Source organism: Morus notabilis, unplaced genomic scaffold, assembly GCF_000414095.1.
Source record: "Morus notabilis unplaced genomic scaffold, ASM41409v2 Scaffold20, whole genome shotgun sequence".
NCBI lineage: Eukaryota > Viridiplantae > Streptophyta > Magnoliopsida > Rosales > Moraceae > Morus > Morus notabilis.
The window spans coordinates 156,535-220,055 of record NW_010362037.1 but is presented as its reverse complement, the minus strand read 5'-3'; the positions used below and the strand labels follow the sequence as shown (position 1 = coordinate 220,055).

The 63,521-nt window shown below is 34.3% G+C and overlaps 5 protein-coding genes across 6 annotated transcripts; 3 read left to right on the top strand and 2 right to left on the bottom strand.

Moving 5' to 3' along the window:
- The first annotated feature begins 4,009 nt into the window (after nucleotides 1-4,009).
- On the top strand, nucleotides 4,010-5,422 carry LOC21398541 (zinc finger protein GIS3). 2 transcript variants are annotated; one of them, XR_002902443.1, is made up of 2 exons: nucleotides 4,010-5,154; nucleotides 5,371-5,422. XR_002902443.1 is itself a non-coding variant. In XM_010100954.2 (1 exon), the coding sequence occupies exon 1, from the start codon at nucleotides 4,131-4,133 to the stop codon at nucleotides 4,896-4,898; it is 768 nt and encodes a 255-aa protein (XP_010099256.1). In that variant the 5' UTR covers nucleotides 4,010-4,130; the 3' UTR covers nucleotides 4,899-5,295. The 2 variants fall into 2 exon arrangements, 1 of the variants encoding a protein (XP_010099256.1); XM_010100954.2 differs by lacking the exon at nucleotides 5,371-5,422 and having other exon boundaries at nucleotides 4,010-5,295.
- Nucleotides 5,423-29,729: 24,307 nt separating this feature from the next.
- On the top strand, nucleotides 29,730-30,976 carry LOC112092146. The gene is made up of 2 exons (XM_024167497.1): nucleotides 29,730-30,150; nucleotides 30,354-30,976. Exons 1-2 carry the CDS (start codon nucleotides 29,730-29,732, stop codon nucleotides 30,974-30,976), a joined length of 1,044 nt encoding a protein of 347 aa, XP_024023265.1.
- A 293-nt stretch (nucleotides 30,977-31,269) lies between these two features.
- On the top strand, nucleotides 31,270-33,776 carry LOC112092145 (uncharacterized protein K02A2.6-like). Its single transcript, XM_024167496.1, has 3 exons — nucleotides 31,270-31,941; nucleotides 32,739-33,302; nucleotides 33,417-33,776. Exons 1-3 carry the CDS (start codon nucleotides 31,270-31,272, stop codon nucleotides 33,774-33,776), a joined length of 1,596 nt encoding a protein of 531 aa, XP_024023264.1.
- Nucleotides 33,777-40,131: 6,355 nt separating this feature from the next.
- On the bottom strand, nucleotides 40,132-46,141 carry LOC21398540 (cysteine--tRNA ligase 2, cytoplasmic). Its single transcript, XM_024167474.1, has 9 exons — nucleotides 45,829-46,141; nucleotides 45,517-45,580; nucleotides 43,312-43,473; nucleotides 42,610-42,780; nucleotides 42,246-42,527; nucleotides 42,035-42,160; nucleotides 40,908-41,144; nucleotides 40,612-40,788; nucleotides 40,132-40,498 (listed from the first exon to the last, which is right to left on the bottom strand). The coding sequence occupies exons 1-9, from the start codon at nucleotides 45,993-45,995 to the stop codon at nucleotides 40,241-40,243; spliced, it is 1,644 nt and encodes a 547-aa protein (XP_024023242.1). The 5' UTR covers nucleotides 45,996-46,141; the 3' UTR covers nucleotides 40,132-40,240.
- A 7,941-nt stretch (nucleotides 46,142-54,082) lies between these two features.
- On the bottom strand, nucleotides 54,083-54,970 carry LOC21398539. Its single transcript, XM_010100952.2, has one exon. It carries the CDS (start codon nucleotides 54,757-54,759, stop codon nucleotides 54,244-54,246), a length of 516 nt encoding a protein of 171 aa, XP_010099254.1. The 5' UTR covers nucleotides 54,760-54,970; the 3' UTR covers nucleotides 54,083-54,243.
- Nucleotides 54,971-63,521: the final 8,551 nt, after the last annotated feature.

The following is a 63,521-nucleotide window of genomic DNA, read 5'->3' as shown; positions in this document are numbered from 1 at the left end:
ATATATATAGGACCCCCATTAGTATATACTATACTAGCAAGGATCATCATAGACGTTTATCTTCTACCTGCTTCTACACAATTGATATTAGTAGAATATTGATTACCCCTAAATAACAAAAAAAAAAATTAATAATAAAAAATAATCAAGTTATCAGCCTCTGGCCGCCATGATGAACAAAATTGACTTCTAAAATTGCCCAATATTTAAATGTTATCTAAGCTTAATAATCTGCAAAGGATAAAAGAAAGGCCACCTGTTTTTTTTTTGTTTTTGTTTTTTAATAATGCGGTAATATTCATGATAATGATTAATATGTAGAATCTAACGGTCGAAAAATAATATGAGCTTACAGGACCATAGTACACTACTCCAAAGGTGATAGATCCAGATAATGAGGGAAAAATCAAATGAGAATAGATTTCTTTACATGGGAAAATTTGACTTAAATGAGGGGCTTGAATAGAACACACATTAGAAAGAGGGGACAAGGTGGGTCAGTATTTGGAGTTGTGATGAAGACTTTGGTATGAGCTTTTGAAATTGTCTAACATAATATCATGCTCTTTTTAAGTGGGAGATTACGAAGCCAAAGCTCTCTTTTCTCTCTTGTAGTTAGTAAGATTCGGAGAGATCTCTCTCTCACCCAAAGTAAAAGAAAAATAAATAATATATTATATATATATATATATATATAATTAGATATTATAATATTACGTTTTGATTACATGTAGATTTCAACGTCAATCACGCAAACATCCTAACCAATTATTCATCATCAACACGTAATGGTAGGCCCCACACCCGAAACTGTTGTAAGTTGTAAACACACCTGAACATTCAAGTCATTGATTAATTCATAGAAGGGATGCCCTTTCGGACAAGCTAAGCCAACAAGATTGTGTTGTCCTATATTTAAAAAAGCTTATTGAACCCTCAACTTCTCATGTTGACTTTATTCACAATATTGCCATCATTGCTATTACTAATGGATTCTATGTCCTATATATATATATATATATATATATATATGTTATATGTGTGACTGAGAGGGAAAAAAGGGATCAAATTCAAGCTTGGATTGCGAAACATGCGTATCTACTAGCTAGATATGATTAATACGATGGCGACACGTGGGCCAAGGAGAAGTGATTAGTGGGACTGACGGTGTTAGATCTGATTTGTATGATCTCTTTGTTTAGGATCCAGGAATCTATCAAAGTGTTGCATTGCATGCATGAGAGTTTTGACTTTTTAGAGAGAGGAGAGAGATTGTGGAGTAGTAGACTAGTGGGTGGTGTCGGCTCCTCACATTAGGCCAAGACTACAGCGAACTGAAGAGAGAGAGAGAGAGACTACAGTGAACTGAAGAGAGAGAGAGAGAGACTACAGTGAACTGAAGAGAGAGAGAGAGAGAGAGAGGGTAGTAACGGAAACAATTATTTGGGATAGTACTGTTTTTTTTAGAAAAAAATTATTTCTATGTTCTTAGAAACTATAAAAATATCTTTTGAGTTTTAAAAATATGTTTCAGTTTCATATTTACTACTTATTGGATTATAAAAAAATTTAAAAAATAAAATACCCTTAAATAGTTTCTTAAATAAAATTCAGAAATTTTGTTTGTCTTCAAAAGTATTGTGGGTTGCAAATGTGCTTTTTTTAATAAAGAAAAAAAAAGAAACATGTTTTGGTTTTATGGTTTTAATGTTTTTTTTAAATGACTAAAATGTCTTTCAAATATTATTTAAGGGTAATTTTATCTTTTTGTTTTTCTTTTTCCCCTAAAAAAATTACTTGACGAATGAAATTAGAACACATTTCTCAAATCTAAAAGATATTTTTCTAGTTTTTAAGAATAGAGTGATAAATTGAGAAAAATTGAAAGAAAAGGTTGTGTTTATGTAATTATCACAACAAAATTAAGTTTTAGAGAGATAAAAAGGGATAAGTAATTTTTTTTTAATTAAACATATTTTTTTCGAGCTAGGAGGAGATTAAGTAGTAAAGTTGAGAAATAGCCAGACATGGGGATTTACCATTGGCTTCCTTGGGTTGCGTTCTATCACTGACTTTCATACTATTAAATTCCAGTACCAAGCTCTGAAAGGTCTATAATTTAATGGAATCTTTGTCGTATCCATGAAACCATGTCATAGTAGTGCACGTATAAAAATGTTAAACAATGTTACCATATTCATCATTATTGGTTTTTCAAATATTCTATCTTAAATAGTCACGTGATAACGCATATATGAGTCTCTAGTTTTATAATACCATGTAATATATTGAAAATAAGTAATAATATTTCCAGACTATCGCTTACATATATATATATATATATATGTATGTATGTATGTATGTATGTAATATTGTTGGCAGAATGGTACTTGTTTGCCATGCATGCAGTGGTTAGGATGTCTCTTCATCAAGTGAGTTTGGAAGTACTAGGGGCGCCATAAATAGCTGATTCTCTCGGACAAACAACTTTTTGGTTGATCAAATTTACAACTTTTTAATAGCTTATTCTTGTTGGTCTTGATCATGATCTCTCGCACTCAAAGTTTACAAACGAAGCAAGTTACAAGTGGCCCATTATATAGTCCCAGATTTTTTTCTAACCTAATTGTGTCCTCCATATATCTCCTACATGGGGTGCAATTCCATCTGGAAAGAAAAAGATCATATCTTCGTGACAAATAGGAAATAAGTTAAATCCACTAATTAAGCTAGCTACCAACTGTCAAATTCTTTAACTTTTTTTCTTTCCCCACTTTTATTTCTGGTCAACTTCCAAGAGATAAAGGATTGATTAACTACAATGCCACCATTGTACTTAGTCAATTCTTAAGGTAGGGTAAGGAAAAAAAAAAAAAAAACCCTATTACGGACAGTTAGATCACATCATAATCATATTATATTAAACAATATATAATAATTTATCAAAATTTGATTAAGATTTTACGGTTTATATAAGTGTTATCTTACAACGGATAAGGGATTTTTTTTTTCATGTCCTAGCACAGTTCTAAATTTAAATTAAGACCACAGTGCACTAGCTGTTGAGTTTTCTTCTTTCACTTTTACCTTATAAAGTACTGAAGTTTTGGTGATAAAAGTGACCGTGGGATTAGCTTGATGGGAGCCATACATTAGTCTTCAACATGGAGTTTTTCAAAATGAAATGAATCTTGTATGATAGTACATGACAATAATTTATTGATGGAACATGGATGAAGGAAATTACGACGAACTATAAAATGCCAAAGGAAGCTACTACTTTGTTAGACTTCACAATATGACTGGTCGGAGAACCATCCTGTTCATTGAACTTAAACTATATAAAAATCTAGCTCAACATGGCACTAAACTATATATATATATATATATGTATGTATATATAAGAACCATGCACACAAATTAATAAAAAGAGCACCGATTCGAACATTGGACGAACTCACTCAATCATGCAAATTTAATTATACTTGAAGGAACACCCGTACCATGCTCCCATCACATGCATCACATTCTCTCTTTCCCCACTTTCTTAATCTTAAACAACATTTGAGGCAAAAGGCATAAAAAAATTCCAATATATAATACCAAAAACCGTAATCATATGAACAAACACAATTTTCTTTCCTCATTATTTTTCTTCTTTAGAACGAAAAGGACACGTTCGTAATTTCACAACATGTGTTGAAGAAAGAAACTTGAATATCCTCAAAATCATATTATGTATGAATATTAGAGAGTGGGAATTAAGTCGCCGAGACAAGTGCAAAATCCCCTGGGCCCCACCGGAGTGTGTTCTCGGGTCTTGTTCCCATATTTTTACAACACTCACTTTCTTCCTCCTTGGGATGTCCGCAACCATCTCTCTTTCTCTCTCCTCTCTTTCTCTCTCTAACTATATATATTCATATTACATACCTATGCAAAGACAAAAGAGTAAAGAAAGACCTTTTATTAACTAAACCTGTATAAATACCCCCCAACACATGCAACAACTTCCTTGCATTAACAACACAACCCATACAAACAACACCCACTATTTATTTCTCTCTTCTCACTTTTCTCTCCAATTCTCTCTCTCTCTCTCTCTACCCTCTTCTCTCTCTTTCTCTAACATGGAAGAGCTAGATAATTACCAAACGACCAAAGCTTACAATAACAATAACACAAGCACAAATAATCCTAGTACCACACGCTTAAAACTCTTCGGCTTCAGCGTCCAAGAAGACGACGACCAGCCCACCGTCGTGGACTCCGCCAAAACGACGCCGTCTGGGTCGCCGGAATCCGGCGGCTTTGCCGGCGCCGGAGACCGGAAGTACGAGTGTCAATACTGCTGTCGAGAATTCGCCAACTCCCAAGCCCTAGGAGGCCACCAAAACGCCCACAAGAAGGAGAGACAGCAGCTGAAGCGGGCCCAGCTCCAGGCCAGCCGAAACGCCGCCGTTTCGTACGCGAGGAACCCTATAATCTCTGCTTTCGCGCCGCCGCCGCACCTCCTCGCTCCGGCCGGATCCGTGGTGGTTCCGGCGGCAGCTCCGGCGTCTCCCTCTTGGGTCTACGTCCCGAGGGCGGCGCCGCCTTTCCACGTTTCGCACGGCTGCGTGTTTCCGCCTGCGTCAGCGGGAGTAAGCGGCGGCGGAGGAGGGAGGTCCGGTGGTGCGGGTGCAGGGGGGTTTTCGTATAGTGGCAACGTAGGAGATTATAATCATAATCATCATTCGGCATTGACGATGGGCTCTCAGGTGCAACAAGGCCGGGCCCATTCTAGGGTGGTTGATGGACCGTCGTTGAGTAGGTTCTCGAAGGGGAACGGTGGGCCCAGTTTCGATGACTCATTGGGCTTGGACTTGCATCTTAGCCTCGCGCCTGCTGCACCTTGAAATTAGCTCGGCTCGGCTTGAGAAAATTTGGTTGTCCAAAATTGCATAGTTGCGAACATGGGTTGGCTTGGGCACAATTACAAACAATTGTAAGTTATAATATGTGGCTTATTTTGAGGTTTCCCACTTCCCAGCAAAAACAAAGAGGAAAACAGGAGAGAGTTGCACTTACATGTGGCTGACGTTCAGAACTCGATCGGCTCGATTATCGGCTGAGCTTCGCGGCTTGGCTTGGTTGGCTTGGCTTTCAGAAATGGTTAGTTTTAACACTGGTTTATTAGGCTGGCTGGTTGATGAACTTTGGCTCAGTTAAATTCGGCTGGGAATTGCTGATGTTTATTTTGCTAGTCGGATCGTTGTACATTTTCCAAATTAATTTATTAATTTTTTTAAGGAAGTAATTTCACTTGGCGCAAAATATTAATTGCACATCATATCAACATTGTTTTTCACTATTGTTTTCACTCTACAGGTTAAACTATAGTGGTGCAAATGTCCATAAATACAGCAGTAAAGATGCAGGAAAAGTTTGGCAAATTATTTAAGAATATAAATAAACTTTTGGTCGTGGAAATTTTTTATCCAATAACTTGAATGGAGTCATAAAAATGTATGCGCCTATACCAAATTTGAAACTTGACCCTAGAATTTTAGTGAGGGCCTCCTCTGTGTGTGTGTGTATATTTATATATATTATATAGTGCTACTCAATCTTTTAAATTTACTTTTCTCATGCTTCAAATTAACACAGTTCAAATCTTTTTACTACAGTGTTTTCTTTAAAATTTTGAATTTATATTCAAATTTTCAATTCAAATCTACGAATTAAACGGGTGAGAAAGTGAAGAATATTGGCATCAAAGTTTTACCTTCAGAAAATATTAGGTTAAAAATGTGAAAATGACGAAAAAAAAATATAAAAAAAAAAGAAGAAAATTTTGATAATAATTTTCATTGGTGTATTGTCGCTCTTCTTTTCACAAACCAAATGATGATTTGAGGATTCAGGATATTATATGTACATATCGAGCCCGACAAAACACTATCACCTAAGAATACATTAATACTTCCTCATTTTCTTTTGACGTTTTCTTTAAAATCAAAAGAATCTGCCAGCCATAGTGCTTAACCTTTCCATAGATAATTAAAGGACTTGAAAGAAAACAAAAGCTTAGGGTTTATATATATATATATATATGCAACATTCATTATATTTGTGCATTGTGTCTAGCTATATATGTTTAATTACGTAACATAATGTAGACATTAACCACTTATATGTGTCCTTGAAAAGGAAATAAACCTTTGCATTAAAATTGAATCATGTTTGATCTAAACAGGGTTACTTTACCTCAACTGATTGACATATTTTATGCACATATTTGGGATACAGTGGGGTTATGCAGATCCAAATTTATTAACTAATTAATGGCTTGGGAAGGGAGCTCTTGAAGGGTTGTAAAAGTACTACCATTACGTTTAATTAAAATAATAATTCGTAAATAAATATTAAATCTCATTTAATTGGTCAGCTAAAAGCGATCATGTTGTCTAATTACATATTGCAGTTGCAGGCATGGATTACACAAAGATTAATCTCAACACTTATGCAATTATCAAAAAACAAAAAAGGTTTTGTGTATAATATATGTACATATGCACGCGATATATATAGTGTATATATAATAGGGTTCATATGAGAATTATAAGTAAGATATAGCACTAAGTGAAGGCCGAGAGGAGATTTTGAAAGTAATTTCTTGATCTGTACGGACGTAAATTATTACTTTTTGCAGTTTCACCTGGTGCAAGACGCATAGTACTAGTACTAATTAATTAACTTGACTTGTTTTCAGCGGGAAAAAAAAAAAAAAAAAAAAAGACTTGAAACCAAATACGACAAATTCATACTTCTCAACGGAATATATTTTCTATGGATTTACTTGCAATATTTTTCAATTTAGTTGTATTTCTCCCCTTTTGTAATTTATTTCTTTGCACTCTTCTTTTTAGTCTCAAATACGAGAGCACAATGCGTTGTCAGTTGCAGTTGTTTGGGGCAACGTACGTAGATGTCGTTCAACCTTAGGAAAAGGACAATTTTGTATACGGTTCAAATTAACCGACACTTATAACTAGGGAATTAACATTAATGATCTAAGTCAACAATAATATTACATATATATATGTATTATACTTATGGCTATATTTCCAACATTGCATTTAGCCAAATTGATCAACATATATAGTAGGCACCCTTATGATAGTTATATAACATTTGGTTGATCAGCTAACTTTCACATAAAAATGGTTCATTCTTTCTTAAAGCATTCTTGAAAAAATTTCCATTGTTTTGCTTTAGAACGGCAAGAATTGTTATAGGGGGAATATTCTAGATTTATGTGTTGGAAGGTGAAATATCATCTAGAGAGAAGTATTCAAATCTTCAAGAATTATTCCAACTAACCCCTCATTTGATGTAGAATAAGTTTGTTGGTGGCTTCTTTTCACCTCACAAATCTTGACTAAGAGAGGTGATTGAATGTGGGACCAATCACATGCAGACCAATCTCCCCCACAAATTGAAACCCAAACAGTTTTTGATTGGAGGATCTGACAGAAAATCCCAGTGTTCAAGTCAAACACCATAGTCTTTCATTGTCTCCTATAATTAAGAGAGCAAATAACTCATCTAAGGTCTAATAGGTTGGTTGCCATCCAAAAAGAAGTAGCTGAGAGAGAGAGAGAGAGAGGAGAGAGAGAGTTTGCTTAGAAAATTGATAAACCAATAGCTTCAATTCAAACAAGATATGTGGGTTCTTTCAGTTGGGCAATTATGGAGAGTCTTGTGGGTTACACAGGGGCTTACGTGTAGGCACAAAAAGGAGAATATTAATGCATGCCAATTAAGCAAGAACCTAATGCATTAATTTTCTGGGGTTTCCCCACAATTATAGCTAGTACCACTCTCAAGAAATCGCCTTAAAATGGTCAAGTAGATGCAGATGGCAACTCCCAAAGGGTACCTTTTTTGGGGGCAAATTGTTGGGGCTAAATATATCTATATATATATAAAGTACTACTAAAACCACAAGGTCGGTGTTTTAGGCTTCCAATTATAAAACCCATGGCCATCCCAAAATGGAAGGTTCGGTTGTTAGAATTTCTAGTTAGTGGGTGTGCTCATATATCATTGACCCTATATGGTTCAGGCATGGGAAATGAAGATAGATCTTAATGGAAACATGAGAGAGGAATATAAGTATAGGGGATGTATACGATAGGGTGCTAATTTGATTGGATAGGGGATTATTAATTCTTTTATTGTTTTTGTTTTCTTCTGTGGCATGAATTCTTTGACGATTTGGGTTTGATTTGGGGGAGAAAGAAAAAAGAAGAGTGTGCAAGAATAATCAAATTTTTTTGAAAACTTGTGCACTTGAAAAAAGCTTCCTTCTTTAGAGTTTTTCATTGACATAAGAGTACAAACAAACACAAAACTCTTTAGTGGTTGGTGAGAAAAAACAATGAAAAATAAAAGTACTCATTCCCGCAACTTTGCCTCAAGCAACACTTAGAGAGGTGAATTGGGCCCCAGTCTTTAGCTTCATCCATGCCATCAAAATGATATAGATTTCCACATTTCCTCTCTCTCTCTCCCCCCCTTCTCTCTTTCTCTCTCTCTAGTCACACTCCACTCGAATTGGTTTAATATTCTTCGTACAAAATATACATATATATCATGAATTTAAACAGAAGAAATTGAGAGTAGTACTTTTCTTAGTCACCATTATCCAATTAAAATTTTGCTATAGTTATATAATGCACGCGTTCAAAACATGACAAATTAACCGATCTAATTTAGCACACACACACATATATATATATATATATATATATATATAGTTCCAAATTCTCTTCCAAATAAAGTTGAGACGGGACCATAATATGTATTTTCATGTCCTCAATGTGGAAGTCATTTTTTCCTGATCCTTAGATCCCCGCCAATTGGTCACAACTTAGAAGAATTAAAAGATAAACAACCACATTCGCATTCCTTTTATGTTACTTCTTTTCCAATTGTATATATTTCATAGTGAGAAGACTTCATTATACTATAAAATGTATGATCTGAAAATAGACTTGATTAAATTACACATTGTGTACTTTCACAATCACTAACTAATGGAAGTGTTGTCCATGCGTCCGCTTAATTTGCCCTAGCAATATATAATAAATCAACACGGCTTCAAAATGAAGAAGTCATGTTTTGATGTTTTAACAATTCAAACCAACGCACCTTGCATTATAATTAATGATCTTCTATTCTTTCTCCACACGTATTAGATTTTATTGGTGGGAGGTAGTTGCCCCCACAGCAAAAGCTGTCTACTTGTCTCGCTATCCTTGTTACTTAAAAATAGTACTTAGCATTAATGTTGTAATTAAGGTAAATTATTGGTTTGAACTTGAAACCAACATGGAATATTAAATTTAAGTATATTTTCACCGGTTGGAGTTTAAAATATTTAGCTGAAAGTGCTTAAGGTCAGTGAATCCTAAAACTTTATTGAGCTAGAGAGCTTTCTATACTTTTTTAAAAAATTTATTTATTACGTTTATGTGCTTAAATGTGACATGTGTGCTACTTTCCTTATTTCTTTGTGTTGAGAAAAGTACGTGTGTTATCTCACATGAAAAGTTGATAAAAATGTGAAGTGGTTTATATATACAAAAAGACCCAAGACCTAATAGGTTAACATTTTGGGTCAAGTTGGGCTCCTGAAGTGTGTTGGGTCAGTTTCGTATGTGGTGTCTCCCTAACAAGTGGTATCAGAGCCAATGATTCGTATGGGTCAAGCGATCACACTCGGTTACCATTCCCACGTTGCCTCCCATGGAGAGTTGGTGTTCCCACAGGTGCGCGGATGGTGGAGTATTTGGTGCATGGTTTCGGCTCTCTTTCCCATGCTTAAGTTGGCTCTCGTTTGGAGTGTGATGCTTGGATGTGCCGGCTACTTAAAACTTCAATTCGATAGGGAGCTCAGTGAACACACACATGGGGGGAGATTGCTGAGAAAATTACATGTGTGTGTTATCCCACATGGAAAGTTGATGAGAATTTGAAGTGATTTATATACACAGAAGAACTGAAAACTTAATAGATTAACCTTTTTGGTCAAGTTAGGCTCTTGAAATGTGTTGGGCCAGTTTTGCACACCTTGATCATTAAGTTAGTAGAATTGTAGGGAATCAAAGAGTCTTACATATGGTATATACCAGGGAGATCATTCAGGATACTTAGAAATTAAAAATTCTTCCCTTTTGATGTTATTAATCATAATTGTGTTACACATCGTTAACACTACAAGAAAAAGGTGTTTTTGCGACGACAAAAATTCATCGTAAAAACCCGCATGTCGTCGCAGATTTGTCGTTGCAACTAATTAGTCGCAAAAACTTTTTTTGCGATGACATAATGTCGTCGCAAACGTATTTGCGATGACATAATGTTTTTGCAACGACAAGCGTCACTAATACGCCGTTGCAAAATTCTCGTGATATTATAATTTTTTGCGACGACATTTCAAATTGTCGTCGCAAATAACCTCATTTTTTTGCGACGACAAATCTAAAAAAGTCGTCGCAAAAAACCGAAATAAATTTTTTTTATAATTTTTAAAAAATGGAAATTAATTAATTTTTAATAATTTTAATTAAAAATAATTATGTGACATGCTGAATATAATTTATTAAGATACGTTAAAAGTGAAATATAAATTAATATTAAAAACAGTAAATCTAACTAAATTTATAAAATATATTATGAATACATGAAGTACATATATAATGTTTAAAAAAATATAAAAGTCTAAATAAAGTGAAAAATAAAATAGTACATATAACGGAACTAATTGTCTAAGTTTGCAGCATCGCCAACAGCTGAATCATCATCAGGACTGTCATCATCTGAAGGATGTAGAAGAACATCTAGGTCAACTGGTTCCGGATGATCAATCGTAGGTAATTGGATGTTTAGCTGCAATTTAGCCATCAACTCTAACACCTTCACTTGATTGTTATAAATCTTAACTTGTTTCTGGTACAATTTCTTTAAATAACGACTCACACGTGGGTCAGGTTGAGCCGATGATGTTGCATCCGAGTATGAACTAGCAGATGAAAGAGAAGCCCTGGAGTAATGCTTTTGGGAGAGCGTCGGACCCACTCCTATCTTATGTCCTCTACGCATGCCAAGAACTTGCTCCAAAACCCCATGCTCGTCAAAGGCGGGTCTAGTTGAGCTTGAAGTAGACTATGTTCTCTACGTTTGTCTCTCCTCCTCCAGGTGTTCTACATAATATAAGACATTATAATTGTTTTTACGTCTTATAAAACCACTATTTCAGTGTAAAAAAATTTAATATGAAAAGTTAAAATACTTACAAAAGTCTGTTCCGCTTGGGGATTAACCCACGAGGTCCCGCGAAGATGCATGTACGCCCAATTGTCTATGGCAAACATCGGCTCTTGGGTCTCCGTACTGAACTATCAAATAAATTACATTTGTTAAAATTCTTAAATTCTAACTAAATTTCGGCAGGATAACGACTTATTTTTCATATGATCTAAAAATCAAAACCTGTAAAAAAATAATTTTAAAAGATTTCGGCCCACCATAGCTACAAGATGTGCCACCCAGAACAATCATCACAAACATATAAATACGATAATTAAGTCAAAAAATAAGTACTAACCTTCTTATTGCGATACTGAGAGTACGATACCCGACCATGTAAGCTTGGATACTTTTGGTTGCTACGATTAGTTTTATTTGTCTCTGATATTTTTTGTTTATAATTAACTATAATAAGTAATAGTTACTTGAAATTATGTATAAAAAACCATCAAGTTCTAACAAATCTATAATTACTTGAAATTTGTCGCCGGAGAACCTATTGCAACAACGATCCCAATGAAGTTGATTCCTCATGTTACTCGGGAGACTTTCTCTACCATAGCGTTTAAAGTGGCGGTGCAAGAAACTTTTTCAGGCCTTGTAGCACTTTGTTGCCTCCCTATCAACAACGGACCTCAGAATACCGTTCTTATAGTTGTAGTCCATGTTAAACCAGTCCTTGCAAAACAGTTTCACATCGTTAAAACACATTGTTAACTTTAGTATAAACTATACAAATTATTGCATAAAAAAATACCAGCATCCGGTTCTGAATTGTCCTCTTGTCCATGTCGCTAATGTCCTTCCAAGCATCGTGGAAGGGCTCACATATGTCCCTGGTATGAATACCAACTGCACTTTCAAACCAGGCACCATATTTACCAAGCGCCTTCCAAGTACCTCCCGCCTCATCAATTTATTAATGTGTTTAATTAATTTTAACTATACTCTTTATTAACACAATTAACTTTTATTAATTAAAGTTTCTTAATGATTATTAAAATTCTCATTTTCTAACTAAATTTCGGCAGCATAACGACTTATTTTTCATATGATCCAAAAATCAAAACCTGCAGAAAAATAACTTTAAAAGATTTCGGCACTCCATAGCTGCAAGATGTGCCATCCAGAACAAGAATCATAAACATATACTAAATTTCAACAATATAAGAAAATCATAATTCAAATATTCTCATCATAATCCTGAATTCATACAACCAAAAACTACAATAATTTTAAACTAAATAAATATAAAAAACTTATAAAGTTCAAACCCACTAAACGGGGGCTGAAAATAGAAGGATTACGTCAGAGGAACCGTGCAAACAGTGACGGAGGTGAAAAATCAAACGCCTACATCAAAACAAAATATCGAACATAATTTTCAAACACCAAAATTAACATTTTATTAACATCTAGAGTAACATATAGACACAATTCTTAATTAATTAAATTCTCAAAACCATAAAAAATGATTAAACTCGAACAAAAATCCATAACATTTTCTATTTTCTATTTCCTTCTTCCATTTACTCGGCAAGTAACAACAATCCCTAACAAAAATTCCTAAAAATCCTTAATTAAATTCTCAAAACCATATAGACACAATTCTTAATTAATTAAATTCTTCAAATCAATGCAAGTAACCAAACAAAAACAAAATTTACAAAAATAAAAAAAATAAAAAAAAACAAACCTCAAATTATGTTTCGAGTGGGGTGGCAGGGGCGGGGGCGGGAAGTAACAACAATCCCTAACAAAAATTCCTAAAAATCCTTAATTAAATTCTCAAAACCATATAGACACAATTCTTAATTAATTAAATTCTTCAAATCAATGCAAGTAACCAAACAAAAACAAAATTTACAAAAATAAAAAAAATAAAAAAAAACAAACCTCAAATTATGTTTCGAGTGGGGTGGCAGGGGCGGGGGCGGGGCGGCAAGAGAGAGAGAGAAAAGGGAAGAGAGAGAGAGAAAGAAGGGAAGAGAGAGAAGGGGAGAGAGAAAATGGAAGAGAGAGAGAAGACGGCGGGTGGCGGCGGCGGCGGTAAGGGGAATAAGAGGCAGAGAGAGTAAGCAGGAGAGAGAGAGAGATTGAAATTGGGAGAAAATGAAAAGGAAGAAGTTAGAGTATAATATATCAGACTTATTTGCGACGACAATGTCATCGCAAATAAATTTAAAATGTTGTCGCAAATACCCCACATCTGAAATTATTTGCGACAACAATATGTCGTCGCAAATAATCATTCTACCGCGTTTATTCTTGGTCAAATGTGTATAGCTTATTTGCGACGACAAAGAGAAAATATCGTCGCAAATAGAGTGATATTATTTGTGACAACACGTGTCGTCGCAAATAAAAAGATATTTGCGACGACAAGTCGTCGCAAAAAATAGATTCCCTTTGGCGGTAAAAATCCGCGCCATTGGAAATTGCGCACCTAAACTATTTGTGACGACATTAAACTTATTAGCGACGACATGCTTAATTTATTTAACGGGAATTAATTGCGACGACATGTCGTGACAAATAATGTCGCCGCAAATTACCTTTATTGTTGTAGTGTAAACAGATGAACTTGTTCATAATTACCTCACCAAGATTGATCTTTCGTGTACAGATAGCGATCGAATTTCAAAAAGTAAATAAGAACACAAGAGATCTGAAGTGGTTCACTCTTAATATATATATATATATATATATATATATATATATGAAACCTACGTCTTTCATGATATTTCAGATTTCACTATTCTAGATAGAATTATACAGTCAACATAAATATGCCAAAATAATGCGTTAGGGATTACATAGTGGGAGTAGTCTCCTGTTTAGAATGAGTGCAAATCTGTGAATAAGTAATCTTCTTGTGGGTAAATCTTTTATTCAGATAATTTTGTGATTATCCTTATCCTCAATTTGGATTTAAATATTTTAGGCTTTAGGATATTTTCATGGATTCTAAATAACCTTTCCACATGCCTAACTCGCTCATAGTGTTGAGGAAAAGAAGGAAAGGAAATTGGCTACCGAACAATCTTCTATTGCTGCAAATTTCCTTATTCTATGCATAGCGCACTACTGGTGTTGTTTCCGGTGCCAACTGCATATAGGGGTGGGCAAACCTTCTAACAGATTCAACAAATTCAATCAATCCATTTAAAAAAAATGGATATCTAAAGATTATTGGATCGTATTTCTATAATATTTCTAATTAGATTGGATTGGATGTTAAATTTTTATTTTAAAATCCAATAAAACCAGTCCGATCCATTAATGTATTTATCTTCTATTTGATATAATATACAATGAATTATGTATATAATTTACAATAGTGAAAGTTTTAGAATATAAAAATTATAAGAAAACAATCATTTTTTTCAATTGACCAAATCAAGAAAATGTCAAAACCCTAATACTACAATACTACATTGTCTCACAATACCACAAAACGTCAAAATAAGGGTTTTTGCCAATACAGAAACTCATTTTTTGCCAAAAAAAAAAAAAAAAAAAAAACACACACACACACACACACATATTTGCTTCTTTTTTTTTTCAATAATCTTAACTGGAATATTTAAAGAAGTCAAAATAGAATAACAGTTATTTCAAACAAAGAAAATAGAATCACAAATGGGTAGAGGCGTGCTTGTTTTGTTGGTCATGGCAATTTGCAAATTATGCCTCTTTGTTGTTTCAATATTCATCTTTTTTTTCTAGTTGTTTAATTGTATAAACTTAGTTTGTTATATTATTTGCTATGTTTGATGGTTTTGTAACTTTATGTTGGATGCTGAATGAATAATGGGGATTAAGTTGTCTTGAAATTATATGAATTGATCATTTTGACCAAGTTTTACAAAATTTAATAAGCTTTAATAAGTTTTGATGTAAGTTTAGGTTAATCTAATCATCCAATCTATTGGAAATTCAATAGACATTGGATCAGATTGGTTTAGATGATAGTAGTGCATCGAATTGGACTAGTTAGATTTCAAAGTATTTAAGTTAAATTGGATTAGATTATGGATGGTAGAAATATATTGGTTTCGATCCAATGCCCACCCCTATAGGAAAATTAGGGTGGGTGGCCAATATCCAGCTCACACCATAAAAGATGGCCGAAACTTTTGAAAATTAGGGAATGGCCGTTTTTAATGTTTTTCTTCCCTGGGATCCCCATTTTGCCCTTTCTTCCATTCAACGTCACTGATCCGGCCACTTGGTCCTTGCAGATCTCGGATAAAATCGATTGTGCTTGGAAGAATAAGAGAGGAAGAGAGAGCGTTGGGATGAGAGAGAGAGAGAGAAGAGAGAGACAGGGAGAGAGAGAGAGAAGGGAGATTGGATGCTGTTGCTGGTGAATATGGAGGAGATCACGCGAGACAAAGACGGAGACATCAGAGAAGGTGAAGAAGGTGATAACCGATTTTGAGAAGATTGACGGGGGCGGCGATGGTAGAGAGGGGACTTTGGGCTTCGGTTCTCTATGATCAAGTAATCTAAGAATGGACCTTTTTTGTCTCTCGTTCATTTTACCGATTTGAGTTTTCAATTCCAGTTTTATTACAGTTAAAAACTCTTATAAAAAGTCACATATTAATTTTTTTTTATTACAGTGAAAAACTCTCATATAAAATCACATTTTAATTCAAATTCACAAACTGAACTGGACCTTAAAAAAGTAATGTCAATTACTTACAAAATAGAACATTAGACCGGCCATTTGTGCACAGATCCACATGAAAGTGGAGAAAAGAAAATTGTAATCTACATAATAAAATTATAATTTTGGAATTAAGACATATATATATATATATATACCGTTTGTTTGATTCTTTTTATTTAGTCTGTTTTCTTATTCTATAGTATTTTTTGTAATGATTTTCTTTTTTTTTTTTCTGTTGAGTCCGCCTGGTTAATTTACTGGATTATATATGGGTATTTACTAGATTATTCCAGTGAGTGTGTAAATTTAGTAATAAGTAATATGGTAAATTATTGGTATTTACCAGATTACTCCGGTGATCAATTGCCCGTGACAACTAATTGTCATTGTTAATTATGGCGATATCTGATAATAGATTAGTGGTAATAAATTAGCAGTTTATTCTATTACTAGCATCCGTCACTATCAACAATTAACCAATGATCACTGTTGATTCAAGCAATATTTGGTAGATTACCAATGTTAATCTAGCAGACTACTCGCTAGCGACTAACAATACAATTTCGACAAAACACATTTTGTTGATCTCGTCCTTTGAAATGACTGAAATGTGGCATAGTTCTTAACCTAACTCATTCTTGTAGCATTCTGGAGTTTTCTCAACAAAAAAAAAAAAAATTTAAATTCTAGTTAAATGAAGCAAAGAAGAATTAGATGGAGTTAGGGCATTAGTGTGCCCAACTACATTTAGCAGCATTGATCTTTGGTTAATTTGTCGGTAAATTAAAGAGAACAAGATTAAAGTTTCGTAAACTATGACGCTTTTCATAATCCAGATCTTGATATCCTCGTATATATAGGATACTTGAAGTCCCATTCAATTATTCCCGTTTTTTTTTTTTTTTCCTTTTGTAGATCGTCAATATAAGTTGTTCCAATACTTTCATTGAGTTTGATTGATCAGATATGAGATACCGATAACGCTAGCTAATTTCAAGATAATTAAAAGCATATATTGGCTCTGAAAGTCCCCTTTCGCTATCATGTATGGCATATATATATATATATATATATATATGGATGAATTTTTAATGATTACGTTTCTATCGGTGGTCACTTCTAAATATAAAAATTTAATGATATAGCATAATAAAAATTTAATTTTATTAATTATCATTAATTTTTTAATCAACTATTCAATTTATTATAACTGTCGAATTAATATTTTATTATTAAAATAATGATACTTGATAGATAAATATCGGAGTAAATATAATCACAGTCAAAAAACACATTACTTTTTCAATCATTTTACAGCATTATACATGACTTTCTGTAAATTCTAACTGAGAATATACCCAATTATTTCATTTTGTTATAAGAAATTATTAGGCAAATTTTTCAATATTTTACGACCGTCCTATATATCTATATATATTCTGACGTGCAAAAAACAGAAATGATATTTGTTCTGTCAAAGAATTAAAGTGATCAAGTGCAACTGTTTAGGATTTTTAAGCGTCTGCTACGTCTTCCAGTAACAACAAAAAGTTTTATTGTTCATTTGCGTTTTTTGAGTTAGAATCGCTTGATTTTAAATTTTAATTGCAGTTAAAATATATTTTAGTATGGTTTGAGTTGAAATTTTAATTTGAGTTTGTGTTTAGATGTGCACATCTTAAGTTATAGTTTGAATTGAGAATCTATTTGAGTTTATGTTTGGATGGATTAAAATATTTTGATAGTATTTTAATAAAAACTCAATACTGATGAAAAATTTTAATAGAGTATATGGATGAGATTTTATTTGTCTTTTCGTTGTGAAGACATAGAAAAAAAATCATCTCAATTGGAATTAAAATGAAAAAAGTTATGGCATTTTTAAATATAGAAAAAATATTATTCATTAACTTGAGTTTGAGTTTAAGAACTTGAGTTGAAGAGAGAATTTGAACTCAGATTTTAGCCCCAAACTCAAGTTCAAACTCAAATTTTACAAAAAACAAATAAAGTTGTAACTTGAACTCAAATTTTTTTTAAGTTTAAGAGCAAATGAATAAGTCCAATAGTGCTAATTATGTTGTAGGACAGGAAATATTATGCCAGAGAGATGAAAAATTTATATGTAATACGTTAATCGTTATGAAACCAAAAATAGCGATGAGTAGAAAATATATGAACAATCAAATTTTCATCAAATTACGTACGTAGATTTAATTTTTTTTAAAAATTTCCGACATATATATACATAAATATTATATATATATATATATGTGTATATATATATATAAATCCAATACCTTATAATTAGAGACAAGATCTTATTATAGTACCTTTCTTATCTTTCGTTTTCTTTCCAAATGGACAATGAATTCAATACAATAACATGGCATGTTAATCAATCATTCAACTCAGCGAAATAGAAAATTAAGAATCTTTTTTTATTTTGAAGTTTTTCCATTAATTTGTACGTCTCAGTCAATGGGGACAACTTTCGTTATTGAGTCACGAAGCACATACAGAGATGATCAGCTGATTAGATATAACTAATTTAGGAGTATACAATGAATGCATGCAAAAAAAAAAAAAAAAAAGTCGTAGCCGCCCCTTTGATGAAAAGACAGAGGAAAAAAACGTTAGACTATATATCCATAAGAAAACACTAATAATAATAATAATAATTATTATTATTATTATTGTTGTTGTTATGTTTATTTTTATCACTGGTGTCACAGAGAGTGTTATAATACTTTTTTGTAACACCGTTTTTAACAGTAAATATGAAATTAAACCAATAAAGCAACAATGCAGGAAAATACTGCACAAACGTAAAGGACACCAAAAAAATAATATCGCAGTTCGGTGCGCACACCTACTCTGCGGGGCCACGCCCAGACAGTAATCAATCCACTAAGTTCAAAAGATTACAAAGGACCGAACGGTCTTACACGCTCAACGACTCACTCCTTGACGATGTTGTCGTTGCCTAGAATCTTCTTAGAAAGCTTGATCAGCGAGCACCACTCGACTTGACGGTTTCCTCCCGAAACTAAAGAAATCTTCTCCTAAAGAACCAATTCAAAAGTGTTCTCACAATCCGTCGCAACACACCAAGCGACTCTTAACATTACAATCTCATACTCACATGAACACACACAGCCTTTTCATTTTCAACACTCTTTATTACACAGAATACATTCAGCCCAATACAATCAAAACTCACACCATTGTTGCCGTTCAATATCTAATACAAAAAAAAAAACCTCCAGACTAAAGATTTTCCAGCCATTAATTCCCAAAGTCTACTCTTCAATCTCAGCAATCAACTCCTCTGATTTTCAGCCCTTAAACCAGACAACCAGACTTTCCTTAAAAGGCTCACCTATTTGCTGTGCCAGCCAAGCTTCCAGCCAATTTGCAACCAATTTGCCAAATATAGTTTTCAACCAATTTGCTAAAAATAAGCTAATACAAAAATGCACTAACAATCTCCCCCTTTGGCTATTTTTGGTAAAACTAACAAAAAAAACTTATTACAAGATAAAAAATAAAAAAACCAACTAAGAGGGTTAATTGAATTAAGAGTTCTTCTCCTTTTTGACAAAAGACAGCCAAAGTTAAAAAAATAATACTAATAGAAAAACTTTTTAAAAGCTGTTGCTCCTCATGAGTCCTCTATAAGTCTTACTCCCCCTGAATGTAACACTCTCTTAAACTTGATATTATCACCTGTCAAATCGGTGATAATATATATATATATATATACACATATATATGGACCCCCGTTTTGCACACATATTTATATATATATGGACCCCCGTTTTGCACACTTTGTTTCTGCACTACTTCTCAACATGATTCTCAGACGTACAACTACTAGCTATATGTAATAGGAGAAATCAGGAATAAATTAATTTAAGCGCCAAAAAGCATGAATTTCTGGCTTAAGTTCAACGGTTTCTTCGTACACTCACCGATTGCAAGCAAAGCAATCATGAGATCACAACTTTTATGCAGAGCTAAGCGTGCATGTTATGTGGCCCTTTTAGACTAGTTGATGCTTTAATTCTATCTTTTGAAATTGTGGATGATCGATACCAATCACATGATGAGACGACTGTTTTGATGAGATGTTTTTGACGTGACTACATTGGTCATGAATGTGTGTACCCAATTAAGTAATATTGATACGTGACAACGCAAACTGTTTTTAGTGTCTTTTGTTTACCGAGGAATATCATAGGGAAATTTCTTGCCCACAAATATCAGTATCATTAATGTATTTTTTTTCTTATCAGGTATTGTGTTCGTATTTTAATCATTTTTTTAAAATTTATAGTTAATTCAAACACAACTCGTGACATAAAATTTTTTAAAAACTGCAACACTAACACGATACGACCACTTTACGGATTGACACGACACGACACGAAAATGACTCGTGATACGAAATTAACCCGTGAATCCAAACTTGACACAAAAATTGTATACTTTTATTTAGTTGTACATATTAGAAATAACTTAAAATTCATAACACACTAAAATACAATAACATCCATTGAAATTAAGCAAATAATAGTATAAAATTTTGAGTATAACTATCATGATATCACAAGTTCATAATAAAATAAAAATATGTAATGAAAAATATATGTATTTTTTAGTTTTCACGAGTTTCGTGTCGTGTTCGGGTTAGGTAGGTCCAACCTGAAATTAACCCTTGTTTTTCGTGTCAATTTCAGGTCGACTCAATTCTAACTCGAACCTCTTTTTTCTCAACCCTAACTTGTGAAATTCGTGTCATTTTCGTGTCGTGACTCATATTGCCGGCCCTAATCCTATTGGTAAGATTCTTTTTCTAACCATTAGATCTACTCAAAATTAAACGAGACTAAAAAAATATGCAAAAGAAATAAATTTTGATACAGATCTAACGGCTGAAAACGGCTAAAGAAAATAGAACTACAGGTAGTTCTATTTTTCTGATCCTATAAGAGAAACTCCCTTTTTTTTATTTACTTTGTATACCTTATGTTTTAAGATGTTTATTAAAAACTATACCTTCGGTTTTTTAATTTATCATGTATTCTTTTAAGCGTTTGGTATATGTTTAGAACATGGTGGTTTGAATTTTGTGATTTAAAATAGAAGATTTGAAACATGTGGTTTGAATTTTTTATTCCAAACATTGAAAACAAGGGAGGTAACTTCAAATTAATTCTTTGATTTTTTTAGTTCAAAATATTAAATCATTGGTTTGAATTAAGCCTCAAAAAAGTTTTATATTCAAAACAACTTTTTGGATTTTAGAACACCTAAATTTGTTTACCAAACGGCCTTTAAATTAGATTTAATACACAAATCTCAATGTATTTTTTTACATTGAGCTCTACAAGAAATAAATTTGTCAATAATATTTCAATGTAACTGCTAAAAAATGTTGTTTTACATCATTAAATAATATTGATTGCTTTAGCATTCATCCTCAATCACTGGGAATGGATTATCAAAAGTGCTAGAAAATTTATCAATTTTAAGTAAAGAAAACGCTTTTTGTGCCCTTTACCTTTGACTTGAAATAAACATCAAACAGGCCTTAAATTCCTTCCATAATCTTATAAATTAACTTTCAACCTAGCTAATTATAGCTCACTGTCGTTAATGCATGATTTTGCTTGTAAATATGTTATAATTCAGTTGAGTAGTTTCCATTTTCATGTCGGCAAAAAGTACTATGTTTTTTCCTACCGCTTTTTGCTTTCTGGATCAACGGCCAGCCTGAGAGAAGCAGTACTACTAAGACTACTCACAAGAAGCTCTATGGCATAAAAGTACACTTCTAATAGTCCAGAGAGCTATAAAACAAAAAACCAAGAAAGGACGAATAATTTTGGTCCAGATTTAACCATGAAATAGTGTAGTTTGCTAGTCTTGTACAGCCTTTAACTGTACTTGAGTTCAGTTGCCATTTTCTCACCCAGCAACGTGTGTGGGACCCAAAGTACCTAAAACTCCGCTAAGAACCATAGAAATAATTGGTGTGGCTTCTTAAGGACACAAGATCATCAAGTCCATAACATGCAACTCACTAAAGAGAACCACCTCACACATAGTCTTGATATTTTTCGCTAATTTAAGTTTTTAATTTTAATTTTATTAAGTTAAAAATTTTAATAAAAAATCACATTTAATTTTTTTTATTATAATAAAAAATTTTCATATAAAATTACATTTAAATTTAAATTAAAAATTTAAATCTACAAACTAAATAAGATCATGTTACCATGATTTCTTATTCAACTTTTTCATCTGTCTAGTTCTCATGATCAGTTTTTGCACTACTACAAAAATTATTAATAAAAGACAGTAGATGCTCTTTTTTAACATCGGCTTTTTCAAAAAAAAAAAAAAGAGATGTTTAGTTTATAGATTAGAATCACGAGATTAGAATTATTTTTTATTTACGTATATTTTTTATGAGAGAAAATACTATAACGAATCATGAATTATGATTCGAATCAAAATACGAATCACCTTACCAAACGTCACCTCAACATTAAATATGCGGAGAGAAATGTAGAAAAGCATGGACCGGAGCCAATCATGTTACGTGTTTTGATATATGTGCCTTCGGTACAAAACTGACGTTAAAGAATTTTAACAAGGATTTTGGACCGATGTTAATTGAAAATTTTCTTGTAGTACTGTTGGGAAATAAGAAACTGATCTTACAACCGTTTTAATTAAAAATCTTATATATATATATATATATATATATATATATAAAGACTAACCTTCAGTATTCTTTGCTTCTTCATGTTAAGAAATGGAGGGTTCTTTGATAACCTACAAACTAACATGACCAATCAACTTTATTACAAAGTACTTGAGATCTAAAATTTATGTAAATTTACTGTTTTAACCATCACTCTGTTTTTCCATTAGGTTTTAAATAGAGGGTTAGCTTTCCTCTAAAAAAGAGAGTTAAGTCGCTATCTTTTGGAGATAGCGTCCGGCTTTATAGGCTTTTTTGTTCTGTTTTTTTACGCCTTTTATCTTAAAACATTTAGGACCCTTTTGGTATATGAGTTTAAACCAAAGTTTTTTATCATAACTTTTAAAACTTAAATTTTTTATGAGAGGAAAAAAACTATAACATAATCAAAATTATGAATTTAGGGTCCGTTTACTTCGCTAATTTGAGTTTATAATTCAAGTTGCGATGTGATTTTATGTGAGAATTTTTTACTGTAGCAAAAAAGTTAAATGTAACTGTTTTTTAGAACTTTTTACTGTAACAAAACTTAAATTTTAAATTCAAATTAGTTAAATTCAAATTTTAACTCGAATCGATAAAGTGAACGGGATCCTTTTGTACTGTGAACTCATATGCTAAACATACACTTACTTTTGCGGTTTATTAAAAAAAATCACTCTGTTTGATGTGTACATTAATATTTATTTTATTGTCTGATTGACGGTAAATAAAATTAAATAAATAATTAGTTTTTCTCTTTTTCTTTACAGGCTTGTGTTGTCCGTGTGCACTATTAGGTGTTCAATAGATAGACTAGGCTACCTAGTAGGAAGCCTAGGAATGACTTTGACAGATGAGACAATTTGAGACAACACGTTAATGGTTCAAAATTATAATTTAAAATTATTTTTAATTTATATATATTTTTAATAAAAAAATATTATAATAAATAATAAATTATGATTTAAATTATGTCACGAATTTTTATTCTAAACGTACTCTAAGGAAATATTTGATTGGAGGATTTAAACTATGATTTGAATCATGATTCATAATTTATTATAATATTTTCTCTCATAAAAATATACATAAATTAAAAATAATTCTAATCATATAATTTTAATTCATGAATTGTAAACGTCTCTAAAACTCTCTTAATGGTGTCAATAGGGACGTTGCAATTAATTGCATGTGCTTGTCCCTGACTTTATTAGAAATATATCCCATCATATCATAATTTGACAAACAGTTCGTTCTTCATAACTGTAACTGTATTTATAATTTGCATCCTATGTACTTCTACCCCTAAAAGTCGACTAAAGCTAGTTTAATATAGCATGTGTATCATCTGTCGTAGATTCCTAGGTATTAATGTACCCAAAGTGTCTCATTTTAGATGTTTAACCCACATGTTGGACCATAAACGACAGCTCATACCCATAGCAAAATCTAACCGATCATCATTTTACCGATTTAAGTTTAAAATTTGAGTTTTGTTATAGTAAAAAACTCTCAGAAACAGTTACATCTAATTTTTTTATTAAAATAAAAAGTTTTCACATAAAGTTATATTTTAATTTAAATTAAAAATTCGAATCAACGAATTAAATGAGCTCCTAATTTTTATTATAAAATGAGACATTCTCGTTTAGTACGAGGGTTATAAAATCAGAATATCGAGAGAAATACAATTTTTTATTTATTTATAATCTCTTTTACCATAATCCATTATTGCAACGGTAAGAGGAATGCAATTTTTATTTTTTTATTTTTATAGTTCTCTTTTACCATAATTCATTATTGCAACGGTAATATAAAATTAAAGCATCTTACCAGTAATCTGAGCTGTTGTGGGTGTGATATTATGTACTTTCTGATATTGATGTAATACAGCTTTAGGTGACCCACTTGTTTAAAATTTTTTTGATCATTTTGGAAAAAGAATTTGTACCCACGACTTTATGACCATGTGGGGTTTATAGTACTAAAGAAAACCATGTAGAAATTCTGTATATCTGAAAACCCCTTTGCCAGCGAACACAACGACAGATAAGTGCGCATTTTTTTGCTAGAGTTAAACCCGCGAGACATACCTTAGTGATATAGTGAAATCGTCAAGAAAATAAAAGGGCTAGATTAACCCACACGCTATCTCACAAATGGAACCCAATTAACAATATTTGCGTTCGTGGTACAATTGTGGAGTGTCGGTTTTTTTTTTTTTTTTTTTCTTTTTTTTTTTTTTTTCCGATGGCATACAGACAAGTGTATATATATACCCTGACTATATATGGAAATTAGGATTGATTTGAATCCAGGATCTTGTACAGTAGATTTGTTATGTTGAACGTCAAATTAAACAGATTTAAAGGTAATATATAAATAACAGAAAAATTCAAAAGACAGAAGAATTTAATGTAATTAAATTTTAGACCTATGTTTATGAACAGAAACAGGGAAAAAATTCCACTATAAATAAAAAAAATTATAAAAATTTATCAAATATCTCTCACCACCTAAATTTTAAATACACTCAAAATTTCTCAACTCAAAAGTAAGAATACCAAATATCAATTAATTAAGTTCTCTAACTAAATCTTACTCAAACGAAACAAAAGAGAAAATATGTATTAATGGGATACCTAAACATGCCGCTGCTACTCCTCATGTGCGGTTCTGATTTATAGGTCTCGTTCATTTCACCGATTTGAGTTTTCAGTTTTAAGTTTCTACAGTTAAAAACTATAAGAAAATATCACATCTAACATTTTCTGCTATAATTAAAAACTCTTAAAAAATATCACATCTCAACTTAAATTAAAAATTTAAATTTGCGAAGCGAACGATTCGATAGCATGTATAATGCTTCTCCAAGTCAAAGTCAGCAACAACTAAAGGAAGGGAAAGATATGGGCCTTGGGCCACAAAAAACAAATCAATGCTTATGGGCTTAATTTAAGCCACAAGCCCAACGTAGAACGATTGCGTTACCATTCCATAATCGGCCCCCTCGACAATCTAATTGTATAGTCTTATTTTAGAAAAAATTGAGAATTTTGAGAGTGTATGAGTCTGAATTTTTATCTCTTATTCTTAATAAATATTATTTTGTTAATATAATTATTTAACTAAAAAGGTTATAAATTAAGAATAAAGAGTACAAATCCTGACTCATGTATTTTTAAGGAGTATTTTTCAATGTTACCCCTTATTTTATGTTTTTAAGTGCCTCGTTTTGAAACGGAAGGGTTCATGCTCTATAAATGCTGAATATGAAAAATTGCCAATGGTTTGCTCTCGTTGCAAATCAGTTGGCAATCTATGGCTATTTGTCGTTGGAATAACAAAGATCAATTGAAGAAGGAAAAAATTGTTAAGAAAAAGATTCTACATGCCAAAAATCAATTAATATGGCATCAGAAAATATTCAAGCCTCAGACGCTGATCAAGTCTAAAAATAACAGGGTTCTAAGTATGGAATTGATTAGTATCAGATGTCAGTTTAATTGAGATGTGTTCCTAATTTTTTTATGCTAGTTGTTCCGTGATCTTCATTCATTAAAGAAGAAATAATTAGAAAAAATTAGGATTTGTTGTAAATTGGAGAATATATATGTACTATTATATAAGTAAGGTAAATAAATAATAAAGCGAAGAGACCAATATATATAGAAAATACTATTATTAATTATGCACTATTTTTTTATTCTATCTATTCTCTCAAAATTATTTCTCTCAATTTTTCTTACAACTTCGGTTGATAGCTTGTGTGTTCCAAGAAGAAGAAGGGGCCTATTATATAAGTAAGGTAAATAAATAATTTTTCTTACTTAATGAGAAGTTGCAAGGAAATTTCCTTTCATGCAAGAAGTTTCAACAAAACTTTTATCAATGAAACTTGTTACAACAAAACTTCTTTCAATGAAAGTTATTAACAAAAGCAACATATGATCACCCAAACATTCACAACAGGATTTAATTACCCACACATAAAGGATAGAAATTATAATCATAGAGAAGCGTCATGTAATTTTACTAGTTGATTTTCTTCCTTTCATAATGGAAGAACGAGACTTGGGATAAGAAATATAGCATTTGATTTTTGACTTCTTACATAATGTGTGATACTGGATACACTTCAATCACAATTCTAACTTTTTTACGTGAGAAAAAATACTATAGTAAAAAGTTAAATTTAAATTTTTGTGAGATAAAATACTATAACCAAAAAAAAAAATTTAATTGTGATTTAAGGTGTGAAAAGAAAAAAATTTTGTGTGATCTAATGAATAGAAGTTTGACCTAAGCTGCGTACTAGGTACGTGTCTCAAAAATCAGAGTTTTCGCAAGTGATAATTCCAACAAGGGAGGCATTACTCAATAATGTGAGTTCCTAATTATGAAGATCCTTAATCGCAGAACTAAATGAAAGGTTACGCACACCCCCAAAAAAATTAAAAATGAAAATAAAAATAACATCATCAAGAAGGAAGTTTGTGCCACAATATGAGTTGGAGCATCTGTCATCATTCTGGCCTGAGTGGGCCCAAATACTGTGTATGATCCAGTCCATTCCAGTTTTCACAAACATCGGGGCATATTTAGTCAGTCACATATTTGTAGCTGTTGGAAACAAGTTTGGATGATCATACTTTTTCTCCACAAAACAACTTTCATTGATAAAAGTTTTGTTAAAACTTTTTGTATGAAAATGAATTTATATACAACTTGTTATGAAGTATAGTTTTATGGCCTCATCCTTAGACTATGAATAGACATTGCTTCTTCTTCTTGCAGTTACCAACCATCAACGAGAGTTATAAGAGAAAGAGGAAAAAAAAAGTGAGAAGAAGAGTGTAAGAGAAAAAAAAAAAAGGAATGCCAAAATTTAATAAAATACTCTTTCTACATCTATTTATTTGCTTTGCTTATATAATAGAGTGTGTATATATATGTATGTGTATATATATTATCCTCAATTTATAATACGTTATCAGCATGAGTACGTATCGTTTCTTTTCCTATCGTTTTTGTTGTGTGGGAAAATGTAGATGACGCGTAAAAAAACAACAGTGTGACACGTGGCCTTACTTTTTCTCAAAAGGTAACAACCCTCGACGTTGGGGACTCCCTTTCCTTCTGCTGCAAAGAAGCCCAACTTAGGACGCCGACTCCTCATGACGACGACAGGTCGTACCGTCGACCTTACGACGGGAATCCTTCGGGAGAAAATCAATTGCCAAGAAAGACAAAATAGAGACGGCGAGAGGAATGCCCCAAAAGGGGAAAGCCTGACATCGCAAGTTGCGTGCAGAAATGGGGGATGTCTGCAATACAAGCATTAATTACAAACCCTTAAACCGCCCTACGGGGGACAAAAGAGGGTTACAGGTACGCACAGAGCCATAATGGGAGACTAATTGGCTGAGTGAACAGTTCGCAAAAGTGATTAGTGGGCTATGGTCTGGGCCTAGAAAGGCAGACCACTTGAGTGCTTCTGCTTACAAAGGAAACCCACCCGACGAAGGAAGCTCGGCTATAAAAGGGGCGAAGCCCCATACAGGAAGGAGGTGGGCTTCTAGAGAGAAAAAAACGAGAGAGCAACAATTGATGTAAATTGTAACAATCTCAAAAGGAATATAAAACTACAGTGGATGTAGCTCTTCATTAACAGAGTGAACCACTATAAATTTCGTGAGTTCTTCTACTTTAAGCATATTTTTCTCATATTGCTCACCACTCAAAAAATACCACAAACACTTCACTGCATAAAGTGAGTATACCGTCAATATCAAGTCGGTAATCCAACGGGATACCTAGAGGTGACCCGGCCTATTTCTGTTGACGAGATTTCACCGTCAACAATTGGCGACTCCGCTGGGGACCGAACCTAGAATCTCTGGTTCATGCGTTCGACCCCCAACAACAACATAGTCAGCAAGCATGCCCTCAAGAAGAAAGATTGAGGCCATCAACCAAGGCAGCCAAATGGACGAAACCGCCACACATCCGGTGAATGACGGGATGGAGGAAGGTCCACCTCTGGTCAAAAATGAAGTTCCGCCCCCAGACGTGCTACGGCCGGACCCTGTGCAGATGCAGGCCCAACTAACCACACTAACCGACCTGGTACGGGGACTAATGGTCGTAGTCAAGCGCTTGGACGGAAGGAACTCTATGCCGCCTCTAGAAGACGCCCCGAGGCCGCTGGGAGCTGCCATGGCTGAAAACCACAACCCCGGTGACCGCCAACATGACCTAGAAGGAATCGGGGACAGTGAAAATCATAGAGACCATCTTAGGCCTCGACCTTCCCAATCCTCCGGCAGCCGTCTAAGGGCCGTCGGGCTTCGGGCTCCTGAGGATCGAATAGCGAGAGGCCTGGGGAACCCCGAGGTACTGCCCCAGAACCCAGGAGGAAACCCACCGGGAGACTCAGGGTCAGTACAGGCAGGCAAGAGGCGGACCCAACGTCCAAAGGGCAGAGGCGTCGAGAGTAGCTGGCTCAGCCATTTCGGTAGAAGAAGCGCGCGCTATTATGGAACGTATGGCCAACCTAGAGCAAAAACTCACGGGCGACGTCGCCGGCCTAAAAAAGAACATAGGGCGAGTGGCCGAGGTGGTAAACGTCGACATCACACCTAGCCGCACACACGACCATCCATTTACCGCAGAAATAATGGCGCCACTTCTCCCCGATAAATACAGGTCGCCGTCGATCCCACCATATGATGGTCGAGGGGATCCCGACGATCACTTGGAGATGTACGCAGGGCACATGCTCTTACATGGGTATGCCGAGGAGATTATGTGCCGAGCCTTCCGGAACCATTTAACGGACTCTGCCCGAGATGGTTTCGGACGCTGAAGCCAAACTCTATCTCAAGCTGGGATGAGTTGAAGGAAGCATTTTCCCTCCAGTTCATAGGGGTTAAAATGTATGTCCCCCTAAAGCAGAATCTGACGACGCTATACCAAAAGCCAAACGAGTCGTTGAGAGAGTGGCTTGCAAGATATGGGGAAGCTGTCGCCGCCACGATGGACATAACCGACCGGGAGGCCTTGATGGGGGCATTGTCTAGCATGAAGAAAATTATCCCCTTCAAGAGAGAGCTGAACCGAAAGCTCCTGTCCAGCTATAAGGAATTCCTTACACGAGCGCAAGGCTACATAAACGCCGAGGAAGCGGATGCGAACGACCCTGAGCACAGGTCCAATAAAAACAAGGGGGCCGAACAAGGGTCGACGCCAACAAAACAGGATGGAAAGAAGCGACGAGGTGGAGGGAGCGGGGACAAGCAGCCCGCTTCGACGTCGAACACTCCAGAAGCTAAGAAGCCGAGGCAAGAGGAGAACCGTAAGCCTCGACCGTTTCAAAGGTACGATTCCTACCATGAATTAACAGTAAGAGCCGAAGAAGTGTTCAATCAGGTCGGCCGTGAGAATCTATTGCGCCGCCTAGAGCCAATGAGGTCAGACTCCAGCCGAAGGAACCAGAAAAAATACTGCAGGTTCCACGGTGATGTCGGCCACCACACCAACGATTCGTCGATCTTAAAGATGAGATCGAGAGAGTAATCCGCGAGGGGAAGCTGCAGGAGTTCAAAGCCGAGCAGAGACCTAGAAACGATGGCCACGACGGCCAGAATGACGGTCGACGCCGAGAGGAGAACCAGTGCCCAGAGGACCGAGAACCCGTCGGCGTCATACGAACTATCCTCGGCGGCCCCTATATAGGAGGAGACTCAAGGAGATCTCAGAAGGACTACGCCCATGAGACTAGAGGGGTCTACCAGGAAAGATTCTGGAGTGTCTCCGCTTCAAAAATGCCAAGATTCAGAAGCACTGACGTAGCGTTTAATGAGGACGACGCCAGCGGAATTCACTTCCCCCACAACGACGCGTTGGTGGTAGAAGCCATGATCGGGAACCATACTGTGTGCCGGATCTTAGTGGACAATGGGAGCCCAGTAGACCTCCTATACTCCGACTGCCTGAAAAAGATGGGGATTTCAAAGGAGCAGCTAGAAAAGACCTCCAGGCCGTTGTACGACTTTACTGGGGACTCCGTCATCCCTCAGGGGACTATCCGGTTGCCCATAACCGCAGGAGAGAAACCTCGACAGGCCACCACAATGGCTAATTTTGTGGTAATAAGGGGGGCTCCAAGTACAATGCTGTGATTGGAAGGCCAACCCTCCAAGTTGCGTACTCTGATTCCCTGCGCGGATATAACCAGCCAGGAAGGCAGGAGGCCAGGATGGTTTATCAAAGTATTGTCGAAGACATAGATCCCAGGATCTAAGAGGAGGTCACATGGTCTCAACCCGTCGAGGAGTTGGTGGAGATTCGAGTCGATGAGGGCGAACCAACCAAAATACTGAAAGTAGGCTCAGACCTAACCCCATCACTTAGGGTTGAGGTCGAGGGCTTCCTCAAGAAAAACCTGGATGTCTTCGCCTGGAATCATGCTGACATGGAGGGGATCGACTCGGAGATCATATGTCATTCTCTGAACATTGACCCCTCATATCCCCCCAAGCGCCAGAAGCGTCGACCGATGAACCCAGAGAGGTACGAGGCACTAAAAAAAGAGGTCGACAAATTGATCAACAATGGGTTTATCAGGGAGGCCCATTACCCGCGATGGGTCTCAAACCCCGTGTTGGTAGTCAAGCCTAACGGAAGTTGGAAAACATGCGTCGATTTCAACGACCTCAACAAAGCCTGCCCAAAGGATGGTTTTCTACTCCCTCAGATAGACCAAATGGTCGACGCTACAGCAGGACATGAAATGCTGAATTTTATGGATGCCTACTCCGGGTACAACCAGATCCCCATGCATCCAGCCGACGAGGAGCACACATCCTTCATAACCAACAGGGACCTCTACTGTTACAAGGTAATGCCTTTTGGCCTAAAGAATGCAGGGGCTACCTACAAAAGGCTCGTGAACAAAATGTTCGCTCAACAGCTCAAAAAATCAATGGAGGTCTATGTCGACGATATGCTTGTGAAAAGTGCTAGGGCCACCCAACACGTCGACCATTTGGGTGAAATGTTTGGTATACTGAGAAAATACCACATGAAACTGAACCCTCAAAAATGCGCATTTGGAGTTGGATCAGGGAAATTTCTTCGTTTCATGGTCAGTAACCGGGGGATAGAAGCTAACCCTGAAAATATTAAAGCCCTGCAGGATGCGGTCCCCAACTAAACCAAAAGAGGTGCAAAAGTTGACAGGGTGCGTCGCCGTTCTAAACAAATTTATATCAAAAGCGACGGATAAGTGCGTCCCCTTCTTCGATGCTTTGAAAGGGAGTAGGCGCTTTGAATGGACACCACAATGTGAAGAGGCCTTCCAGAAATTGAATGAGCACTTGGGCAAGCCCCCAATCCTGTCAAAGCCCATCCTTGACGAAAAGCTTAGCCTATACCTCTCCGTGTCACAACACGCCGTGAGCTTCGTACTAATAAGAAAAGAAGAAAGGATCCAGCTGTCAATCTACTATGTGAGCAAAAAACTCCTCGACGCTGAGTCAAGATATACCGAAATGGAACGCTTGGCCCTCGCCTTGATGGTAGCCTCGAAGAAGCTTCGACATAATTTTCAATCTCACACAATACGAGTTCTCACAAATCACCCGTTAAGATAGGCGCTGTAAAAGTCTGAAACTTCTGGTCAACTTCTCAAATGGTCGGTGGAGTTAAGCCAGTTCGACATTAAGTATGTACCAAGAGCAGCGATCAAGGGCCAAGCGCTGGCCGATTTTCTGGCTGAATTCTCCCATAAACCGGCTCCCACCACACCAGAAGAAGTCGAGACGACAGAATGGAAGCTCTATGTGGATGGAGCCGTCGAGCGATAACGGGTCAAGAGCCGGCGTCTTATTGATCAGCCCAGAAGGTCACAAGATTACCTCGGCGGTTTGATTTAAATTTAAGGCGTCGAACAATGAGGCAGAATACGAGGCGCTAATTGCGGAGCTGCGACTGGCCAGTCACTTGAAAATTGAAAGGCTCAACATCTTCAACGACTCTCAATTGATCGTCGGGCAAGTGAAAGAAGAATACCAAGCGCGCGGCGAGAAAATTGGTGCGTACTTAAGGAAGGTAAAGGAAGAACTCGTCAAGTTCAAAAACTACGAGATGCTTCATATACCACGAGCCAAAAACGCCAACGCCGACACCCTGGCAAAGCTAGCATCTTCAAAAGACTCCGACGCACTAGGGGTCATTCCTATTGAAGAACTGGAGCGGCCGACCATTAAGAAAATAATTGAGACATTAATTATCCAAACAGGCGAAAGTTGGATGACGCCGCTCGTCCAGTACCTGATGGATGCAAAACTACAAAATAATAAATACGATGCCAGACGGATCAGGTATAGAGCCGCCATATACTTATTGTACGACGGTTTACTTTATCGACGAGGCTATTCAACACATTTACAGCGGTGCCTGGACAATAACGAAGCCCAGAAGGTCCTCCAGGAAATCCACGAAAGAGTCTGCGGTAATCATACAGGGGGGCAGTTTTTAGCTCTTAAGATTTTGAGGCAAGGGTACTACTAGCCCACGCTTAAGAATGACGCATACCAATACGCTCGATGTTGCGATAAGTGCCAAAGATATGCCACAATTCCTGGAGCACCCCCAGAAAACCTAACATCCATTCTCAGTCCATGGCCCTTCGCCAAATGTGGGGTTGACTTAATCGGGCCATTACACCTTGCACCCGGAGGCTTTAAGTTTGCCATCATCGCAGTAGACTACTATATAAAGTGGGCAGAGGCAAAGGCTCTGACTACAACCACGGAAGCAGCCTGCACCAATTTCATGTGGAACAACATTGTGTGCAGGTTCGGGGTCCCCCACTCGATAGTGTCCGACAATGGGAAACAATTCGATAATGCCTCAACACGAAGATTCTGCGACAGCTTGGGCATTCGAAAAGATTTGTCGGCGCCGATACATCCATAATCTAATAGGCAAGTCGAAACAGTCAATAAAATATTAAAGTATACCCAAAAAGAAGAAGTTCGACGATCTAAAGGGAAAATGGGCCGAGGAACTTCCCAAGGTCTTGTGGGCATACAGAACAACGAGCCGAAGTACCACGGGCGAAACGCCATTCTCCATGGCGTATGACGTCAGGCAGTACTGCCTATAGAAATTGAGACGCTGACTCTAAGAACTGTAGTCTACAATGACAACGGTAATATAGAAGGCATGAATAGAGAACTCAACTTGTTGGAAGAAAAGAGACTCGACTCCCAACTACGTCTCGCCGCCTATCAGCAAAGAGCAGCGCGATATTACAACAAGAGAGTTCGACAAAGGAGGTTCGTCCCGGGAGACCTAGTATTAAAAAGGGTGACGCAGAGTACAAAACCCAAAAATACTGGCCCTCTGGGCCCAACTTGTGAAGGATCCTACCGAATAAGAGAAGTGTTGCGTCCTGGCACCTACATCTTAGAAAGCCTCTCCGGCAAGAAGATTCAGCATCCATGGAATGCAGAACAGCTAAAGTTGTACTACCAATAACGTATGTAATTTTTTTACACATCTTAGTTATATTTTTGGCAATTTAAATAAATTGATGAGTTTTTAAAAATATTGTCCAAAAGTAAGAAGAATTCACCCCTCGAATAAACTTGTCTGCTTAAAAAATCAAGGTATATTAAATAGACAACGGGGGCAGTAAGGGATTTACGGATCACTGAAAAAACTTAGAAAATTTTACGAAATTTTCTAAGGCGACGGCCCTAAGGGGCAAAGCTGACGCTGACTCCTCTAAGGAGGAGAGGCGAGAAAAAACTTAGAAAATTTTACGAAATTCTCTAAGGCAACGACCCCAAGGGGCAAAGCTGACGCCGACTCTTCCAAGTAGGAGAGGCGAGAAAAAACTTAGAAAATTTATGAAATTTTCTAAGACAACGACCCCAAGGGGCAAAGCTGACGCCGACTTTTCCAAGGAGGAGAGGCGAGGAAAAACTTAGAAAATTTTACGAAATTTTCTAAGGCGACACCCCAAGGGGCAAAGCTGACGCCGACTCTTTCAAGGAGGAGAGGCGAGGAAAAACTTAGAAAATTTTACGAAATTTTCTAAGGTGACGACCCCAAGGGGCAAAGATGACGCCGACTCTTCCAAGGAGGAGAGGCAAGAAAAAACTTAGAAAATTTTACGAAATTTTCTAAAACAACGAACCCCAAGGGGCAAAAACTAACGCCGACTCTTCCAAGGAGGAGGGGCAAGGAAAGCAATAAAGGCAATTATATAAAAATCCCAAATATTATATAAAAAAAATGTCACACATTACACAAAAATATATAAAAAGGAAAGCCTTAGGCCTCGTCGCCAGCCACCGACTTATCACCATCACCAGGCGAGGAAGAATTGTCATCATCAGCAGGAGGAGGAGGAGCAACATAAAAGAAGCTCAAATCCCACTCAGGATGCTCTTGTTTTATCAGATCGATGATTTATTGACCAGCAGAGTGAAAATCCTCAGTGCGAATGTCGATGAGTTCCGGAGAAGCCTTAAACTCATCAATGATCTCCACACGATTGGCGTCGAACACTGATGCGGCCTCGGCTTCGGCTTCCTTCTTCCCCTCAGCTTTTCCTTCAGCAAAGTACCTCTTCACCGCCTCGGTAGCTTCGGCTGAATTCTTCTCAGAGATTTCTGCCCGCTTTGTAAGATCCGCGACCGCAGTAGTTAAATTGGTCAGCTCCTTCTGAAGGTTTGACATCTTGGCCAGTTCACCTTCCAAACTCCTCAGTTGGGCCACGGCCACATCCCTCTCCTCGACGGTAGACGAGCACTTATTCTTGGCATCGTCAAGAAGAGAGTTAAGCTTGGCTTCCACGCTGTCCATCTCCTTATCACGTTCTTCAACCTTGACTAGATCAATTAGGTTGAGAATGGCAAGAACTAGACCCTGAAAAATTGGAGGTCAGAAAATAAAGATACAGAGGATGAAATCAACAAAAAGAAAAGGCAGCTCGATCGAGGCTTACGTGAATCTGGAAGGAAATCTGCTTGCGTTGACGATCAACCAGAGAAGACTGGGCGGTAGCGATCCAGTGCGGCTCGAGAAAAGACTCATATAGAGCCTGGAAGACGAGGGAGAAACGAGGGGGAAGTTTCAGCATAGCCCCAATCTCGGCGTCAGAAATATCCGAGACTTAGAAGTTGGAATCCATGATTTTTGCCCCCGGGATAAGCATGCATTCCCTCGGCGCCGTAGGAACATCAGCAACATCAGGAATTGGGACCGTCGGCGTCCAAGTTTCGGTCATCGGCGCTTTCTCTTTGCGTATCCTTTTCAGCGCAGGAACCTCCTCCTCCGACACCGAAGGGGCCTTTGTGGTTTTCTTTTTTCTCGGCGCCTGGGAAGAAGAGTTGGCTTTCTCCTTTCCCTAGGATAAAGGTTGTTGGCTTGGCTGAGGCGGCCGATTACCGGGAAGCTGAATCCTCAAAGACGCCATTTATGTGCAAACGACGAGACAAAAATATAGTCGACATTTGGATAGAATGCCAGAATAAGAAAGGCGTCAAAGATCAGGAGTTTACATTCGTCGGTTAAATGGAAATATTCGCGAACGGCGTCAAGAACGGTGGGGTCTGGGAGATCGAGAATCAAACCAGCTTCTCGAAGATTGGACTCGATCAGGAGGGTGTCAATATGACGAGCTTCGGACGAAAACGAAAAAGCTTGCTCAACCCTCGCCAATCTATTCCCAGCAAGTTTCGGCCAGTCTTGACTAACTACAGGATAAAAGGATTGTCAGCATAAAAAAAAAAGGGGAGAGAAGAAAAGTGGGGAGAGAATAAGAGAAGTCAATCTCACCCATGTTCCCAAACAACGTTTGCACCTTCCTTCGACGGGACAAGCGGTCGTCGGGATGAAAGTTGAAAGGCCCACGTATCATAAAAAACATAGGTTTCCACCCATGTGACGACGAGAGTATACCCAATATTAGCTTTCCGAACCTGGGTTGAGATCTCCCATGCCCACTCAAAAAGTACCACCCCTCGCACCTTGCGACGTGACACAGTCTGTACATGAATCTAAATTCATCCAGCGGAAGATCAACATCAAACCGCTGACTCCACAAAATCCAGGCGCCGGCGAAGCAGTACCAAAAATTCAGCGCCAACTGAGCAAGGGAGATACTATAGAAATGGCAATAGTCCTTTACAAAGGGATGAACCGGAAGGGTCATCCCCGCCGTGACAGCTCTGGTATAAACGGTGAGGTATACGGTCGGAGGCATGCTAGTCCTAAAATGCATATCCGGGAGGAGGTATTCGAACCACCTCCCATCAATGCAACCTTCTTTGACAGCTCGGATAATGTCCTTATTCCGGACCATCGACGCCACGATGTCGGCCGTAAAGAAATGCCTGTCCGGATCTCCACTCGTAGCAGCCAGGGGGGCATCTACCAGCGAGGCAGCAACCCCACTTACGCTGCCACCTGTGAAGGGAATTCTGTCAACCACTTCGTCTATCATGTGGTCGACACTACCGAACTCATCGCTGAACTCATCGCCTGGTCCAAACACGGCCTCAGCGTCTTCTACTTCCCTCAGCAAAGAGTCGACGCCTGAAGAAGAAGATGACCATGAAATCTCCTCCAAAGAAGGGGAGTCTGGTCGGACGGCGGAAGGATTGTCTCGACAGGGGGGTTTTGGGCCATTGTTCTGATAATTAAAAAGACAATGAACTAAATCAAAGTCCTAAAGTCGAGAGGAAAAGGAAAAAGACGATCGTTCTAAGCAACGACCATTCTAGACGACGACTGTTGAAATGCCTCAACATAACGTCGACCATTCATATAAAAATGGTAACGACGAATGCTCGTGACAACCAAGGTTCATCAGAGCCCAGAAGCCAGAGACTTACATTCAACCAGAAATCAGAAAAAATTATTCTACGTGGGTCAAATAAAGCATAGTAAGTTACTATCCTCTACATTTTGCATATCAACACATGCATATGATTCACTGGGAAAGCCAGTAAAATCATCCAGCAACACAAATAAACAATGATTAAAGCTTACCGGTAAGTCAGAGTCTGGACGGAGTTTGGAAACCAAGTAGCTTCACGATACACCAAAGGAAGCAAAGAGCGCAAGTTAGAAATTCCCAAGGAGAAATTCAGGCAGAGCAACGTCAGTTCTAAAAGTTTGGGTAAGAATGGCTTCGGTTCGAAGGATATTTAAAGGGAAACAAGCCCTCAACCCCTAACCGTTGGATGAAGTTCATGAAATCCAATGGCAGGGACATCTCGCCCAGATCTAACGACAACAGACAAAGGCGGGAAAATGAAGGGACACGATCCAAAGGCTCACATTCGCCCTTTCGAAATGAGGCCTCACGTCAGCATGGGGAAGCGACCGACGCAACGATTGCGTTCCTCGAGAAAATCTGAAGCATCCAGACCATCATTGCAGACGAAGGCTCGGGATCAGGTTCCCACACCCAAAGCACGAAGGTACGACCGAACCTAAGCTCGAGGTTCTCTAAAAGAAACCCTCGACCTGGGGGCAGCTATTGTGTGAAAAAATATGGATGACGCATGAAAAAATAACAGTGTGACACGTGGCCTTACTTTTCCTCAAAATGCAACAACCCTCGACGTTGAGGACTCCCTTTCCTTCTGCTGCAAAAGAAGCCCAACTTAGGACGTCGACTCCTCATGACGACGACAGGTAGTACCGTCGACCTTACGACGGGAATCCTTTGGGAGAAAATCAATTGCCAAGAAAGACAACTAGGCTGAGCAAATAGAGACGGCGAGAGGAATGCCCTAAAGGGGAAAGCCTGACATCGCAAGTTGGGTGCATAAATGGAGGATGTCTGTAGTACAAGCATTAATTACAAACCCTTAAACCGCCTTACGAGGGACAAAATACGATTACAGGTACGCACAGAGCCGTAATGGGAGACTAATTGGCTTAGTGAACAGTTTGTAAAAGTGATTAGTGGGCTACAGTCTGGACCTAGAAAGGCAGACCACTTGAGTGCTTCTACCTACAAAGGAAACCCATCCGACGAAGGAAGCTCGGCTATAAAAAGGGCGAAACCCCATACAAGAAGGAGGTGGGCGTCCTGAGAGGGAAAAAAAAACGAGAGAGCAACAATTGATGTAAATTGTAACAATTTCAAAAGAAATATAAAACTACAGTGAATGTAGCTTTTCATTAACAGAGTAAACCACTATAAATTTCGTGTGTTCTTCTACTTTAAGCATATTTTTCTTATATTGCTCACCACTCAAAAAATACCACAAACACTTCACTGCATAAATTAAGTATAGAGTCAATATCAAGCCGGTAATCCAACGGGATACCTAGAAGTGACCCGGTCTATTTCTGTTGACGAGATTTCACCGTCAACAGTTTCTTTAGAAAGAAATTCACAATTTGTATTTGTTAGAAGTGGGGAAGAAAAAAAAAGTCACTCCGTACCTCTAGGTGAAGAAAGGTTGCCTCTACTTATAGTACATGTCAAGACATTATAGTGCACTTTAAAACTATTGTTAGATATACAAAAGTGGTGGAGATATTTCGGCCTCGTTTATTTCACCGATTTGAATTTTCAGTTTTAGGTTTCTACAGTTAAAAGCTCTCAGAAAATGTCACATCAACTTTTTCTGCTACAGTGAAAAACTCTCAAAAAATGTCACATCTCAACTCGAATTAAAAACTCGAATCCGCGAAGTGAACGAAATCTTAGACTACTCTCATATTTGACAACTTACATAAAACTTTTCCGATAAGGATAATATACCATATTCTTATTTCGGGAAGTTAATTGAAAACGTTCATGTATTTTGTCGTCCACGTCCTATTTCCTTTTAGAAAGAAAAGTAAAACTTAATGCATCAAAAATAAGACGCCGTCACATGACTTCGCTCACCATATGCCTATTTAAGCGTTGTTTTAGCTTCTGGATTGATAAATAATTATACCAGCCAACAACTAATGACATCAAAGGTGTTCAAAAAATTCCATCAAACCCGTTCAATTCAAATCAAACAAAACCAAAACGTTAATTATTTTTAGATTTTAAACAATTTAGGCAATTTTTTAACCTATTTTTGACAGGTAATTTGATTAATGGTTTAGACTCCTTAAACCACCTAAACCGTCATAATCCACTCAAAATTTTATTTTTAAAATTGTTTTTTATATATGTTAATTTTTATTAGCCATGATAAATATTCTACACTGATAAAATAGAAACTTCCAATGATGAACTTTTAGACGTGTGATATGTTTGAATTATATTGATAAAAAATATAATTTTTTTCATTTAGACGATTTGATATTTTTGACAAAATCAAATTAAACCAAATAGCTCTTAAGCAGTTTGGACAGTTTAAATCCTTAGCTAATGGGGTCCTATAAAATTCAGTGGTTTACAAGCGCGTTCATACCAGCGATGCCTGTTGGTCTTGTTCGACGGGCGATGCAGGTTGTTGTTCCACCGGAACACAAGGTCTCCAGATTGTTTCCCTCCCAAGATCCATGAGGGCAATGCCCTTCGCGGTCAAATCGGCTCTGATTTGATCACTCTTTGAAAAATCTTTGTTTTTCCTAGCTATTGTTCTCGCCTCAATCAATTGCGTCACATCATCCTCAGCCAAACCTGCTCTCTTCAAAGCCTTGTCTTTCAACTGCTGCAACACCTGTGCAGGGAAAATTTTGGTCAATTTCATGCTATAACTCATCAGCTTTAAATTGAAAAAAAAAAAAAAAAAAAAAAAAAAAAAAAAACACACACACACACAATCCATATCACCTCAGAGTATGTATTTGAGGATAGTAAACCCAGTATACTAAGAACTTTCTTAACTTCCTGCTTCACTTCAACAAGGGATTGAATCATCAATTGCTTTTGTTGCTTCTCTTGCTCTTCTTGATTCTGTTGCTCTTGCTGCTTCTGCTTCTGCTGCTTCTGTTTCTTTGGTTGCTTCTTCTGCCAAGAATCGCAAGTTTCAATTATTTTTACACATTTACAAAAGACAGAGTTCCTTACAGAGAGAGAGAGAGAGAGAGAGAACACGGATCATCATTAAAGTTGTTTAAAACTATTACCTTAACTGCGTTGATTGAACTGTTAATCAACTTCAAGGCATCTTGAAACGCACCGGTCAACATATGTGCAGTGCTCATGTCATCAGACATTTTAGTCTCAAATTCAGTGTGTAGCTTACTGATGCATTCTCGAGCATCAACAGGATTGATCTGAATTGTCCTGCCACTTTGTTCCACTCCCTCCTTCGGGATCTCTTCTTGAAATGCCGATAATGCATCTTCACAGTCTTGTAAAGTCTAGCAATCAAAAGAAAAGACCAAGCCATCATATAATAGAATAGAAAAACTAAACCATTGCGTTAGAGAACAAATATATTCCACAGAAAATAAAGCCGAAACGGATATCTTACTATCGACTTGGCCACAAAAGGATACATCTTTCTAGTTGCAAAACATTTTCAGCCAACATATCCATTCAAATAGACAATAGTTGTGACATGTAATCACTATAGGCCATAAGGTATGATGCAATTGAGCACTATGCCTGGTAGTTACAAGCGTATTAATCATGGCTATAAGCTTAGTATAATCCTATGAAATATTGTACCCGGTTTACTACATCAAGGGCAGTTGTCACTCCCCATATTTTGATGTGAATGTCTTTCATCCCTAAAACATGCAAAGAAACAATCGAGGAGAACAAAAAATCCATATTTAGTTACCAATAGCTGTCATATTTAGTTACTACATTAATGGCTCTAAGGAAACAAATATATTAATGCCTTGCGCCTCCACTTCTATTGATACCTAAAACAATATCTAAATCGAGGACAATAAGAAACCCATATTTAGTTACCAATAGCTATAATATAGAATTTTCAGGAAGAAAACCAATAAATACTTGTCACTTAAAAGGTTTGTGCAACTGCCTCTACTAATAACGACAAAACAGGAAGTATAAGCCCTCCCACTAAAGGGAAAAACAGGGAATTGGATTATCTAGAACGGAGCTCACCAAAGTTTGGTCGAACATCCACTAAAATAAATTACCGAGGTTAAAATAAAGGTTTAAAAGGAGTATTAGTTCCTGCAGAAGAGAGGTCTGAAATTGTCAATGACTTGACACTTGTATTCCTAATAGATTGGACTTTCAAATAAAATTCTTAGTCCTAGATAAGATTTCAAACCTGATATATGTAATAAAACGCATCAGAGGCACTATCCAACTGGGAGACTGTGTAATTGAGAGGTGACCGGTAATGTGCACTTAACAAGAAATGTCTCAAAGCCAGTGGATGATACCTTTCGGTTATCTACAAGAAAAAGAAATAAATTAAATGCTTATATATGATTGAAAATATGTTGAAGCTCCTAAACCATTAAGAAGACAACGTTTACCTGGCGAATGGTGAAGAAATTGCCCAAGGACTTAGACATTTTCTCATTGTTATTAGTAACATGTCCATTATGCATCCAGTAACTCACAGCGCTCTCTTGGCATGCGGCACAGCTTTGGGCAATCTCATTTTCATGATGCGGAAAGATCAAATCAATTCCACCACCATGAATATCAAACTTGAATGTTAAATAATGGGCACTCATAGCACTGCATTCAATATGCCACCCAGGTCTTCCAGGTCCCCAGGGGCTGTCCCAACTAGGCTCACCAGGCTTTGCAGCCTGCAAAAAATTATAAAATAAAATATTTTCTAAGATATTAACCAGATATTAGAAATTGGGAAACTTGGAGACGAATTAAGACCTTCCACAATGCAAAATCAGCTGGATTACGCTTTCTTGAATCAACAGCTACTCGTTCACCAGCTCTATTATTTTCCAACCTTTGTCCGGACAATTGACCATAATTTGGGAATTTATCAACAGCAAAGAATACATCTCCATCAACAGGATACGCAAAGCCATTGTTGATGATCTGCATTATACAAAAAGATTCCACAAATAAATACGTAAAGGACAAATATATTGAACTTAAGAAAATAGCCACCATGTAGCATAACTGAAAATAAAATGTTTAAAAATTCTGAAAGAGGATGACTAATTGCCATTGATTAATTACATCATTGTGCAGATGAGCATCAACTCCATGTAAAGCAAGGTGCGACTACATTTTAGTACATACTATACAATGAAGAACTACCAAAAACAAAAAACGTGAAATAATACTTTATCAAGAAACTATGGAAATATTTTACACCCTTCGAGCAGCTATAATTAAAACCTTTCTTTCATCTCAAATTTCTCAATATGCGAATTTTAAATCAAGGTACACGCTACTATTATATCTTTTTGTTTATTTTTTATTTTATTCATGAAAATGTGATTTCAGTTTCTCTTTCTTCACAAGGATTAAGAGAAAGAAGCTATACACCTGCCCACACATTATTATACAGACCTTTTTCAAGTATCATGAGAGAGAGAGACAGAGACAGAGACAGAGAGGCACCTGAGTTATCACGTCTTTTATCTGTTCCATATGATCAGATACACGTGGCTGATGGGTCGGAAGGAGGCACTGAAGATCTTCCATGTCATGGAGGTATTCTTGGCAATAACGATTACTTAAACTTATTGGATCTTCTCCAAGTTCATTTGCCCGCCTAATTATCTGCAAAGATCCCAATGTTGAGTATCACAACATGAGAAATTGAAAGCACAGGGTATAAAAATCAAGTCAAGCAGCAATAGATAGTGTTCAAGTGGAAGTTCAGAAGGGAAGGAAGAATTAAGTTTAGCAATACTCTCGTAAATATATTCCCGAGAAACACTTAACCTCCTCTAAACTTTTTTCCGTGCTACTCACACAATATATAAGCACCAAAGTGCACACAGGTGCAGCTTTCATAGCCATCATTGTTCCTATTTCGAAACTAAGCAAAAATACAAACCAGTACCCAAAGAAAACCCAAATCCACAATTCTAAAATGAGGCAGACTGTTTTGATACCATTAGTCCTTGAACTTTTTTTGACAAATTAATCCCTTAACTTTTTTTTGGCAGTTTTGGTCTCTAACACAAAAATTGACAGATAATTTCTAAAATTTAACAATGGTAATCATGTTTCCATTGCGTGTTAGGAACCAAAAGCCCAAAACAAATAATATAAAATAAAACAAAAGTTCAGGGATTAATACGCCAACATTAAAATTGCACGAACCAAAGTTGCTGAGATTTTTTTTTTCCTTTTTTTTTTTTTTGTGGAATGACGCATTTATTACCAAACCAAAGCATCAAAACAAACATAGAATAGAAACAGCTCCTGGAAGGTTTCCTCTCTCTTTTTCTATTTTCTACCCTCTTCTGTTCCTTTCTCCCCTTCTCATCCATCCTTCTTATAAATGCTACATACAGTCTCAGCAATAAAGCACACAAGATATACTGAATCCTAACCAAGCACTATAACAATTCATATAGTCAACCACATTAAAACTTTCAAACCCATCCCAACTGTCTAGAGCAATACATGTCTGTGATCTGGAGTTTTTGCAATTCCTCCAAGCTCATTCTTTCCAATTTCATTAATAATTGCCTTATAAATATAATTATTGTATGAATGCAATTTTCTAAGCTTTTAGGCTGCTACCAACACAATGATAACACCAGATCTAGTGCGTAGTAAATTCACACAGCAATGCAAGACAATGGAATGGAAATCAATGCTGCTTTACTGAAGAAGGAAATACAAGGGATATGGGGGTGTTCGAGTGACCCCTTGCACTCCCTAGAGCAGTGGCTCGTCTAAGAAAACTCAATTACAATCTCGATACCCTTCCCAGCCTTCTTGCTTCTGGTTTTATTCCTTTCTTCCTCACTAACCGTTTCCCACTTCCCTCTCCTCTCCCGAGGTCTCTCTCGAGATCTGGACTATCACGCATCCCCTGCAACAACTCTTTCTCCAACTCTCTTCACTCCTTCCATGTCAGCCTATTTTCCTCTAACATCAGCCTCCACCTCACCATCTTCCACAACACCTTTTGCTGCCACATCACCTCGACCGCGTTTGGGCCTCCTCCTAACATAAGTGAAACGTAGTGGAGGTCTAGGGGGCCCATCACACAACAATTGGCACCTTCTGAAAAGTTTTCTACAGTAGCGTATTGCTGAATGCATTCACGAGTATAGCAAAAAATTAGAATCAGTACTGAGTATCACCGATGATAATGATCTCCATTCACCACTGATTATCAAAAACTCATAGATTTTAATGTAAAACTTTGTGGGACGCTGTGGAATAACTTGTGGGTTTGGAATAAGCATGGGAATTTGTGATTGATTAAAACCAGGGGCAGCATTTCTCTCAAATAAGATGGCTCGGGTAAGGCCTACTAATCCTATGTTGTTAAAATACTTTTTTAGAGGGAAAAAAATACATCAAATAATTATCATTTATCATCCTAAGCACAGTAACACTAAACGGTTTTCCTTAAAAGAAACAATAAATAAACCAACCTCGCAAGTCTTTCAGAACAACATTAAGAATGTAACAAAATCTTATAGCAACCATTGTCGGTAGGAACCTAATCCAAGCTAATGATATCTCGCATTCTATTTTGACTACGCTCAAAAAAAAAAAAAAAAAAAAAAAAACCGTTCCAACCGTTCCACAAATTAAAATACAAGATCTGGACAACTGGCTTCAACTAAAACGCACCTTGTCATCAACATCTGTGAAATTTCGAACATACGTGACTTCATAGCCGATGTTCTGTAAATATCTGCACAATCTCAAATCAAGTAAATTAACTTCAGATCCAACAAATAAGTCAACCAAAAAAAGCTTTATTTTTTTCCTTAAAAAATAAGTAAAATTTCTCCAGAACGCTTCATACGCAGCTTCAGAGTCTCAAAAATAAATCTTATAGATAGAAAAACGAAATCAAAATCATCTGCAGCAGCTCGAAGAAATCACAGCAAACAAAAAAAAAAATCGAACTTCAAATAAGAACAAAAAAAATTATGAGACCTGTAGAGGACGTCGAAATTGACAGCAGCTCGGGCATGGCCGATGTGGCTAAGATCATAGGCGGTGACGCCACATACGTACATTCCGACCTTACCAGGGACGTTGGGCTTCAAGATCTCCTTCTGTTGAGTCATCGAATTGTAAATCCTAAACTCCTCCTTCGCCATTCTCTCTCTTCTCTCTCCGAATGTCTGAGGTGAAATTGGGGAAAATCCTTAACCCTAACCCTAATTTGGCTGAATATTTAGATGTTAGATGTCCTGGGTTTCTTTCTTTTTTTTTTTCTGAAAATAGATGTTCTCGAATATTTGAATAGTAGATTAGACTATGAATATAATACATCTTCAAGGAAGATAGCATAACTTTATAAAAAAAAAACCACTAGAGAGTTAATATACGGGACAAAATTGGAATTAATCATGTGACTAAACAATACAAACGTAATTTTTATTTAATAACAGAGTAAACTCCTCTAATTAATAGTATTATAATAAGGTTCAGTCAATTTAAAATAGATTTAGATGAACCACATCTTAGTCTCAAAATGAATAAACATAAGGAAATTTCATAATTATTATGGATTAATTTTTATAGCATTAATAAAAAAACATATTTAGAAATAATATCAGTTTTATTATGCAAGTAACGACATAATGCACTATTGTGATTGTTAGTAATTACTACAATCAATTGAAGAGTCTAACATAACATGTGCATAAAAGAAAATAATTAAAATCAATATTTTAAATAATATTTTAGTGCTACTAAAAACATTACTTGAACGATAAAAAAAATACTCTTAACTTTTCACAACACTTTTTAAATACACACTCATACAGTTTTGAAATATTTTATACTTAATACACACATAATTCGAAAATTACCTTAATATTTCCATAAGATTACCCCTAAACCATTTCATTTTTCTTTCCACAACCATCATTTCATTTTTTTCTTATTTTCTTACTCTCATTTTTCTATATGTCTCCTTTTTTATTGTTGAAAATTTATTCAAGAACACTCTTTACTATTACATTTTTTTAAAAGTAAATTTACCATTACATATGCAAATTTATTTAAACAATTTGGTCCTCCCTGCAAAAAATGATGTGTGAGAAATTAAAACGCAATGGTAACTATTTTTCTGGATTTCATTTTAAGAAATAATAATTGTATGAAAATTTATTAGAAAAGAAAAAAGAGGTTGTGTGAAAGTTTTATGCATAATTTAGAATTACAGGGGCGTATAAGTAAACTAAATCATTTTAAAATTTTATGTGTGTATTTAGATGGGGTGTGGAGAATTCAATAGAATCAGCCTTTTAAAAGAAATTAAAAATCAGATTTTCTTAAATATTGGTACAAAATTATGCGCATTATTTTCTAATAAAGAAATGAGATAATTACAATAACACTCCTTGCATTATCTTTAAATGCCTATAGTATTTTTATTTGTGTATATTCAAAAGTTAGTTTTTTCTTTTAGAATGCATTCTTCAGATAGTTTGATTTATATATATATATATAATGTGAGACCGAACCTATAATCTACTTCTCAATTTCTCGATGCCACTAAAACAAACAGTCTTAAACTATAGGTAGTTGGATTTATGAAAACAATATATGTTGTTTTTTATTTTCTACTTTCCTATTAATATTATATAGGACAAAATTCGTTTGGGAATTTTCTTTGCAGAAGAAAGTATACAAAATCATAATGTAATGGCCCTTATTTTTCAACTTATTCAAATCTTAATTTTGTCCAATTTTGTTTACACAACCAAACGGTCCCTAGGATTCAACGGAAGCTGATAGGAATGGTTGTGTCCAAACCTTTTTACTAAAGAAGTCACCGTCGCGCCGGACTTGGGAGCTGTCCAGCCCGTCGTTTACGGAGTCAAAGTCAGTCATTAATTGACTCAATAGTTAATCACTAATTGACTTAAGTTTATTAATGATTGACTTAAATTTATTACGGATTGATTCAATTATTTTTTATTATTAATCAACATTAGTTAATAATGTAAACAAAACGATCATTTTCATAAAATAAAAAAAGTTCAACTATTTATAAAAATAGATTATTAAAAAAGATCACCCAGCACAATTTCTTTAAAATTCATAGATACTCCCAACAATTAATATTCTTCTAATAAAGATTTGAATAGTATATTCTTTTTAGATTATCATTTTTGTAATACCTAATTTAACATTCTCATTTCATACCCCCACTCTAACGTTAAGCTTTAAGCTTGATTTAATTTACAAAATAGTAAATCACTTTCATTCCTTTTTAAAATTATTGTAATTCATTCATTATTTTTGTTTTTTTATTTGTCAAACATCTTTTTTTAATTATTGTGTTCTTTTTTTTTTATCGTGCTCAATGGGTTATAGTTTTATTGAGTGATTGTTTTTTTTGCTTTTATTCAATATAGTTCTACACGTTTTTTTGTTATTAGCTTTTGAGTGTCCACATTGCTATATTAAGTATGAATCTTTAAACAAGAGCAAGAACGCTCGTACTGAAACTTTAAAAAATATGCTTTTTTTATTTATCACATTTCAATAAAATAGAATCACAGAAGAAAAAATCATCGATATAGTAAGAATCTCTTATGAAGAAGAAATTAGAGTAACAAATGATGTTGGTGAGATTTTCTCCAGTACGTTAACATACTAATAGGTTAAATTTTATGTTCATCAAATCTGCATAAAATTACGTAAAAATTAAGAAGTACGCAGATCTAACGGTTAAGAAAAATCTAATATATCAGTACGTTAGACATACCAGAGAATCTCGGTATTTTTATTCTTTTGAAAAATATTTTCTAATTATAATTAATGTGGGTGTATAATTTTTATTAATGTGAAAAAAATATTATTTCTATTTATAGTTAATATGGGGGTATATTGCTGGGTTTTAATGTAATTTTATATAGGTATAATTGTAATAAATATAAATGATAATTTAGTGGTGACATTAATGAATTTAGTAAGTGCAAATATAATTTTCCTTAGGAATGATGACACAATCTCCTTTATAAATGGAGTGGCCCGTTCAACCAATTATTAAAGCATCTCCAATACAATGTGAAATTGATGTATCAACATCACATTTTGGCATTTAAAAAGAAAAAATTACACTCTAATACAATATTATTTTTTATATTAAGTTGAACACATTCTGTGACAAATTTGATACTAAATATAGCGCATAAAAAATTAATATTTAATTATTATTGGTTGAAATATTGATCTTTTCATTTTAAATATTACATCGTTTTTTAAAAATTATTTTTAACTTTAAAAGTTTACTTTTAAGAGTTTCAAAAAGTTTAATAGTTAAGTAAAGTCTTCAGTTCAACACTCGGACTAGTCAAATACGTGTAGTTTTTTTTTTTACACACTTGACATTATTTATTTATGTGTAATTTTTTAAAATGTATGTGTAACACTCAATGTTACATGTATTAAGGTATATATATTGAATGTTACACTAAAGACAAATTAAGTGTTACACCCATCTACAAACAATATTACATAGCTATATAAAAAAGCTATACATGCGTTCGGGTACCAGACTTAAAACAATTCCTTAATAGCCATGACAAAAAGTAAAATAAACATTTAAATAATGTATGCATTAGGATACATAATAATATAACATATTGCACATTACATATGTCAATTACACACTTCCTAATGACAAATACAACATTTCTATTGGAGATAGTCTCTACATGCTTATTACACACACCAGTAATGAATTGCTAATAACATTATATTGTCCTTTTAAACACACAATAATGAATTACGAATAATAGTTTATTTCGAGTTACTAATAACATTATATTATCCTTTTAAAAATCATATTATATTATAATTTTGTGCGTTCAGAATAAAGAAACTTTAACATTGAAAGAAAAGACAAAGCGTTTTCATTTGATAGCAAAAAATACGTGATATGAAGATATGATAGTAACAAACGATTGCGAGGTGGTTGTCCCTCTTAAATTTCATATATCTAATGCTAATTTTAATGTCATGGGCTAAAACTGAAAAAGAATTAAGTTTAGGGGAGTAATCTTCTAAATAGAAAAGTTTAGGGATCAAAATGACGCAATATTCTCATTTTAGGAATTAATAGAGCTAATAACCAATATATATATATATATAATTATCAAAAGAAAAGATATAGAGAAAAACCAGGAAAATTATTCTCTTTATTCTCATGCCCTCAATCTTTAAAAGTAGAGGTATCAATTCGAGTCACGTGTTGTGTTCGTGTCGTGTTTTGATTGTTTCTTTTTAAATTTGCAGTCAACTCGAACACAACCCGTGACACGAAATTTTTTAAAAACCGTAACACGAACACGACACGACCACTTTACGGGTTGACACGACATGACACGAAAATGAACCGTGACACGAAATTGACCCGTGAACCCGAAATTGACACGAAAATTATATACTTTTATTTACTTTTTTACATATTAGAAATAACTTAAAATTCATAACACACTAACATACAATAACATCCATTAAAATTAAGCAAATAATAGTATAAGATTTTGAGTATAACTATCATTATATCACAAGTTCATAATAAAATATAAAATATGTAATGAAAATACATGTATTTTTTAGTTTTTTATGAGTTTCGTGTCGTATTTGGATTAGGCGGGTCTAACCCGAATTGACCCGTGTTTTCGTGATAATTTTAGGTCGACCCAATTCTGACCCGAACATCTTTTTTTTAACCCTAACCCGCGAATTTTGTGTCGTTTTTAAGTTGTGATCCATATTACCGGCCATATTCAAAAGTTGCAAGGATTCCCAAAAAAAAAAAAAAAAAAAAGCGAAAAAAAAACCTAATTCATTTAACAGATCCCTAATTCATTTAACAGATCATATATGAATGTCAGCTAAAAGTCATATTTCTGGTGGCCTCAAAGAATTTGAGCTTAAAGAAGGCATAAAATATCCTACTCTCTCTTATCTATATGTGAGTTCTAATACCATATTCTTTAATTTAATGACGTGTTGGAGTGATATATAGCAATTGGACATCATTTGTGTCCATTCCGGGAAACACTTCATCGTTCCATAATTTAAGAAACATAAGCCGACCACATCCTCCTCTTGTTGGTTGACATTGGTCAATTAATGGCCAATTTGTCAAAATTGTTCTACTTTGTAAGATATTATTAAACCCCCACTCCTGGAAACTGTACTTTTCAACCGTACCATTATGCAAACATAACCTTAATAAAAATTGCTGACTGTTTTTTAAGAGTTGAATTAAAATATGATTTGGTCATACAAATATTACTTATATGGCCTATTTTTCAACTATATTTTTTGACAACCCAAAAGTACCCTTTGAGTTGATTTTGTCATGCTTTTATTGTGGTAACTAACTTCCATATATCTCTCATAGTTGAATTTTTAGAATAATTTATTTGAAATCCAAGTTTATTAAGTTATTAATCCCAATTTTGAAATTTTAATTACTCGGCATACGATAACGTGAAGTAATACCAAATTATAATGTAGTATCAATTATATTACTTATAATGTCATTATGTTATGATGTAACATCAATTATACAACAAAATATCATAATATCATGCATCATCGAAATGTATATACACTAAACTTGGCAAGACAACATTCACCAGAAAAAAGAAAAAAGAAAAAAGAAAATTTGGCAAGACAATAATCCGTAGAATATAGTTTTCTACCAGTTAGTAGGCAATAATGTCATTAAATTACTTACAATGTCATTATGACACTGAAATTACAAACAAGCCCTACGAAAATATAAAACAAGCATTTTTTTGCTAGTATATAAAACAAGCATTTAAACTACCACAAACCACAGAACTCTATCACCGTGTCGAGTCTATGTTTTTCTTGTCGTCGGTCAATTTTCATTCATGTGGGGGATTGTTGGAAAAATGGTTTGTTAAGCCATTTTAAAGGCCCATTTTGAGCCCCATATTCGGATGGGGCTCAATAGATTTTTAGGACGGGTATCGATGGATTTGCGTTCTCCGTCGCGAGGGGATCGAAATCGAGTATTCATACACTCAAAATGGTTTTTGGGTGAATGAGAAATTGATGGTCTAAGTTTATTACTTGGAATGGTAAATGTAAAAAAAAAATTGTAAAAAACCCGCATTGGCTAGGAGTAAAGTCAAGGTGGTGTTTATAAGTGATTGCACTTTGAAACTTAAGTAAGTATGTATGTCAAAGAGACTCTCTCACATGCAGGGGGGTGTGAATCACAAACCTAGTGGGTTTGGGGCCTAATGTGATGAATACCGGACCAAAAAACCCGCTCCGTGCGAACTTATTTTTACAATTTTTATTTTTAATTCAGCCAAGTCCTTCCAGCCGTTTGACTTTAGCATAAATCTGTGCTTAAAGGCTGGTAAATGAGCATAATGGGGGCTTAATGGTGATCAATGTAAGCAAACCGAATTAAGTTTTATGGCTTCAGTTTTTTATCATCAAAAACTAAATTAATATGCAATATGTGCCCAGATTCATCATGGGAATTCATACCGTTTTGCTCCATATTATTGGAGGGTAATGGCTGTGTTTAACACCATTAATCCGGGATTAAATCTGGATTGTAACACCCAGATTTTGGAGCCTATATAAGGGCATACTCCACATGAACAAAGACACATCGGAGGAGCACTCTTCTCTCATTCTCTCGACTTCTTGCCTTTCTGTTTACGAGTCTCTCTTGTGTTTCTAGTTCCGTTTTGGTGATAGAGGAAAGTTCTAGTTCTAGTTCGCCGGACGGTTCCGAAAGTGCATCGGGCTACCGTCGTTGTCGTTGCATCCTGAGAGACGGACGTCCAACGTAACCTTAAGCACTCACCGGAGGGGACGAATCTGTTTTAAAGAAAATGTTGTTCACGTGCCTCGACATCTTTGCAACTCTTATTTCTGAGTTTTGGTAACAAGGTTGGATTACAATTGTATGAATTTCAGTTTTGTTCTTCCTTAACTTGTTCCTCATTTTGTATTATCCACTATTTCGGCTAATAAGTACTAATACCAGTGTTTTGGTCTTTTTGATAATAACGTTGCTTGTACTTTAATGACATGGGGTAAAACAATTGTTTATCAAGAACAAGGGCACTGATGCCGCTTTTGATCGTATTTATAATGATATTGTATGTATTTTAATGACATGAGCTAGAAAGATTTTGGTAGTTAAATACTGATATTAATTTGATGCCGACAGTTTGATAGTTTGAATTTAAAACTTACAAATCAATTTAATTAATTTGTGATTTAATGATATCTCAATTTCTTTATTTTGAGGATTCATATTTTTTAAAAAGGTAGATATCCCACAAAATGTGGGAAAAAAAAGTAGAGCAATATCTAGATTACGTGAAAAGCTAATATATCATTATGAAGTCAATAATGTATATGTTATTTAAATATCATTATAGAATTAAGTCATTGATGAGATATTCTTAAACTTAAGCCACATTTCATTTCTATAACCGTAATGCGGACCCTAATTAATTTCTTATTATTGTTATTGGGTTTTCAACTATAGGATCTCAAGAAAATCGCACCCTTTAAGAAGAAAACGTATGATGACATTGCCATGGAAACTTCCGTTTTTATGCACGTGTGAGAAGTCCTAACGCGTCTCCGTGGTTCAGTTGGTATATATACACATTGCAGTACATATATTTGATATGCTTCAGTTGGGTAATTAATGGGTAAAGTCTTTAGGCCAATTTTGGCGCGTGAATTTTTCCAGTGTCGTTCGGTTGGAATTTCTCTCCAGTCAACTTTGGTAGTGAATTACCTTTTTGCCGGGGACCAGGTCTGGCCTAGTTTTGGTGCATAGAATCTATTCACACTTGACTAGTAAAATGTCCAAAGGTTTCGTTTTCTTCACTGTGCAGCCTGACAAAAAATGGAAAAATAATATCAGTTTATAATACATCCATACTCTTGTCACTTGTTTCAATACTTTTTAACTCTTTATAGGTCCAATTGACCAAGAAACCTATAGAATCATATATATATATATATATATATATAGATTATCGTCAACTATTCTTGAGATCCTTTGACTGAAAAATTCCATACGGTAGACTATTCTTTTCTCCTTTAGGCGATTTTTCAATAAAAATGAAAAAAATACTTGATTTTTGTTTGAACTACTTTGCGTCGTCTGCTTCCAGAATACAAAATTTTTAATCCTTCACACAATATTTATAAATAAATAAAAAAACTGCCAAAAAAAAAATCTCCACAATCACAAAAATCTCGTGGAGAACAGAATTACAGAACAATTAAACCAGCAAAACAACACTGAAAAAGAAAAAACAATGAACCAATCAAACAATCAACAAATCGATTCCATCTTCACAGTGACGCTTGTCTCTGCATTCTCATCTCTTCATAGAACCTCTCGATGAACCTCTCAGCACGCAAATCGATAGAATCTTCTCCTTCATCAGCACCAGCATCACCATCACCATCACCCCAATCCAATGGCTTAAACAAAGCCCCAGCTATAACACGATCTTGATCATGATCAACGGCTGCAGGTAGAGCTTCAAGCTGCAGAGGTAAATCTCCAAAATCTCCTCCTTCACCTCGCAAACATCTGCAGAGAAATTGTATCGAATAACACACTCTTTGAAGCCTTCCATGGTAATTATTCAACCTCAACTCCTTCGAAGGCGAGAATTCGTATTCCGAGATGAATCCATAGTTGTAATGCTTGTTGCGAAGAAGCTCGAACTTTCTTAGCCTTTGAGATTTCCTAAACAGAACAAGTCTAGGAATAACTGGCTTTCTCATCTTGGCAACAAAAATGGAAACTTTGAGGATCTTAGCGAACTTGATCCGAAAGATGGGCAATCTTTTCTTCGGCATTTTGTCGAATACTTGGGGAAGAATTTTGGTGAAGACATAATGGGATGAAGAAGAGCTTTTAAGGGGGAGAAAAAGGGTTTGAAGAAAGTTGAGGAAGCAAAGGATCTAAGTGGTGGTGGAGAGCCTCAGAGCCAAGCTGGAAAAAGTTGGTTGTGGTCGGTTGCGCTTTGGACTTATTATAAACGAATTATATGAAGCTAGCCGTTGTGGCCTAGTGGGGTTCCTAAAAATCCTTCCCTTTTCCCTCTTGGTTTTCAAGTTTGAAGTTTTAAGCCTTTTTTAGATTCACTTTACTCTTTTTTTTTTTTTTTTTTTTTTTTTTTTTTTTTTTTTTTTTTTTTTAACAAGGACACAGCCTTTAGGTTCACCCTTTTGGAGTTAAAAAGGGTGAGAATAACTTAAAGTGGTAAATTGACAATTAAATGAAGCTGAATAGATTACCACTTTCTCCAAACTTTTTATGGTAGAATAATGTTATAGGTAATGAGTATGTTTATGGGCGTTAAATTTGATAAAAAACATACCAAAATGAAAAATAATAAATATATATGTAAAATCAAGGAAATCTCATAAAAGATCCAGTAGTTCAAATCAAAACAATCCTACCAATCGGAAATACTTTTTATATCACTGTTAAAGAATTATCTTTTCTTTTTACTTGAAAATTGCCCTTGCAAAGTTAGTGCTTGATTGGAGAGATTACTTAATACAAATAATAGAAACTCACTTGTAGTCATTTTTGTACATTCTATATACTCTAGTTTCTTCTTTCTAAGATGGCCACGGAAGTTATCAATACTTATTCATCAAACGTACAAAACGCCTACAAAATCAATATTTGCCCACGTTCTTTTGCTTCAAAAAAAGGAGGACCATCTTAGGTTGAAGGGAATGTTAGAGTATTTTTATGTGGGCTTTTATAATCACAATAATTCACTCTATTATGAATTAAAGCATTTTATAGACAATTGTGTTAATGTTAATTAACAAATAATGTATGCTAAATATCGGTCTATAAAGATGGACACTCAGTTTATTGACTAATTTAAAGCATATGAACTATTTCTATCTCACAATAATTTAATCACCCTATTAGACCAAATATCTCTCTAATTTAGTGTTGCTGAAATAGGAGCAATAGGCCCATTTGGTTTTATATGGTCAACACACCCTCTTGTTTTTGTTATGTTGGTGTGGCTATTGTGTTTGGCTGAACATTTTGGAAGAGAGGAAGAGATAGGGAGGAGTTCAAGAGCACCTTGGCAACCTTCCTCTTGTCTGCAGGTTCTCCACTAAATTTCGGCCAGCCACTAACTTTTTCCGGTCATATGGGCAACTTATTTCTACTACCTGTCGGAAGAGGTAATCTTCCTTACCATGTGAATGTATGGTTAAATGCCACATAAGTTTTATGGTATTTTCGGTTTTATGACTAAATTAATGGTTTGATCTTGTTTAGATTATATTGAGATCCTTTAATTCAACGAATCAAATTCAAAACAAGGAAATGTGAGACCCTATGTATTTTTTATTTCAAAAAATGAACAAATGTACCATTTTTTGCTCTTTGAAATTTTGGTGACCTGTATTAAATTCTTTCTAACTTAAGCATCAGAGTGCTTTCCTTATAGGTATCTTAAATCTTCGATTGTTTGGAGAAAAAGACTACAGTAAAAGGAGAATAACCGTTAGAGTATGAAACAACATCGATACAATGAAATGGGATACCTATTAGGTTTAACATAAATGACGGCTTTAATGAATTTGAAAGTTACAGAGAAAAGCCATATCATGACAAGAGAAATGTTATTCTATTTGTTACTCTGTGTATTTATTGTTTGACACGTAAACTTCACTAACATAATATATTATTATCTAAATAGAAAATGAGATAGTGAAGTTACAGCTATTTTAATATTTTTCCGATTGTTTGAAGAAGAAGAAAACTAATGTAAAAGGAGAAATAGCCATTGGAGTAAGAATCAATGCCGACAATATGAGATGAAATAACCAAACTATCTTAAAAAAAAAAAGAGAAAAGAAACTAAAACTTTCTAATATTAAACAATAAAAATTTAGAACGCAAAAAAATCCATTTCAATTGTATTTTGTATATTTTTGAGGTTAAAACTATAAGTTTAAGGCTTTTTAGTTTTTTTTTTCTATTTTTTATTTAAGGGTATTTTAGGTATTTTAAAGTTAAAATCAAGGATTAACTGTGGAATGTATAAATTTGGATATTATATCTAATTTGAAGATATATATTTAATAAGATAAAAAATTAAAAGTATAATTTTTGAATAAATCCTTATAAAAAGGTGAATATCTCCGTATATAAACATATATACTCGTATTGTAATAAAGGCTGAACTTTTCCCACCCATTCTCATACATCATGGGCCTGGGTGTTCTCAATGTACAAATACCTTGTTGTGTACCGAAGCATACAGAGACATTCGTACATATACCACCGAATTGGGCAGGTAGAGACGGGTATTTCTTTCTCCTTACACAATACACATTCGTTTTACTTGTGCCACTTTCTATATTAATAGCACTTTTAAGGTGCTTTAACTGTTGGCTGGCCCAAGGAATCGCTCTTCTTGTGTTTTTTAACAATAATAAAATAAACTAATTAAATTTTTGGCGTTACATTATTTAATATGATTTGCTTACGTTAATATTTTTCTATTTCTCTTTGTGGTTTTTTTTTTAATTTTTTGTGAATTCTCTATGTGGGGTTGGCAAATAATAAAAAATTCAGAATACTACCTTTGTTGGGTACACCTTCCACATCATATTGTGGTTGATGTGTGCTCCTTAATCAGTCTTAACTCGCATGATTAGGAGAAGGAAAAAGCTGTCACCAGGCGGCAACGATATATACATATTGCCAGCACTAATTAAAAGTTATAATGATCTATACTGTAATTTGGCATCTTGTCTTCTAACAAAAAAAAAAAAAAAAAAAAAAAAAATTGGCGTCATGTCTCTTAAAAATAGTTATAATTTTGGCTTCAAATAATATAGTGGAATTAACTTGTTAATTCTTTTCGAACAAATAGATGTCTAGTATTTGTTTAGCAACAAGAAAAAATAAACATAAAACTAATTAGACAACTGTTTAAGTGTTGGTCAAAAATTTTTTTAAAAAAAAAAAAAGCCTTAAGGACAGAAGAAATAAGATCAAACAACTTGTTGAAAAAAAAAAAAAGGATTTTCAAGTTAGAAGATATATCTACTTTTGCTTGGAGATCTAAAGATCCAGTTCAAGGTTAGATTTGTCATGAAATTTGTAGTTAGAAGTAAATAAACTATCGAAGCTCTCGTGCTTGTTTTACCCTTTTTTTTTTTTTTTGTGATTGATTAACTACTTACTAATGATACATGTTTCGTTAATAAGATACATCATATTAACCTTTTATGGCTTGAAAGAATGATTAGTTCGTGTGAATTTTCTAAAATTGACCATCAAATTAAGTATGTGTGCTTAATTCATGATATACCTTTTCTTAATTACGAGTCTCCGATTAAAATATAAAAGAGGAAACAATATGATTTTCTATTCGTAGGAATTTGTTAGCAACTCTAGAGTCTTGTAATACTCTTAAAAGAATTTGTAACACTCCAATTAACGGGAAAATATTTGTTAAAATTAGGTGAGCGCCTAATCATTGTGTGTGAATCGAACGAAATATAAGGAGTTTACGTTTGTGATATATAAATGCTTAATATAAGTAGAGTACTCACCTGCAGCACAAATGATGCTTACAATTTACTTGTGACTTTGTTTGCATTGATCTCGCTTTTCTATAATATGCAGATGATATTGATCTTTTTTATATATATATTTAAGCGACAAAAAAAAAAAAAAAAGGAGCTGAACTAATTGATGGATCCTTTTAAGATGGTAATTTTGATGGTTTACAATTTCCCTTTTCCAAATAGGCCTTTGAAACCATAATTTAAATTAAATCGCCTAATAATTGCCTGATGTACGTGTTAGATCAGATGGGTAATTGCATACACTTGGTTAATTGACTCAAGATCCCTAGACTATATAGTAATATCATTATATAGTTTTGGGATTTTATCGTAAATTTGCTTAGTAATTCATCAATCATTGAATCATTCAAGTCTATGGAAAACAGAATTTTAAAAACGACTCTCGATTGAGTCCCATCAATTTGCTTTGCATGCAATTAATAACTCCATAATCATAATTTGAATAACTTAGTGGGTCATAGACATGAGTAATTAGGCGACAGGCCAGTTTCTAACTTCGTTCATCAATCTTATTGCTTTTTTTTCCCCCTCAGAGGAAAATTTCTTCTTTATCCCCCCGTTATATTTGTAGTAATTTTGTACGAAAGTATATACGGTGTCTACGTCAATACTGTCACTCCATGCAAAGTACGCCTCCAATTTGAAATACAGATACTTTTACAACTTACAAACTTTTTTTTTTTCATCAAAATAAGTTATCGTATTAAGAAGTACCACCGAATAAGCTCTAATATTATCATCTTATGGTGATCATTCTAAAATTGTACTCTGACTTCCAGTTGATTTTCATCAGGGGAGATATTTGATTGCGTAAATATTAATGTGGTTGTTTTAGTCAAACCGAGGTGAGTTTGATTAAGAAGATTTCATGTGTTGAGCAGCAAGCAAATCATTAATTATATGTTGGGGAATACCGTCAACAAGAGATCCTTATTGGAGGAACCAATGAGTGCTTGAAATTCAATCACGTAAATATCATTTTCAACGCAAAAAACATTAAAGTGGTGTAGTTTAAGATTTTGTATATTCACTTGAAATTGTAAGCAAAAATTTCATAATTATTTAAATAATGTAACCAATATTTGTGGTGGCATAAATTCTCAGGACATATTAAAAAGAGTTCGTGGGATTAGTAATATAATACAACAAAGCTGGCGTGGTTTAATATTTTCATATTCACCTGATTGAAAACTAAAACTTCATAATTAGTTATTTGTTATATGTTAAATTCATCTGCAAATCTTGGATGGATGAATTTTTTCGAAAATTTCTTAGATTAATGCTAGAATCGTAACATGTCATTGTTGTTGACATTTAGCATATTGATTATAACATTATAACATTGTTGATCGGGTTTAAAGGGACATTTTCATTTCAAGTTGCAAGAGTCTAATGCATCTTTTTGTGGATTTTATAATGATGAATTACCCCATTAATCTTTTGATTTGAAGACACAACCAACCTTCCTTTTTGTGTTTTTTGTTCTACAGTTTATTTTCTTTACCATGCTATCTTTGAATGTGGGGTTAAATAAATGAGACTCTTATAAGGTTGAAAGTCAATTGTTCAAATAAACTCGGTTGTTTTTAAGAATCTAAACAATCGAATAAAAAACAATTGTTATGTGTTTGAAGCGAACATTAAAGACTTTAGCACAAAGTACATGTTCACGTATTTATATATATATATATATATATCCTTTTTTAGGGAAAAACCAATTTATAAACTAGCAGAAAGATTAGTTACGACAATGCGGGATAGCTAGTGAGAAAGAAACTCCGTCCAGCTAACAGAATCAACAGAAACCAGACTAAAAATTTCATAAAGCTTATATTAACTATCTAAAACAAAAATGTATACTCAACCTACTCTTGAATGGGACTAAATCCATTTCACTTTCATTACGTGTCTTTGTACTCAAGACAGAACATAAAATTTTGTTTAGGGGCGTTCGTATATATAATCAAAATTTTGAACTAAATTAACACGGTAATAAATACTAAAATTTTAATTTTTTTTTTACTATTTATCCCTTTATTTTGTTTTCTATTAATTTATATATAGCTTTTTTTCTTCATAAAAAATCATTTTTTTTATTTATTTGAGTGGTTAAATTTGACTATATGGATATAAGAAAATATATATGAAACAATAAGTTAAATTAAAGGAAAAAATTAAGAGTGTAAATAAAACTTTTTAAGACATTTTGCATAAAATCTGAAATAAAAAAATTTACCGAAAAAACAAGAAAAAAGGGGACAAAGGTTAATTCGTTAAAAGATAAAAGAAAAATTCTATTATAAGACACATTTTTAAACCATATAGCCCGCTAACATCATATTAGATTAAGAAAAATATGATGATTTAATAAAAAAATGAAAATCTGACTGTTTAGAATTGAGCCATAACGGTGGAGTGTTCTTTTAATACTCTTTCTAAATCTAGAGAATTTTATGGTAGGGTATGAAATATACATATATATATATATATATACATATTATAAGTGTAGTTTTAAAAGCGTTAAAAAAGGACGTTTTGTTATAAAAAAAAATCGAAATCGTCAATTTTTCATCATTACATTATAAGATTTGATTTTGTTTTTTCAAAAGAATGCCTCACTTTTTTAAAATATGATACAAGCTTCATGATCAGATAATTTGGAACTATAATTTATAACTTTTTTTTCTTCATTTTTAATCACAATTTTTATTTAGGGCAATTTTTAGGAATACCTCTTGAAATAGAGCTCTCTTTTATTTATACTCTTTAACATTAGCTCATATTTCCTTTTAAACTAAAACTAGTCAAGGAGTAGAGTTTTTTAAAAGAGATATTTTTAGTAAGTCATGTACTTCATGAGGTAAAATCTATAATTTTCTCTTTTAATTTTATTTTTTAGTGCTCTTTTAGAGAAATGTGGCACCAAAAGTGTTTGGACCTTTTATCCCATGAATGCAAATACCACTCCAAAATAATAATAATAATAATAATAATAATAATAATAATAATAATAATAAGAATAAGAATAAGAATAAGAAGAATAATAAGAAGAAGAATAATAATAATAAGAATAACAACAACAACAACTTCATTATAATTTTTAAATGGGAATAATAATAATAATAACAACAACAACAACTTCATTATAATTTTCAAATGGGATTTAAATATATTTTTTTTCCCTTAGGGTGCGTTTGGTTGGGTGGAAGGGAATGGAATAGAATGAAATGAAATTCTAGTTTGATGTTTGGATGGATTTAAAATAAAGGAATGATCATTCAAAATGAATGGCCATTCACTCATTTTGGGTGAATCATCATTCCTTCCTCATATGGAAGGAATGGTCATTCCAAATTCTTTTTTTATTTTTTTCCATAATTACCCTTCAATATTATAATGTAATTAAAATATATTATATAGTAGTTATTTTTATATTATATTACATTTTATATATTATAATATTATAATTATATTAACAATTTTAATAATATTGTTATATTATATATCATAATTATATAATAATAATTTTATTATATTATATTACATTTTATATATTATAATATTATAATTATATTAACAATTTTAATAATATTGTTATATTATATATCATAATTATATAATAATAATTTTATTATATTATATTACATTTTATATATTATAATATTATAATTATATTAACAATTTTAATAATATTGTTATATTATATATCATAATTATATAATAATAATTTTATTATATTATATTACATTTTATATATTATAATATTATAATTATATTAACAATTTTAATAATATTGTTATATTATATATCATAATTATATAATAATAATTTTATTATATTATATTACATTTTATATATTATAATATTATAATTATATTAACAATTTTAATAATATTGTTATATTATATATCATAATTATATAATAATAATTTTATTATATTATATTACATTTTATATATTATAATATTATAATTATATTAACAATTTTAATTATATTGTTATATTATATATCAAAATTATATAATAATAATTTTATTATATTATATTACATTTTATATATTATAATGATAGATAAAATATTAGTGTTATATATAGCATAAGGGTAAGTTTGTCAACATGAAAATATTCATGTTTCATTATAGGGAATTCTTAAAATTACAACCAAACAAATGAATCAACTTTCTTTTTCATTCTATTCCCATTATCATTCTCATTCCCATTCCCATTATCATTCCCCCACTATAACCAAACGCACCCTTAAGGTGTGTTTGGTTGGGTGGAAAGGAAATGAATAGAATGAAATGAAATTCAAGTTTGATGTTTGGTTGAATTTATAAGAAAAGAATGGTCTTTCAGTCATTTTGGGTGAATAATCATTTCTTCATCGCATGGGAGAAATAGCCATTCCAAGTTATTTTATTTGTTTTCCTTTCATAATTACTCTTCAATATTATAATATAACTAAAATATATTATATAGCAATTATATCTTATAATATGTAATATAATATAATATACAATAAAAATATTATAATATAATATAGTTATAATAATATAATAAGTAACTTGTAATATAGTTATAAATTATAATAGATGTATTTAATATTCTATAATAATATGTAAAATATATTATAACGTAATTATATCTTATAATATAGTATATAATAATAATATAATATAATATAATAATATGATATAATATAATATAGTTCTAATATTTTAACAAATAATATCACAATTATACAAATAATTTTAATATAATTATTTTATTACATAATATTATAGTATAATTATATTATATAGTATTAATATAATTATGTTCATTATGTTAATAATAATATAATAATTAATATAATTATATATTAATATAATCTTTTAATTCTAATATTATTATCTATTATAGTGTATTACACACAACTACATAATGTATTAATTATAATATTTTTATTTTGTATAATATAATAATTATATATTATA

Coding starts and splice junctions, on each gene's coding strand:
- LOC21398539 (XM_010100952.2), bottom strand. CDS start 54,759: ATGCCGAAGAAAAGATTGCCCATCTTTCGGATCAAGTTCGCTAAGATC.
- LOC112092145 (XM_024167496.1), top strand. CDS start 31,270: ATGGAGGGGATCGACTCGGAGATCATATGTCATTCTCTGAACATTGAC. Junction 31,942..32,738: donor GGAAATTTCTTCGTTTCATG/GTCAGTAACCGG, acceptor TTTAAATTTAAG/GCGTCGAACAATGAGGCAGA. Junction 33,303..33,416: donor TCCAGGAAATCCACGAAAGA/GTCTGCGGTAAT, acceptor TGTTGCGATAAG/TGCCAAAGATATGCCACAAT.
- LOC21398541 (XM_010100954.2), top strand. CDS start 4,131: ATGGAAGAGCTAGATAATTACCAAACGACCAAAGCTTACAATAACAAT.
- LOC112092146 (XM_024167497.1), top strand. CDS start 29,730: ATGTATGTCCCCCTAAAGCAGAATCTGACGACGCTATACCAAAAGCCA. Junction 30,151..30,353: donor GCCGAGGCAAGAGGAGAACC/GTAAGCCTCGAC, acceptor TCGATCTTAAAG/ATGAGATCGAGAGAGTAATC.
- LOC21398540 (XM_024167474.1), bottom strand. CDS start 45,995: ATGGCGAAGGAGGAGTTTAGGATTTACAATTCGATGACTCAACAGAAG. Junction 43,474..45,516: donor TCACAGATGTTGATGACAAG/GTGCGTTTTAGT, acceptor GGATCTTTGCAG/ATAATTAGGCGGGCAAATGA. Junction 42,161..42,245: donor ATTTCTTCACCATTCGCCAG/GTAAACGTTGTC, acceptor TTTTTCTTGTAG/ATAACCGAAAGGTATCATCC.